This window comes from Arvicanthis niloticus, chromosome 22, assembly GCF_011762505.2.
Source record: "Arvicanthis niloticus isolate mArvNil1 chromosome 22, mArvNil1.pat.X, whole genome shotgun sequence".
NCBI lineage: Eukaryota > Metazoa > Chordata > Mammalia > Rodentia > Muridae > Arvicanthis > Arvicanthis niloticus.
The window spans coordinates 40,600,124-40,672,212 of NC_133429.1; the positions used below are offsets into that span (position 1 = coordinate 40,600,124).

Sequence of the window (72,089 nt, forward strand, 5' to 3'; positions counted from 1 at the left end):
GATATACACAACCATGCATACATCCATACACACAGAGAGATATGCAAAAGAAAGAAAAATCTAAAATGAAAGGAAATATATAAACTAAAAATATTTAGGGACATATTGATATAAAAACATTGACATGAATTATAACCTGCTAAGTTTGTTGATAATCAAATATTAATTCATTAAAATAAATTTCAAAAAGTGAAACAAAAGTAGTAAGCCAACTGATAAGAGTAGAAAAAAATGTTTGAAATTTGCTTTCCCTCAATTGCCAATGTCAACATCATCCAGCAAGATCAATAGAGAAACAAAACAAAACAAAATCCTCTTTCATAGGTAATTCATGTACCAAAAACGCATATACAAAAACAGATTGTGATTTTCCTCCCATACTTAAGTCTTCCTTTAAAGAATTAAACATTGGTTGCCATTAATTCTGATATTTTTGAGACATACTTTATACCAACTGGTAGATTTTCCATCTGATTATGTCATAACTAACACAAATACTTCTGTAGGTCGATGTAATCCCAAAGGAGAGGCAAACAGAGAGGAAGGAAAAGTCAATACAGGAAGAGAGCAACAGCCAGGCCACTGACTAGAAGAGACTGGGTGTAGTTTCTAAGTGACTATCTCTAGCATCTCTGTCTTAGTTTCCTTTCTGTTGCTATGAAGAGATACCACAATGTTCAAGGGAATATTCAAGTTCTCGAAGAAAAAGTTTATTTACATTTTCAGAGAGTTAATGTGGTTGTTTGAATGAGAAGGGCCCCCATAGCCTCATATGTTTGAATGCTTGATCCCCAGTTAGTGGAACACTTTGGGAAGAATTATTGGGCATGGTCTTGTTGGAAGAGGTGTGTCAGTTGGTAGGCTTTGAGATTTCTAAAGCTCACATCATTCCTTCTCTCTCTCTCTCTCTCCCTCTCTCTCTCTCTCCCTCTCTCTCTCTCTCTCTGTCTCTCTCTGTGTGTCTGTCTCTCTCTGTCTCTCTCTCTCCCTCTCTCTGTCTGTCTGTCTCTGTCTGTCTCTCTCTGTCTCTCTCTGACTCACTCTCTCTCTTTCTTCCCTTGTGAGCATTGTCTCAACATGTAAACTCTCAACTATGGCTCCAGTACCATGCCTTCCTGCCTGCTGCCACGCTTCTTGCTACAAGGGTAATGAACTTGCCCTTTGAAATTGTAGGCAGTATCCCATTAAATGCTGATTTTATAAGTTCCTTTGGTCACAGTGTCTCTTTACAGCAACAGACTAAGATAGTCAGAGTACATCATCATGGTGAGAAACATGACAGTTAGTGGGCAGGCAGGCAGACAGGCAGTAAGTAGGTAAGAGCGCACATCTTAAAATACAACCTCGAGACAGAACACCAACTAGAAATAATGGTGGAGTTTTGAAACCTCAAAGCCTGCTTCTAGTGACATACCTCCTCTAAGACCACACCTTCCGTTTCTTCCCAAACAGTTCCACCAACTAGAGACCAAGTATTCAAATATATGTGCCTATAGGGAAACTCTCACTCATATCAACAGTCTCATAAAATATGTCTTGAACTGTCTGTCTCAGGCTGAAACAGAAGTATGCCTGTGTTAGCGCCTCTCCTCTTTTGGGGGTGGCTTTCAAGTACCCCATGTTTTCAGGCTATGGGAGTAAGAGTGCCAAAATCCTGGTACTCAAAGACAGCCCTTGGGCACTGCTAGGAACTCAGTGATTGTCTTTCCACAATTTCCCATTGTGTGCCCAACCTGCTCCATGTGAAGATGTTTGGAGGTGAGGACTTCAAGATCGTTAGCTTTTGACGAGCTCACAAGAGTGAGGACCCTGTGACAGAATGAGCATCTTTCTAAGAAAAGAGGAAGGAGACCCTCTCTTTCCACCATTTCCTCTTTGCAGAGTAATGATACAAAGAGGAGGCAGATTTCTGAAAGCCGAGGGTAGAGCACTCACTACTGACATAGACCTTGATCTTGAGCCTTCAGCCTCCAGGATTGTGTCTTATCTAATCCACCCTAATTAAGACAGGGAGGTGCCAAAAGATACACAGTTCTACTCTGAGAAGAAGCACTGTTCTGCACACTAAGGTGATGTTAAGGAAGCCTGCAAATAAAATGCCCACGACAGGCATGGATACAGTTACAGAGAGCCTGGTCAGGTGATAACCTTATTGAAATAGAGCCTGAAAGATATCCATGGCATGGATGCAAACCAATTCACCTCAGCACAACCTGGCAAAGAACTACACCTGGTGACACTGTTCTGTACTGTGTCCTGACTGGCTATTTATCTTGTAGGTGTGTCTTGTTAGCACAAGTGTTCTGCACAGTGATAACTTCACAGCATTTCATTATGTGAAAATACCATAATTAATTGAGCAAGTTTCCAGTTGTTGGATACTTGGATACTGTAATTGTTCTCAGGCTGCAAACAATGCTCAAGGACACACATCCATACACACACACACACACACACACACACACACACACACACACTGCATCTTTGCACATACATGTATTTGTTTGCAAGGACATTTCCTACAATTTGAGTCAAAGGCATTTACATATATATTATGTATATGCCTCGTATATATAATTTATTTATATCTATAATTTATATGTTCATAATTTATTTATGTATATTTATACATATATATGAGCTTTTAATGATTTTGATAGTGGAAAGGTGTTCTCCGGCCTCTTTTCAATTTCTACTCTGACAGGAATACATGGATACCCATTGTTTTTAGCATGATGCATTTTTACATCGGTCTAATTCTTGCCAATTTAAGTTAAAAAGGGACTTTTGTTCTAACTTGCATAATTTTTAAGCCTTGAGAGCAGTCGGGTATTTTTGTTTGCTTTAAAGGCTTTTCTAGGTCCTCTTCTGTAAATTGCTCATTTGCACGTGTCATCAGGGTTTTTTTTTTCCCCCCTCCATTGTATTTCAGGTCTTTCTTATTAAGGAAATTCACCTCTTCTCATGGTTCTTCTGGAAACAACTCCCTGTGTGATTTTTTTTTTCACTGTGACTGGATTTAGAAGACTCAAGAGGCATAAAATAAAATAGAATAGAATAAAATAAAATAAAATACATCTCAAAGTAGAACAGCCCCAATCTCACACTGGCCAAGTTCTTGAAGGCACTTGAAGATCAACGGCCGTCACCCTGTGAGAATCAGGCCCCTTAACATCCCAGCAGAAGCTGCTACATGCCACCATGCACCGCATCTGTGCATGTGGTCTGCCACAGCCTGTCCATGTCAGGTTCAAGCGCAGATGCCTGGAACCCTCCTATAGCCTGTGTCTCTATCCTTCTACAAGGGCCAGGCGTCTGCCCTAAGCTCTTTCATGCATGAATGTCCTTTCCTCTCCTTGGAGCTGCCTGGACCTACTGTAGCGGTTCATCGTTCTTTCCCTCCAGAGGACTGTGGTCTCAGGAGCTCTCTTTAGGAAGCTTCTCTTTGCCACTTTGTTTTACTCCCTGATCTTTGTGCTAAATCTAAGGTCTTCTGGTGTCCGAACATTTTACTACTGGCTTTTTTTTTTTTTTTTTTTTTTTTTTTTTTTTTGTCTGGGTTTCTTTACATCTCATCATATTATTCAAATAAACCCAAAATACCTTTCCTTTTATAAGCCCATATTTAAAGAGCGGCCAGATGGCTGTACTTCTGTTCCTCTTTACAGCCACCCTAGTTTCTAATAGATCACGGTTTTATCCCATAGGGAAAAATGCTTCCTACAAGATGATCAATAGTTAACCTCTATTTTCATCCATCTGCCTCCGATCCCAGTCCCCGATGCAGGTGGGAAAATTTTAGTTTTAAGTGGAAATCACGTACCTCCTAGAGGTCTCCAGGGAACATGGTTATTGGAGATGCCTGCCTTCTAAGCCACTTGCTCAGTGTTGGGAGTGGGAAATAATTAATTGAACTGCTTCTTGGTCTCCAGCAAAGCTGGTGATGTATGTGTCATGTAGTAAGAACCCAACTTCCTTTTCATTCATAAAATCAGCACTCATGGGTGGGTAAAGATTCTGCATAGTTCCTGAATCAGAAGCTGGGTTTGAATGTCTGTAATATATTGCACACAGAGAGTTGATTAGAGGCTGTGGAATGTTAAGGTGAACACTAACCCTACGAACCAGCCCTGTGAGTCTAAAATGTCTGTTGTTCTTTATGCACCCCTTTCATTCTAGATGTTGCTCAAAATGTGACAAGAACTCACAGTGGGGTGTGCTCACTTATTACCACTTACTGCTGACTCTAGTCAGCCTAAAATGGAACTTGCTAGAAGTGCAGGGTTACAGAATCCAAACATGCCTCTTTTGTTGGTGATGGTGGTGGTGGTTTGGTTTGGTTTGGTTTGGTTTGGTTTGGTTTGGTTTGGTTTGGTTTGGTTTTTTCAAGAGACAGTTTCTCTGCTTAGCCCTGGCTATCCTGGAACTCACTGTGTAGACCAGGCTGGCCTTGAACTCAGAGATCCACCTGCTTCTGCCTCTTAAGTGTGTGGCATCAACCCCAGCCTCCAAACCTACCTTTTAACAAGGCTTCTGAGAGATTTAGTTTGTACATTAAAGTTTGGTAGGTCACATAAAAGCTAACTTTTCAGCCCTGATGGAGAAAAACACATAAGGGAGAAATGCACCACACCTGTGATATTTACTAAATATTCAGGATGGGGCTTCATCTGCTTCCATTGACACAGACGAGTATTTCCTTGGTGTTTCAGCCTTTGCTGTTTGCTTTGGTTCAATGCAAAGGTTCAGTGTTTTGGCAAAGGGGCCACAGAGCTCATTTCAACTGAGATGCTTCAAACTGCCTAAGATTTTTTGGTAATGTTTCCAACAGAAAGACGTAGGTGTGAGTTGATAATCAGTTCCCTTGATCTGCTCACACAGTGTAAATGTTTCAAAACGGCGCTCTGTACCTCACAAACATTTACAATTACAGTGTCCATTGACAGTGTGTTGCTAAAAATTAACAATATGAAGTTCAGAATTGGTCCTTAAGGGGCTTCCAAAGACTTTGCTGAAACTGGATAAAGACTTCCAATCCAGTTTCCAGTGGAGCCTGGTTGCCCAAGACTGGCCCCAAGGAACACACAGCTGCCCCTGGGGCCAGGGACACAGAAGAGCCTGAGGAGAAACTAACACCCAGGAGTGAAGACAAGCCAGCTTCTGTTCAGTTTCTTTCCTTCCCCTCAGACAGTGAGGGAGACTGACCAATCGGAAGGAGCCCACTCAGACATGCCTGGTCATTAATGACAACCTGGAAATGGAAAATAAAAGTTCTCCACCAAATTCTTCCTTATATTTAACAACAACAACAACGACAAGTACCTAAGAACCAAAACTGAACACTGAAGAGATAGAAAACCTAAGTTGACTTGGAGTCAGTAGAAAAAGTTAACCCAAATCATAAAACCCCTAGAAGTACCACGGTGTCAGAAGTTTCCTAAGGAAATCCTTAAAGCTTTTGAGAAATCAATAATTGCAATACTATTTAACCTTTCCCAGAACACAGCAAGAGGGAAAGAGGCTGTGGATAGAAAGGTTGTTTCCTGCCAAGTCAGGAGAATGCTTAGACAAACATCTGACCCAGATAACACCCAGACAGAGAACACAGAAATGGCTCATGAATATGGACAGGGAAATCCTGAGTGTAATCTTCACAGCTATAACTGGGGAGTGCATTAAAGCACGTTACACTTAACCAAGTGACAATTCCAGACCATAAAGGTGGCTCTCTTAAGAAGCATGTTGATATCATTTATAAATCATATTTAGCATATTAATAAATAGGATATGTTAATATTATTGATGTGTTACTAATAAATATAGCATATTAGTAAATATAGTTCATCATGTTTATAGTCACGTGGAGATAACAAACAGTTCAGAGCAGGGAAGGCTTAGATAGTTGAGCTTGGAAAACGGGAAGGGAAGGGGGAAAATGTAATTATATTATAATCTCAAAAATAAAATGGGAACTATGTAATAAGTTCAAGGTCTTACATGTTGAAAAAGTAGTAGATAAAGCTCGATCTATTCTTGATTTTTTTAAAAAAAAAAATACAAAATCTCAAACAGCATCTTACTGAAATACACCTGGGAACAATTATAAAATACCTAGCAGTAAGCTTAATAAAGTTAATTTCACTAAAGGGCATAAGAGCAGCTGAATGAGAAGGGCTGGGTGTCTTGTTCCTAGGGAGAAGTTTCAGTATTGAAATGATTTTAAAATTCTGTAAATTCAGTACATGAGAGTGACCCCAGCTGTAACCAGTGCACGGGTAAACACATGGAAGTTTAAAACATGCCAAATAAAAATCAAGTGAAAGATAAAACACCATGTCTATGTTGAAACAAGTCTCCTCACTAAGGCTAAAACTGTGCCAAGGCTACCCAAGGCGTCAGTGTTTGCCAGACTCTCAGAAAAAACTATCATGAAATAAATAAAAAAAAATGTTTTTTTCACAAATGGAAGAAAACATTATTGGTGATAAGAAGTTAAGATATATTCACTGATTTTTTTTTTCATACAAAACAGTATCCGAATACAAAATAAAAAATAAAAAAATACAAAATAAATAAAATACAAATACAAAATAAAAAATACAAATAAAAAAATACAAAATAAAAAAAGATGATACTTCATTTATGATAACACCTGGGAACAATTATAAAATACCTAGGAGTAAGCTTAATAAAGTTAATTTCACTAAAGGGCATAAGAGCAGCTGAATGAGAAGGGCTGGGTGTCTTGTTCCTAGGGAGAAGTTTCAGTATTGAAATGATTTTAAAATTCTGTAAATTCAGTACATGAGAGTGACCCCAGCTGTAACCAGTGCACGGGTAAACACATGGAAGTTTAAAACATGCCAAATAAAAATCAAGTGAAAGATAAAACTGTAGAAAATATCTGAGGGCATTAGTAACTCTCTAAATGACCAATACTACAATACTAAATCGGATTACCTACTAACACGTGGTTAGTGCTTTTTTCAAAACAACTCTTTTACAGATCAACGAGAATGCTAAGCCGAGGTAAGGTATGGATGTGTTGAGATTGCCAAGATGACTTTGGAAGGACGTAATATATTAGCATACTTATGGCCCTGGAAGTGGGAGAATAAGAGGCAGGTTAGAGAGACAAACATATTCAAGAAGAGAAGCCAGGATGGGATTCAAAAGCAAAGGCCTGAGCCTGCTAAGGCAAGCCGGACTTGGAGAAGGCTGAGTTCCTGGAGGGAAGAAGCAGGTCAGGGAGCGAGGTCTGAAGAGAGCGAGGTCGGAGGTCCTCCAGCAGCTTACAGAAAATAACTATTCATTCAGCACACTCAAATTCCCAGAGGAGCCTGCACGGCTGAACTGCAGATGGACTCTGGTAGACCCACTTCGGTAGACCAGAAAGACACAGAACATGGAGGTCGGAGGTCGGAGGTCGGAGGTCGGAGGTCGGAGGTCGGAGGTCGGAGGTCGGGGGACACCTGATCAACTTGCTACCTGATCTCTCCTCAAACTATTTTAACCAAGCAGAGGTAACTAAAGCTTTGAAGCCATCAATTGATTACCTTAACTCTGGCTCAGAGCCAGTGTTCCCTGCTGTGAAATGAATACTTGCCACTCTGACTGTTACAACTATTACAACTATTACTGTTACAACTGTTACAACTATTACAGGCAGCCTGTAATAGTTGCTTGTGGAGATTAGTACTTTGAATTTACAGAGAATTTTAATTTTGAGCTCTGTTTGACAGTTTTCAGATGTGGCGAGAACTCGACTAGTCAAAATCCAGTATCAATAGGTCCTTTTTTTTTTTTTTTTTTTTTTAATTTCCACCACCAACAACATAAGAACTAAGAAAATAACATTTATTTGTGTATTATTTTTTTATTTTGGATATGTGAAAGTAGTGCATACACGTGCGTGTGCGTGTGCATGTGTCGGGGTAGGGAGTGCTCACCCTGTGAATGTGTGTGGCGATCAGAGGCCAGAGCCTGCCTCTGGCACTGTTACTTTATTTTTTTGAGACAAGGTCTCCCACTGAAAGCAAGAGCTTGCTATTGGTACAAAAGGTCCCAAGAACCAGCTGCTGTCCCCAAGCTCTGGAATTACAACTGTGTCCTTGCCACACATGGCTTCTAGGAGGGTGCTGGTATGAGGGTGCTGGGGATCTGAACTCAGGTCCTCCTGGTTGTGGAGTAAACACATTACTCACAGAACTTCTCCTTCAGCCCAGGAACAAATCTCTAAAGAAGGCAATTTGTTTTTAATTGGAGTTGAGGTATTGTAGTAAGAAATCGTATTTCTAAACAGCAGGGGGTTGATGAAACGGTCTTTTGGTAAAGGACTAGGCAGTAAATACGTTCACCTTTATGGGCACTGGAGGTCTCCCTCACAACTGCCATGTTCCACATGGGAGCAGTTATAGACAATATATATATAAGTGAATTCACACAGGTTATTTGAAAACAGGTGCTAAGCCAGATTGCGCTGGAAGGATGTAACTCTTGGGACAGCCCCGCGCCCTCCCTAACACACACATTACACAACTTAGATTCTCTAGGAAAATTAGGGAAATAGAAAATAGCACCATCTCATCCTTCAGTCCTTCCGGTTAAGAATATCCAAATTAAATGTAATTGTACAGAACTAACCAAAGAGCAAAATGCCAAATGGAAGCATTCAGTAGGGCGTTTGTAGTTGCAACACGATCAAAACATGTGCTGCCGGCATGTGCAGGGACCCTCTGGTTTTCTCAGACATAGAAGGACACAGAAGCTGTCTGATTAAGAGGTGTTTCTGATTCTCCCTTGTTCCTACTTGTGGCTGTAATTGGATTAACATTTTCAGGGTTTACTGCAACATGTGCGTTAGAGTTTCCTGCCAGGGGCAGGAAGAACTCACAAGCTCCCTGTGGGCTCTAACCAGCTGCATCTCTAGCCCTGGTCCATCAGCCTCCCGGAGGGATGGCTGAAACTCTCTGTACAGCACACACTGCACACGTGCGGATGTAGAACTGGGTTCAGATCCCACAGCTGCTCAGTTGTAAAAGGAGTCACGTGGTAGATGTGTTGTCTGGAGCTTTACAAGGCTAGTATGGACCTGGCTCCATCTAACTTGTCCAATTAATAGTGGTAGAAGCGAGATGCCTGAACTACTGAGGCCATCTACCTGCCAGAAGCTCAGTGGACTGACTTTCGAGGACTCAGGCTCCCAACCTGACGTGCTGTCTTCCCTCACTCCCTTACACACCACTTCACATGCTGGTTGGACAATAAGGGGAAGGGATGAGATGCTCTCTGTGTGCCTTTATGGCCATAAGCAGGAAAACATAAGATGGTTCACTGAGCATGAAATCAGGCCCAGTGAGTCCTTCTTAACAACTGTCACTGACGGTAAAAATGCCAAGCATAGCAATGGGACAGATGTATGGCCAGGGGCATCTTTAAGAGATACATACATGTTCCCAGTTCCTCACCACTGAGAATCTTTATGTTTATATGACAGTAGTAAAATGCCCTGAGAAGAAGTCTTGGCTACCCCGCATCTGGAAGAGCAGCATCAAATGCCAGACGCCTTGGATACCCAACCAAAGCAAAGACAACCTCTGGAAGATTCTGTCTTCATCCAGGTAAGCAGGGATTATAACTTCATCAAGTAGAAGACACACTCGACCCCAGAGACTTTGTTAGAGGATGAAAACCGCCAACTACCTTGGGGCATGGAGGCAGGTGAGAAGAATACAGCCGTCACTGTAAGGCTGAGAGACTCCTGTTTCCTTTCCAGCTGGTCCAGGTTAGAGTTTACCATCGAGAAGAACTGGTGTGGATTTGCAAGTCAGGACGCAAGAGGAAGTAGTTGCTATTTCTAGAGGTGGGGGCAGGCAGATGTTAGACAATACAGCGATTCCCTGTAGCTTCCAGAGAACTTTCCAGAACTACTTACTTTGGCCCAGCAGACTGAGACAGTTGGTGAGGTTTCTCTAAGTCTCGTGAAAACTGGGGCAGTAACCAGGCAAGACACTGAGATGAGCGTACTCACTCAAATCATCATTGATCGAAACTGTAACCTCCAGCAGAGGCATCCTTGTCCTCTGCATCCCAAAGTGTTGTTGAAACCCAGAGTTCTCTGTATAACCCTTTGTGCCTGGCACATGAAGACTACCTTTTGTTCTCAGGATGCTACCTGCATCACATGTGTGAGACCACATGTAACATCATTTTAACCTTGGGGTTTTTGTTTGTTTGGATTTTTTTTGTTTGGTTTTTATTGGTTTTTTTTTTTTTTTTTTTTTTTTTTGAAATGAGAAGATATTAAACAGATCATCCATAGATGGAATCAAATATTGTTTTCCATAACATCTGAGGTGCTCTTGACTGCAAAGCCCGAAGTTAGCCGTATTGAAGGAGTCTTCAAATGCTCTCCAGTGAACTCTTATCAAAAGCACCTACATAGAGTTAGATTGTGATGCATTTGCAGTTCAGGGCAGGCAGAAATGAGAAGTGAACACAGTCAGGCAGAGAGCACACAGTGCCAAGGAACTCGAGCTACAAGCTGCTCACACAGCATCTTCATAGGAATGTGTGCCTCTAGTGCAAATTCCATCCCATTCAAATCCTTAACCTGGGAATCCAAAGCGGTAAGCATTAGGTCTTGGTGCCTCAGAGATCTGACCTTCACCGAGGTGAGCTGAGATTGGGAGGTGCACTCTGACCCCAAAGACTGTTGGAAAGATACAATTGTGTGCCTCAGAATTGGTGGGGTGTGTTAGTTAGCATCAAAGGACAGCACACAGTAGGAAGTCTGAGTTTCTGTGAACTCTGTGAACGCTGTTAAGAGTACTACCTTCAGATTCAAGATATTGGCCCAGCCAAGTTATCAAGAGTTGCAGCTTCTTTGCTGACTGTGATGGGACCCAGAAAACTCTCCACATTCACTGACTGAACCTCCTTCAGATGGTTCCAGTTTGCAGGGCTCTCTCTGCCTTGGGCTTTGTCTTTGCTGTTCCGTCTTACCCTTTGACCACACCTCGTGCTGTCTGGGGCACCTGTACTTTCCTTGCTTGGGTGAGTGTTCCCATTGGGAAGGATTCTCTGCAGGATCTAGCTCATGCCTCTCCCTTCTCAGTCCTTCTAGAGCTCCTCAATTAGTGGCTGCTACTTCCTTATTGCCAAGAGTTGCCCTTAGCCCTCCACCTGTGTTATCTCAACTCTTACAACTCTCCCCCCCTGCCCCCCCCCCCGAGAAGGCTCAGAGGGAAAACTGGAGGCAGGAAAGTCCAACATCTTGCTTGTGTCAGAAGCTGGATAGAGTAGGGTCAGGACTCTGGACTCGAGAGGTCAGAACTTACTCTCTGGAGCCCTGTTTTTACATGGGCTTGTTTTGTGATGATCTTATCAAATTGATCGAAGAAAAAGAAGGAGGAGGAGGAGGGGGGAGGGGAGGAGGAAAGGAGGAGGCTGATAACAGTCATGAAAATATACTAAGAGCTTATTATGTGACAAAGATTATTTATTTCATGTCCTGTCCTGTTTCGAGTCCTCATCTCGGTTGAGACTATCACTGTCCCCATTTTACTGATAAGAATGGAAGCTGCTCCTTTGTCCCACCTTCTCAACTTCTTTGATTCTGAATGTCCCCGGTGTTCTGAATGTCCCCTGTGTGGGGAGGCGCTAGGGCAGAAGAGACCAGGAAAGACCAGGAACTGCAGCCTCAGTCCCACTGAGCACCAAGTCACAGGGGACCATGCTAGAGACCAGGGCAGCCTTCTTCTGCAAGGGGCCAGCACACTGAGATGCCGCTGCTTTCTGACCTCAGGACGATGACAGCTGGCTTGGGAAGAGGCCACAGCAACGAAGCAGACATTCAGCAAGGCTCAGCTGCACTGTCGGAAGCCAAAGTCGGAAGTTGGAAGCCGTGACCCCTCCCTGGGGCCTAGAAAGCTGAGACACAGCTGTGCTCCTTCTGCGCTGGCTTTGGGTCACACCTGGGGCTGCACAAGCTGGAGACTCTTGCTAGTGCGCATGCGCTGAAGAGAGGGTGTAGCTACTGGCAGATAGCCAAGTCTCCACTAGGGGTAGGAGAAAGCAGATTAAGTCTATGATTTTCAAAGCAATAGCAGCTCTCCGGAGCCTCTAGGAAGAAAGGAAGAAGGAAACGGTTCTGGGTGTTAGGGCTCCACGTGGGGTGAGCAAAGGAGAAGCTCAGGCTGAATATTAGGAGTGGTTAAAGCACAAGGGTCCTCGAAATTTGTCTCAGCAGAGAGCAAAAGGTTAATGGGCTCAGAAGTAGTGAGAATAAAACAAGCAAAGACTGGTCCCCGTTCGTAAAACAGGCTACTGCTTTCGATACGCTTCTAAAAATACCATATGTATATGCTGTACCAAAAATTGTATAGTCACATTTATAAAGGCCTTGTCATAGAAACCCGAAGGCAGTGGAACCTGAAGAGCGTCGAGTGATGTGAGGTGTGAGCACATACGCGACATTACTTGCTTTTGAGGATGACAGAGGAACTGACAGTGCTTTGGCATCGTAAAATTGAAAATAATGTCAAGAGAAGGAAGCTAGTCACAGAAGGACTGTGCATGTCACCTGCCAATTATATGAAATGGTCACAACAGGAAAATCTGTCAGACAAAAGGTGAAATCGCTGCCTCAGACCTCAGACCATAGGCAGGTTGAGGGGATGGGGAGAGGCAGCTAAAAGATATTCCTTTCCTTTTGGGTGTGATGCTAATGTTCTAGAATTGACTGGGGTGGTGTTTGTGTATGCTTCAAGCATGTAAAACTCGTTCAATCACACACCTTAAATGGATGCACTGTATGGTGTTCCAGTTATGTCTTGAAAAGCTGGTTTTAGAATACTGAGGGATGCTGACCAGAATACAACAGACCGCAGCCTCAAGCCCTCTCCAAGGTTCCTGGGAATGTTGTCAGAGCCATGCATGCAAGGCCACTGGGGTATGCAAGCAAAAGTGTTCACATCAGGAGTGAACATTTCAAAACACATCAAGAACAGCTACATGTGACAGAGGCGTCCCCCGGTTAGAGGTGTCCCCTTGCTATCCAGCACAGATGGCAAACCTCAGGACTTCTTAAACCACTTTCTCCAGAAGCCAAATTTTAAGACTCTTTAAAGAATGCTTCCTTCTTCTCCCTACCCCTCCTTTCTTCTTTCCTTCCTCTCTTCCTTTCATCTCCTCCTTCTCCTTCTCTATAAATGAATTATGTATATTTTCATGTATATGTTGCCTTATAGCTGCCTACATTCTCAGCCACGTCTCTGCTAAGATTCCCTTAAGTCAGGTTGAACGTTTGCAAGAAGGCAGTCTTCATGTCCCACGGTCTCCATTACCATTCCGTAAGTCCTTACTTCTCCTCCCAGGACAGAGCAATCCCATCCTTTGAAAGTTTTAGACCATCCCAAATCCAAGCCATGAACAATTCTGTTCAGCTGTAAATCTAACCATTGCTCATCACTTTGACCGTCCTGTTGAAAGGGTGCTTGTCTTGCACCTTGACTGTTGCAGCAGCCTTCCACCTGCTAACCTTCCTTCTGGTCATCTCCACTTGAGTCTATTTTCTCACACTGTGGTTTTAACAATCCTGTAATACTAAGCCAGCTCATGAGCCAGACAATGGTGCTGCATGCACTGGAGAATCTTGTCGATCTTTCTATCTGGAAGGCTTAACCCCCAGAGGTCCACAGCATTCATGTGTCCTCTTTTTGATCTTTGCTTGGATGTCACCTTATCAGATATTTTACCATTACAAAATATTACATTATTTAGAACTGTAATACTCCTCCCCTTTGTTTCCTGTCTACCCAGTCTCTCATTGAGTGCCCTCTGATACAGCACTATTGTATGTGTTATCCATTTCTCTACACAAGACTGTAGGTCAGTGAAGACATAAACCTTGGAAGTTTTGTTCATTAATACACTCTCTAAGCAGACAATTTACACTTTAAAAGCCTTTGTTCAATGGACAAGTAACCTCTAACTTGATCCCAGATGACATCCACAAATTACATCACTCATTCTCATTTCCCAGATGAGGAAACGGAGGCTTGCGGTGGTTGCGTAATGATTGAAGGCCTACACACCCTTCCTCAAGGGACAGGACCTTATTGCCCATGGGCTACAAGAATGAGTCCGTCATTGTCTGATGGACTCACTCTCCATAGATGATGAAACTTGTCCCCAGATGACAGATAGCTCTCAGAAACAGTCAGCCAGAACTTAAACAGGTCCAGTTGAGATTTCCACAATGTTCCCAAATCCCAGGGTGTTCAGTCTTACTCTGGGGCCTCTGTAGCTAATTGAAAATACGTAAAGGATTCTGTTTTTTGCATGGCAAGCAAAAATCCATACTGTACAACAAACCCACCAATACCCATAGAGGCTCCAAGCACCAGAGAGTTTCAGAGCTCCCTCCTCTAGTCTACCCAGGGTATGACGTCTCCAGTGTGGTTTCTTTTTGTTTTGTTCAGTCAGATTGTTCTCTTCTGAGCCAGGGTGAGGTGGAGCAAGGACACTATCAGCCATCAGAGAAGTGGATATGACACTGAAAAATGTCTCCCCTGTCTTTCTCCTCCCCATACCTCAGCATCTACTTCTCAATCCATTCTATGACATCTCAGTAATGACCCTGTTGGTAGACTTCCCACAAAGCTGCAGGCAGCACCTTTCATGAAAAACTTAGTGATGTTATTTGTCTGTGCCCCAATCCCTCGATAAGGGGCCTTTTCTTTTTTTGTTAAAAAAGAAAAGGGGGGGCTCTGTTTCCTCTTAGCATAGAACCCCTGTTTGTGAGGCTGGAAATTACTTCTGTTATGATTACTTTTCAAAACAGTCACGATTTTTTTTTTCTGTCAATCTGTATTTTCTTTCTTGTTTACCTTGTTTGGCTTTTTGAGTTGTTCTTCACGAGAGTGGTTCTAATTCCATTAAGATTCAATGAAAGTCTCAAAGGAGCATCATATTTAGAGTTCTGCTTGTAACAAAGAGACCTCCTGCTGCTGTCCTCATGGCTGAAAACTGCTGCAATTCAGGTCTGAGGGACTCAGCCACTCTAGACTGGGGAAACGGGTTCTGCTCCTCTGAGAAAGGCTGTGTCTGAGCAGAATACAGAGAAGATAAGGCCAGGATTTGGTCCCCCTGACCACTGTCTGGCAGGCTGTCCCATTGGGTGGGCTCCCAAGAGAGCCATTCGGAAGCCCTGCCCACCCTACTGCTGAGGACTTTTGTATCTGCAGAGCCACTAAGGATAAATGAAGAAGCCGGGACTCTAATCCTGCAAGTGACTAGCGGCAGCTCTCACCAACTTTCCAGTCATTTCTGTAGTCGTGGTGGTAGTCTGCTGCCTAGTCTACCAAGAGTGCTTTCCAATGGGTAGACAGACAGCTGTAATGGGTAGTCAGCTCAGGAGAAGATCACATCTCCTATCTAGACCAGCACAGGGTCCATAAGGAGGGAGAAAGTCCAGGAAACCATCAATATCTCCAGGCATTAAAAAGATATGGAGTTCTCTCTACACAGCGAACTTGAAAATACGCAGTACTGAACCGCAAAAATGAGTATTAAAAATTCTAAGACGGGACTGGAGAGATGGCTCAGCAGTTAAGAGCACTGACTGCTCTTCCAGAGGTCCTGAGTTCAATTCCCAGCAACCACATGGTGGCTCACAACCATCTGTAATGGCAATCCGATGCCCTCTTCTGGTGTGTCTGAAGATAGCTACAGTGCACTCATATACATAAAATAAATAAAATCTTAAAAAAGAAAAAAAAGTTTCTAAGATGTTCTGATCCTTTCCCCTAAAATATCAAATAAATCAAAAGGAAAAAGTAAATGCCTTTGGCTCCCAGGTCCCATACAAACCCTCTTTTGGTCTTTTTCAGAGTGGCACAGTGCTTCAAAATAGAGGAGGCTTTTGTTATCCTGGAACATGCCCAAAGTAGAAAACATGGATGCAGATGTCTGACCTATCAGGAGTGCCAGGGGGTTTGCCAGTGTGACAGAAATTTTTACTTCATTTTCTAATCCTAATAATACAATTTTTTCTATAATATTTTTAAAATTGTATTTATTTTATATGTATGGGTGTTTTGCCTGCATGTATGCGTACCCTCTGTGTGGATTGTCCTCAGAAGACAGAAGATAGCATTGGATCCCCTGGGACTGGAATTACAGACAGCTGTGAGCTGCCATGGGTACTGGAAATCAAACTGGAATCCTCCAGAAAAACAGCCAGTGCTCTTAGCCACCAAGCCATCTCTCTAGGCTCCTGTGGTGACTTGGGGTACAAATAATTGAAAGGCTTTGATAAAAGCCACCAGGACTGTGAACTGTGTTATACAAAGGAGAAAACCAAGTGTCAGTGTTTTGATTGGGGTCTACCAAGAAGCAGATGCTGAGATGATGAATTGTGAGACCGGTTTGCTTACGACAAGAACAAGAGGAAGCAAACTGGACAGAGTCAACGCAGTGGAACCACAGCAATGAGGAGAAGGGAGAGCAATTGCAACTGAAACTTAGCTGGACTTAGTGGGCACCTCATCCTAGTTAGGGTTGTATTGCTGTGAACAGGCACCATGACCAATGCAAGTCTTATAAAGGACAACATTTATTTGGAGCTGGCTTACAGGTCCAGCCCATTATCATCAAGGTGGGAGCATGACAGCATCCAGGCAGGCATGGTGCAGGAGGAGCTGAGAGTTCTACATCTTCATCTGAAGGCTGCATGCAAGTAGAAGACTGACTTTCAGGCAGCTAGGATGAGGGTCTTAAGCCCATGCCCACAGTGACAGACCTACTTCAACAGGGCCACACCTCCTAATAGTGCCACTCCCTGGACCAAGCATAGACAAACAGTCATAGTACCTAAAAGGCACAGTGGCCCATTGGAGAAATCTCAAGTGGATGGGGAATGGGCTTGCCCACACGTCAGTTAAAGTTCAGCCTTCAGGCAGCATGGCTGGGTAGATGCAGAAGAAGGATGCAGAAGGGTAGAGAAGGAAGCAGGTGAAGCCCCTACAGTGGGAGATATGAGGAGTATCTACGGCTGCCACACTTAGGCACTGGATTGAGTGGACTTCCCATGTCCATGGCTTATTTGGCAGTTATTCAAATCCAGACGATCTGAATCCAACTTCTATATGTCTCTCACTATGTTAAGCAGATCTTTTATAGGTGATGGTGTAGGGCTACTTGAAACTTAGCTTTTGGGTTTAAAGGGGAAAAAATAAGGCTTCCTTTTAATTTGCTTTGGTCAGCTTCCTTCCAAGCCAGGGAGTTTTGCCAGCTCCGGGCTATTCCAGTGTAAAAGCTTATCCAGGTTTCTGGGCATGAACTTGTGCCAAAAGAAAACACGATAACTTTGGAAAGTAACCAAGGCTCTCTGTGCTGTGGGCATCTCTGAATTAGGACATGCATTCTTTTGGGAGATACAGTATCAAGCCCCATAAAGCGTCTTTTGGAGGCCCGGGGTTATAAGACAATGAACAGAAACACCAGCTTCCAGCAATGAAAGAGATATGCTTTCTGCCTCGTTCTTGCTTTTCTCTCTCCTGGCCAGGAAAGCAGTTTTGTAGCACAATGACCATCTCAACTGTGCTGTGAGAAAGTGTGTTGAACAGATGGCATCCTCTGAGGAATCCTTCCAGTCCACAAGTATATACGGAGCACACACTTGGTCCTGGGCACTGGAAATGGAGTGTTGTCATGGGGCTGAAGGGATCCGGACACCACAAAGATCACTTCCTAGTGGAAAGATAATAATAATAAATCACCAGAGAATACTTCTGGGTTGAGATGCATGTGAAGGTTACAAAGGAGAGAGTGGAGTCTCTCGGAATGAGAACAGGAGATGCTACCAATACCAATACCCAAGCATGAAAAGGTAAAAATGGAGGCAGCTATGTGATAAAGCAGGTGAAGGCATCCGAGGCAGAGAGGATGCTGAAGAGGGAAGTTAAGGACAGGCATCTTTCACTAGACACAAGGCACGAATGTTTGTATAGACGCAGCCTGCAGAGTCTTCAGTGGGCCAGTATATTAGGAAAGGCCAGTTCAGGTGAGGCCTTGCAAACCAGGGTAAAGACTGAGCTCGATTCAAGGTACAGCTAGAAGCCACTGGAGAGCTTTAAGCAGAACCATGCTAAGCAGGAGGCACTGTCCAGCTGTGTTGACAACGCACTGAGAGTAGAGGGAACAGAAGTAGAGAGGCTGACTGAAGGAGATGACAGTGACTCTGGGGCAGGGGCAGGTGACAGTGGAGAAGGCGGTGAAAAGTGATACGATTTGCAAAGTCCTTCATCTGCTCACACTGAAACCTGTAGAGATGTAACGCTGTCTTCCCAGGATGGAGGTTGATATACTAGTACCTTGGCCTTGACCACAGAATGTCTGCAGATGCAACGTAGGCCAAGGTGGGGCAAGACAAGAGAAGAAAGCAAGTAGTATATCTAAGCCTCTGCAGGATGCAGGAAGACCTGGGTGAGTATGGTGGTCGATGCCAGAACGTAGAGTAGGAGGTAGGAAATCAGAAGGGCAAGTTCATTCTGGCCTCCATAGCATGTCTGAGGCAAGTCTAGGGTTTGTAGACCCATCTCAAAAATAAAATAAATAATAAATATTTAAAGAGGAGACTTGATCTCTTAACCCCTAAAGCAAAAGCATAATATACACTCATACATACACACACACTCACATACACACTCACATACACATGCATACACACTCACACACATACACATGCATACACACATATACTCTCACACATATACATGCATACACACATATATACTCACAAACATACACATGCACACACACACTCACACAACATACACATGCACTCACACACATACACATGCACATACACATGCACATACACACATACAACTCACTTATGTATACACTTGCATACACACACACACTCATGTACACACACACACATATATACACATACATACGCTCATACTCACACACACATACACATGCACACACACACACACTCACACACACATACATATGCATATACACACACATACACTCATACACATATGTACACACACACACACACACAATATGTTCAAGCATCTTCCATTAATAAGACCGTGTCCTTCTGGTAATGGGTCAATGGTAGGCAACACTTCCACGGTTCTCCCTGTGTGGCTAGCACTGAGCTCTTTGCTTCCACTGACTCATTAAACAATAGTATTCCCATAGAGGAGGAAACTGAGGCACAGAGAGGCTACATTACAGAATGTGATTACTTTCCCTTTGAGGGCTATCTCCTTCTAGACACGGAGTTCAGTGACCCAAGAGACAGTGAATCCTTGCCCAGTAAGCATGGGGTCCTATCTAAGAACCACCAGGAGGGGGTTCTTAAGCTGAGGTTCTCATTGTTATTGGTGCTGCAGACAGAGACATGGCTCCACCCCATCTCCTACAGGAAGCCGAAGACTCCCCATTCTGTTTGGGGATTTCCATTCTGGCAAACCTGGGATTCATAGCTTCAACAAAGAAAAGAATTTCATGAACTGGAGTTAGAGATTTGTTTAAAGTTAAAAGATGGTTCTGTGGGTAAAGGTGCTTACCGCCAAACCTGGAGGTCTGAGTTCAATTCCCAAGACCCACACAGTGAAAGAAGAAAATCAAATCCTGCAAGTTGACCTCTGCCCTCTATGTATGCAGTGCAGCATACAGGTATACACATACTCTTGTTTACAGAGACACAAAAATAGATGTCGAATTTCTTAAAATATATCTTAGTGTAACTTAAGCACACAGATTATTAGCAAGAAGAACACTCAGAGACAGAAGGAGACACACCCAAATGTAGACATGGGCTTCTGGAGGAAGCGTCGCCATTAGGATTCTTTATATATGATCTTGGTAGATCCTCCCGAGATAATCTTTAAAGGCTGCTAAGAAAACCCCTTTTTTAACATTGTTCAAAGAATGTAGCTTATAACAAGGTTAAAAGTTAAAGCATTTCCTTCCGAAAACAAAGTTGCAAGGTGGATTTATGAGGGATAGTGTTTAGATGTGGGGATGTGAGGGAAAGAGCCAGAAAATCAATGTTATACATCGCTGTGGCCTTAAAGTGAGTACAACCAATTTATTTACGGTCCTTGGCAAGATGTCTTTTGGAACACAAATAATGTTCTGTGAGCAACTTGCTCTTTGTCAGTGGGATCTGAAGCTCCCTGCTTCTTCACAGAAAACACATACCAGAGCCTGAGAGATAGGCTTTGGTTTTTGTTTGCTTCTGCTCTGCCAAGCTGTCCTTCCATGTCACAATCTTTCTATCTGGGCACACCACCATAGAGTAAGCTTTCCCACTGTGTGCTTGACTGATCTGTGGTTACAAGAAAAACCAGATTAAAGAAGGTGTCCAGGCCTCAACTATCAGATACCACTGGTCCACCCAGCCCACACCCAGCTTTACAGCCCAGGTACTTTTTAGCCCAGTGCCAAGGAAACACCTGGTAGCAAATACAGTCGGCAATTGTTTACTGTGCTTGGACTAGGTGCTGGAGAACATTGGGGGCAAAGCCACTCCCTGACGTTAAAATCACACAAGTTAGTGGGGAATCCCAATAAGCAGACTGACTAAAGTTCCTTAGAGGAGAAGATTACCAGTTGGGAAATTGAACCAGCAAGTTGCTGAGCACATCAGAGAGGAGTGTGAGCTTCGTGGAACTAAGAATCTGGGACGATGCTGGGTAAGGCAGATAGGGAGAAAAGGAGTTAAGAGAGGAGGAAGGTGACTGCACAGGCCTCAGAGAAGGAACACGGGGTGTGTCTATGGAACTCAGAAACACCAAGAAGAAAGCATCCTGCTATGTTTCTGTAAGAAGTACCTAACCTTCCCTCAAGGCTGAGAAGCATAGGCCATCTGCCGATGAAGCTGTCTTAGCCTGGAGGGACACTGAGCTCTGACCTCTGTTCCCCCTGGGAAGAAGTGGGCTAATGGCAGAGGATGCCAGGAGTATGTTTCCCAGAAGCTCCCAGCCTGCTCTGAAAAAAAATGTTTCATTGAGTAGTGGTCAGTTGAGAGCTGCTCCAAACCCTCTCATCAACCTCGGATGTTCAGGGGAGCAGAGTGGAAAAGGGGAGCTGAGGACTTCAGGGCCCTGATCCCTCTGGTCCTGAACCCACCCCACTCTCCTAGCTAGGAGAAAGACCAGTGAATCCTCGAGGTGAGAGTTAGTCAGATGAGAGGCAAGAACCAGTTTGCTTCGTTTTGATTGGCACTGCTGAGTCATAAGGCAGGTTTCCAAACAAGGCTTTCCAAAGATGGTGCCTAAGATCATTGCTGAGAAAGATGGAAGAGCCTCAGGAGTCCCTCATTGTTTTCATTACACCGGATGAGCTGCTACTTTGTTGCAACTTTGGAAACAGCAGAGAAATTTAGGGATGGCTCTCCTTGCCAGCAAGACAGAGCACAAGTCTACCTTTCTGCTGAGTAAGAACTCTTCTTCATACTAACACGGACTTTTCTATTTAAATTAGAAATCCAGTAATGACTCAACATCCTCCGGAGAATGGTCCCCAGACTTCAAGAGACTATCAGGCTCCCTAGATGCTCAATCCTCTATGTAAAATGGCGCAGTGTTTGCAAACAGCACATCCTCGTGTGGACTTGTGGGTTCCGGTCATGGTCATTGCATTATGTTATTATGGGAAAATTACGAGGAAAAAAGCCTGTGTGTGTTCACTACAGATGCATTGTCCCCAAAGCATATCATTCCACACTGGGCTACTGCACAGATGAGGACACATAGGGCCAGCTATGTAGCTGTTCCCAGATAATGCTAATCAATCCAATTCTGGAAGCAGTGGCAACTGCAGCAGCGGCACTCCTCTATACCGCCCCAGTGTTCTGGGTTCCTGAATGAAAGACACACACGCACACGCACACGCACACACACTTTATATTCTGATATGCCTAAAACAGCTCAATGGCTAGGCCACTTCCTAACCTGCACGTGGCTAATCCACCCCTCTCCGATAGCCCGGTGTTATTACTTACTAAAATCTACCAGTCCATCTTTGCTGCCTTGGACCCAGTCATGCAACCCTCTCGAACTGTGTTCCCCTGGCTCCTACATGGTGGCCATATCCGGCACTTCTCAGATGTGGCATTTTGGTTCTCCTTCTCTCAGCACCTCGGATCTCTCCTTTTCCCTCTTCCCTCCTCCCTCCCCCCTCCTCCCTCTTCCCTCCTCCCTTTTCCCTCTTCCCTCCTCCCTCCTCCCTCCTTTCTCCTCCCTCCTCCCTCTTCCTTTCTCCCTCTTCTCTCTTCCCTCCTCCCTCCTCCCTCCTCCCTGCATCCCTTCCCCAGAGAATACTAAAAGTCTCTCCTCTGTCTCTCTGCTCAACCATTGGTTGACGCCATTTTTATTTACCCATCAGAACCAGCCGTGGGCAGAGTCTCTCAGTGTCTTACAAGCCTGCAAACCAGTTTGGTGGGGGGTGGGGGGGGTGGGGGGGTGTAACATAATTAGCATAAGAATACAAGCAGCTACAACCAGGCCTACCCTTTGTTCCTGCCTCTTCCTTGGCTTCCTTTATGAAGACCCTACATTTTCTATATCAGCTGTACTAGATTGAACCTTTATCGTCTCCACCTTTAGTTTTATGCCTTTTGATGTAGCCTTACAGGGGAGGGGAGGCGTGGCTCAGTGGCAGAGAGCTTGCCTTGCTTTGGTGAGCCCCCAAGCTTGCCCCCTGCACTGTCCCCAGAACTTTTCTCTCTCTACCACCCAAAAAAAGATTAACAAATCCATGTTGTGGAAAACAAGAGAAACTGTCATAAGCAATATAATAAAATGAATCATCGCTCCCTATAACTTCTGATTGATTATCACTAACCCATTGTAAGCCATTTGTATATGACTTGAGGTAATCTGTTATATCAATGTCTCCAACTTTCCCAGGACTGTCCATGGTCTTGTCCATCCCTTGAATAATCTGAAAGGTATCTTTATCGTATGCTAACTATTTTATACCCTTGGGTGTGGTCGATTATGTTACCACTCTCTCGCCAAGAATTGCAGAGCCCCTCCCTGTGGAAGCAGTCTGGCAAGGATCAAACATCTGTTAGCCTGGGGTGTGGCCACTTGGCCGGTGGTGGTTAGTGAAACTCCAGCAGGAATGACAAACACTTCCTATAACCAGATGCTTTAGGGACTCAAGTGGCTCGCCCCGCTTCCTTTCCCTCTGGAATGCCATTACAGTTCTGGATGGAGGTGAACTCTGTCAGCCTGGACACCAGGATGAAGGCAATATGGAAGAGAAGTCAGCTGCCCCACAAAGAACACCTGCCTAGTTTGAACAAAAATCCTCCTGGCTTAGGATAAACTATTGAGCTCAAAAGGCATTGTTTTCACCAAGAAGCCCATACAAACCTAATCTATCTTATGTTTCTGTCCCTTCTTTAGGAGACGTAAGGAGCTTACTGTCATTTTTGTGTTTTGGGGTCCTGGAGATTGAACCTAACAAGTGATCTACCACTGAGTTCGACCCCTCACTCTTCTTTCTTTATTTTGAGATGGGGGTTCACTGAGTTGGCCAAACTGGCACAAGCAAGGCTTAAATTTGAAATCCTCCTGCCTCAGCCTCATGAGTTGCTGGGATCGTAGGCCTATCGTACCAGGCTGGCCTTCACGAGCCTTAGTCTTGCTTAATAACCACACCCACCCAAAATCAAAAGTAGTTTCAAGCCCTTGTTTGTCAAGACAAGTCCAGAAACGATCCAAAGCCTTGCTGCAAAGATTTTCTATGTTGAGTATTTCCTTTCTTCGTCCAGCATTTCGGAATGCAGGGTGCAAGCCATGGGGACTGGGAAGGAAGCACAAACCCCGGGGAGAAAGCTGCAGAGCAGCACTGACATTGTGTAACAGCACTCACTTGCAGGATGCTAGTGTTACCTTTTGCCCCACCAGGACAAGAGCCGTAACCGCAGACTGAGCTCACAGAGCTGACTGTGAGACTGTTCTATCTGTGATGTTCACACCTGCCATCCCTCTGTGTGGGCCCGACTTAAAGCTCCACATCACATTTATTTAAATACCTCTGCCTCTGTCTGGAAGTGACTTGTTTATGCCCAGGAGGATGAGCAGAAATCCGTAATCTAGAATATCAGACAGATGTCTTGAAGGTCCAGGAAAAACCTACAAGGCCGTGTCTTCCCAGCTTTGAGACTATCTTCATGACCTCACATGTAGTCATGAATAAGACATGATGGATTTTGTTTTTTGGTTTTTTTTTTTTTTAAATCGCATTTGTACATGACAAGACCTGATTCTGCTCTTCTGCCCAAATTATGACATTGAATGTGGCCAAACTTTGTCTTGCTCTTGAGCCCAAAGTTAAAGAAAAATGTTATCTTTTCCAACAGCATCTCTACTCTCCCCACCTCCCCCAGCCACCTCCACAGCTCATCAGAGATTCACAGACATATAAATCAGAGTTGGCTCCGCGCACAGAAGGATAGAGAACTGGACACCGCCCAAACAGAGATGTCGTTCCCAGAACGATTAGTCACCAGCAGCACACATTCCATGCAGCGGTCAGGAGGAAGAGCCTCCTGAAGTCAGTGCAGTCAAGAACCAGAGCGGTTAGGAAGAGAGAGAACTCTGGTGAAGATTCTAGCCCAGGGCCACAGTGTGGGAACTCTCCACACTGGGTATAGAAAGTCTGCTGGGGAAGCAGGGTGTGGGTATCAAAGACTCAGGTACACAGAAAGGGTGATGGGAAACGGAAAAAAAAAATGGCAATCTGAAGGGAATCTAAAGTGTTCTCTTCATCCTCTACTGGGAAGATGTCTAAGGGCATATGCTATATGTGGTGCTGATATGGTATAGTTATGCAATAGCTCTCACTGAGCAATCCATAACAAGGCTTGGGTCTGCCTGTCTGTGAGAAATATCTCACATTTGTGATGTGGTTTCGCCCTCCTTGTGCCCATGAAAGGCAAGGAGGAAACACATTGTGCTCCTAAGGAAACTGAGGCACAGCTGAGTAATGAAGTTGGAAAGTGATAACCGCTCTTAACTAGTGATGATAACCGCTCTTAACTAGTGATGATAACCGATCTTAACTAGTGATGATAACCACTCTCAACTAGTGAAAATGATTCTTGGACCCTTTCCTTTAGGCCCTGGTGCCTAATTGGTAAGTTCTTTCAAGCAAAAAAGGAAAGAAAGAAAGAAAGAAAGAAAGAAAGAAAGAAAGAAAGAAAGAAAGAGAGAAAGAGAGAAAGAAAGAAAGAAAGGAAGGAAGAGGTAGGGAGGGAGAGAGGGAGAGAAAAGGGAGAAAGGGAGGGAGGGAAGAGGAAAGGAGAAAGAAAGGAAGGAGGGAAGGAGGGAGGGAAGAAAGAAGGAAGGAAGGAAGGAAGGAAGGAAAAGGAAGGGAGGGAGGGAAGGAGGGAGGGAGGGAAGGAGGGAGGGAGGGAGGGAGGGAAGAAGGAAGGAAGGAAGGAAGGAAGGAAGGAAGGAAAAGGAAGGGAGGGAGGGAGGGAGGGAGGGAGGGAGGGAGGGAGGGAGGAGAAAAATGTTGTGAATGGTTAATACTCAATCTAACCAAGAAAGATCTTCCTGACTCCAATCTGAAGCTGGGTTCTTAGCAGCCAGGGAGATATCACTGCACACTAGGCTGGAAGGAGCCAGGCTTGGCACCTTAGCCCACTTAGGCCACTCAGAATGTATCAGCAATTAAAGGACAATATAAAGAATGGAGAAGGTCACTGGGCCCAGGCTCCAAATGGACACCATTCTCAATCAGCTCCTCTGCTACGCTGGTAAGATTCTTTACCGTGCATGTGATATTTTAAAATTGAATTCCCTTTAACCTGTTCTAAGCTGGGATCCAGTTCATCAGGTTTCTTAGCACGGAAGATTGGTTGCTTTTGCCGCTGAGTACCTGGCTAGAAGACACTTAAGTGGAGAAGGCTTCCCTTGGGCTCATGACTTAGGGGATACAATTCACCATGGCAGAGCAGCCATGGAGGCAGGAGCAGGGCAAGCAGCTGACTCGTCTCATATCTTGGACCAACACGAGGAAGAGAGTAGACAAGAAGAGGGGCCAAGCTATTAAACCTCCGAGGCCACCCCTTGAAACCTATTTCTTCTAGCAAGCCTGGACCTCCTAAAAGTTCTCCAATCTCTTAAAACAGTATCACCAGCTGGAAACCATCCGATCAAACACGTGAGCCCGAGGAAGATACAGGTCAGCCAACCCATTGCACAAGACATACATACCTAGCACCACACACACAAAAATGAAACCTTCTCAGCTTTGTTTTGTTTCAGTCTGTAATGCTTGTTGGTACCAATAACCATAAAAGCAGATGCAAGCTAACACAGCTTTCCCAGTCAGACTCCGGGTCTTGAACTCACCTCTGTGTGCAACATCACGTCTTACCTTAGCAAACGCAGTCAGCTCTCCCCTGATCATTTCCTGTGTGGCTTTTTGTTCTATAATCAAAATTTGAAGCACTTTTCATTTTGGACTACATTATCCTCAGATTCACCTTGGGGTGACCTTAGATGACCATGCAAAACTACGAGAGAAAGCCACACTTAGGTGCTTACGGGATGTGAATAGACTGGCCTGAAGCCAGTGAGATTGTGAAACCTCTGGTAAATCAATAAACACTGAACACAGAGACATTACTAACTGCATCTCAAGCCCACCAGCATCAGCTAATTGACTCCTACTGCAGATTAGGTCAGCCCTCACGCCATCTTTCTTTAGACTCCATCTTTCTTTAGACTCCATTTGGCAATCCCCGTAATACCAGCTAGGCAGGTTAGTAACACTCACGAAGAACGCTAATGAGATTTAAGTTGGCACGGGGAGCTATCAAAGAAAAACTATCACTTTAAACCATAATCCTGTCCTTGCTTGAAAGAAAAGAGATTTGCTGGCCTGCCTTCCACTGAGACAAGGCTGAGAACAGTGGCCATAAAGGAGGGTGTAACAAGAAGCTGGCAGTCAGCACTGGCAGAGCCCTGGAGTTTGCCAGCTGCCTTACTAACGGCTCAACAGAACTGTAAGACAAAAAAGATCCATTTCTCATGGACACTGAGGAAGGCAAATGATCTGCACACATGCCTGGAAGACGTCATACAGAGGCCTTCTTTGCTCTAGGTGGGATCGAGCACAGGGAGCCTAGAGCCAAGAGCGAGTATTACGAGTCTCTGATGTCTACTTCAGCACGGCTGCAGGTGTCCTTAATGAGACTTCTATTCAGATGTATTAGATCAGCTTTACCAAAAATTATTGCTCACTTAGTTCAGTGTGGGAAAACTCTGATTCAGATCTGAGCTAATCTACAGGTACAAAAGCGTGAACCACCACGTGGTTACCTAAGCAACCGTTGCATCTAACAAAACAAAGTGCCAATGACTGTTCCTGATGTCAACCTAAGTAGCACTGTGGCTGAAACGAATGGTTTTTTGGTTTTTTTGTTTTTTGTTTTTTCATTTTCTTGGTATGATATCGAGGGGGGAAGATGAGGCAAGGCCGTGGATTTCGATTTAGGCTGTAAGCCTATCTATCTCAGGTAGACAAATCAGCTCATTCAAGGTCAGCCAATCTCAAGAGACTAGCAGGTAAGAACTGATGAAAGGTGGTTTTTTTTTTTCCCCCTTCAGATATAGTTAGACACCAAGAAAAATCCCTACACCGGGATGCCAGAGGCTCAGGTATGAAGCCAAACAGCCTCCTGGCTTAGGTAAGCAAACCTAGAAAATACAGAATTCTGAAAGTCGGTGACTTCTAGATTTCAAGTCAAAATCATGCATGTAGAGCTATTTTCTTTATCATTTATTACCATCCTAAAACTTAGAGTCAAGTTTGTCTCTTGAATCGCCATTCCAAGTGCAAACGCAGAGCGGTGATTCATCTAAAGTCCGAATGTGTCAAAAGTTCAAATAGTCAGTTTTCATAAAAAGGCTCCCAGTTTACAGTAGCAGGTACCATGTAGTACAAGCTCTAGTTCACCTTCCAAAGCTCGAAGAAAAGAAATTAGTTTTCTCTCAGGGTCATGGCCATCTTTGTTCTCTAGCTCCATTCCGAAGAACTTCCAGGGAAATTCAAGAGAGTCAGAGGAGTTCAGAAAAGACTAAGCATCCTCCCTCAAGCTAAACAGCATCCCACACAACTCTGAACCTCAACAGTGAGCTCTCCTGGCTTGTGCGGAATTTTCCCCCTTGTAAGTACATCATTTGTACTCACCTGATTTCCATCACTATTCTTGGCATCCTGAAAAAGACTCACCCTCCCCCATCCCTACCCCCACGTCTACCCCAACCTGGGGGAAAGCAGACTGCTGCCATGCCAGCACACATAGAGACAAGTCACTTTTATTTCCCTTTATCTTGAAACAACTAATCAGATTTGCATGGAAAGTTTTCTTAAATCCAAAGACATAGCCTCGGTTTTATTTAGGAAACCCTGCACAGCCATTTGATATGTATCACTTCCTAGACAGAATACAGACATCTCCCAAGGACACTCAGAGTGCATGCAGTGCATAGAGAGTGAGAGGGGTCAGCAGTATTGTCTAGCCATTTCCTCAGAACATAGAGAGTCCCTTCTGGAGAGGGGTATCCCTAAGCCTTAGGAATGAGTGATCATAAAATGTGGAGAGAATCCCTTCAACACTTTATGGAAGCATCACCTGTCAATAAAGGCTGATTGGCCAATGCTCTGAGGCAGGAAATAGGAGGTGGAAGTTCCCATAGAGAGAGAAAAAAAACTTCTAGGATAGAGTCAGGTGCAGAAAGTGATTTGCCCTGACCTCTGAGAAGACAGACTCACGAAACTAAGAGGAAGTAGCCAGCCTTGTGGCACTCATCGAATAGAATAAACTGCTTAATTAAATTACAAGCTCATTGGGGAATGAGCCAAAACCTGTGGCTGAGGCATTTATTCATATATTGTAAGTCTCAGAGTCATTATTTCCAGAATGAGGGCAGAGGTGGAAAATCCTGCAATTACACTGTAAGACCCAGGAAGTTCCTAAAGTTTACAAGACTCCCAAGAACCCCTACTCCAAGGTTCTATGTGCAGTAACAATTGCTTGGCCAAGAGCAATCTGAGCACTGGATCTACCTGTCAGTCATGAAGAGGCTTCAGGGATATGGCTTTTATTAGCTGTTACCTATGCTTGTATCCACTGTTTGCTGCTGCACCCAACGTTTAGTCATCTATGTTCCCACAGCTAACTCCTCACCCCTGCTCCTGTGAGTAACCCCAATAAACTCACTGGTTCATCAAGACAAACTTGGATGCAATCTTTGGCTTGTCATAAGTGCCCTATAGTGACTGGGTGGATATATGCTTGTTCATGTCTTCTAAGGAAAGTAATGCCTCTCTGGGGAGCTAAGAAAGTTCACAATTGACAGGTATCTGCCTCAGTTTACCAGAGAGAAGAGAATTGGAACGCTAGTGGGAAAGAAGTAAGTGTCCACAGGAGACAGCTCCTGAGCCTGTTTGCATAAATTTTAAATGAGGTTTAATGTTACTTTTTTTTAAAGATTTATTTATTTTTATTTTATACACATTGGTATGTTTTTGCCTGAACGTATATGTCTGCGTGAGGTTGTCAGATCTTGGAGTTACAGACACTTGTGAACTGCCATGTGGGTGCTGGGAATTGAACCAGGGTCCTCTGGAAGAGCAGTCAGTGCTCCTAACCGCTGAGTCATCTCTCCAGCCACTTTTTTTTTTTTTTTTTTTTTTTAAATTTGCTCCTTTTTCTGGAGCTAGCCATGATGGGTTCAAACCCGACTTAGCCAGTAGTTAGCTGAATGATTTGGGGTATGTTATTTGATCCTTTTGTGCCTGACTTTCCCCAGTGTCAAATGGACATAGTAGAAATATGTTTCTTAGGGTGCTTTAGCCAGTCCCTGGCACATAACAAGGGCAAGTTCTTATTCATTCCATATGTTTTAGATTTTAATGTGCTAGCCATTTAAAGGCAGAATTCATGCAACTTCAGTGTTCTTGCAGTTATTTCAGAAGTCGAGAACAGGTCTCTCAAGGCTCAGCCCAGTTTCCTTGTGACCCATCACCAACCTACATTAGCCATCTTCACTTCCATCTTCCAAGCATGCTCCTCCCCAGCCATGGCTCTGCCCTGTCCCCCACCTTTGCTTCACTGTGTCAGTTAGCTTCTTAACATCAGCCTGCCTATCCACTATAGACCCCCCTCCCCCCCCCACCCCCGTTGAGGTTTTGTCTTTTACTGTGTATTGTAATGCTAAGACAAGAGAGTCTGCGCATAGACCCAATTGAGCTATGTGACCTTGCCTCCAAGTTATTTTTATTGGTGAATAAAGATGCTGACAGCTGATAGCTGGGTAGAAGAGACACAAGCAGGGGTTAGGGTTCCTGGGCTTGGGGGATCAGAGGGGAAATACAAGCAGAGTAGAAGGTGAAAGAGAAGGAGGAAGATACTGTGGATTATGAGTCAAGAAAAGGGCTGGCCAATTGGAGTTAAGGGCAGTCCAGATGAAACATAGTAAGTAATAACTGGGGTTATCCACAGGAAAGTAGATTCTAATAGCAGAGAGGGTAGATGTCTGCCCAGTTCTTGTGCTGTTTAGGACTTATTGTAAATATAAAGGTTCTTGTGTGTCTTTATTAAGGAACTGAATGATCAAAGGCAGGGTAGACACCCCAGGTCATAATTAAATAATTTCTACAACATCCCTCTGGAGTGGTCCCAAGACATCTCGCCAGTTAGGATGTTTTGTATCCTAAAGACACTTAGTACTTTATTACTTCCTTGCATCTCCCAGTCTTACCAGATTGCAAATTCCTTGCAGACAAAGCCACATTTCAGTCCTTTTGGGGATTCTGGAGTTTCTTGCATCCAACAATTTTCATATAGTCAGCCCTAAATGTATTTTGCAAATCAATGTCTAAATTTAAAGCATACAAAAGTCAACATTAAAACAGAGTCGGTTTTTGAGTCAGACGGACTTTAGTTCCGGGCCTGTCAATATTTGCTGTGGGGCTTTGGGTAGGGATTCTATCAGCTCCTCGAATGCTCCTCAGGATGGTAGAAATTGCCTATAATGCCTCCCTTAGAATGCTGTTGTAGTATTGAATGAGGTAATGCATACAGGTCCTGAAAGAGACCCAGTACTTCGTAAGACTCTACCACTGCTGGCCATAGGTGTGGCCATGGTCTTCTTGCCTTCTTCATTCTTTTAACTCCTCTGGAGTTCCTTGGTTACAGTGAAATATCCTCTCAGCTGCCAGTCTTACCTAAGGAGAAACAAAAAGAAAAAAAAAAAAAAAGTCTTGCTTTGTGGAAGAGAAGATATCAGTCTTCAGTCCTGTAGGCACTGAGAAATTGTCTACACTTTGTAACTCGTTCTCCACTCATGATTATGTGAACTGTCCAAACTAAACTCGTTGAGAAGCAACAACAAAAGAAGATATGGAGAGAGAAGACGACCTGACAGAAAGACGGGTTGCCACAGAGGAGTGTGACGAGAGGATAACAGAGGTATAAACAGTTAAAATACATTATTTATATTTACGAAACTGTCAGAGAATGAAAAAAAAAAAAAAAAGAACTACAAAATTACCTGTCGTGCAGGAGGCTTTCTTTATAAGTGGCATTTATCTCTGAGAAAAGAATGATATGGATCCATAATTTAAAATATGAATGAACGATCGAAAGCCTCCTGCACTCTACGCCAGCAGTAGATGGCTCTGCTGATAACCTGGTTTTTGAATTGCTAAAAGAGATGTATTAGCCAAGACCTGGAATCCCTCGTTCAACCTCCCAACCTGCCCAAATTATTTTCTTTGCTCCAAAGTGATATTCAGGTTCATTGAAAAACAAGTCTGAGTTAATTGGAGGAAAAAAAAAAGCATTTTTATTCACTTAGTTCAGTTCGAAATTGATGCCTACTGCTCCTGTGTGCCCACACAGTATATAACTTGGGATGTTCTGATGAAGAAAGGCCTCTGATTCAAGGGGAGGGTGGTTCTTAATACAGGTAAAGGGATTTTAAATCTGGTGGCTTTTCACCAAAAGTCCCCTGTCCTTTTTTGCATGACCAGATGCTCTGTATTCTCAGCATCCATTCATGCAGCCCCGAGGTAACTTTCTATCCTGTGGACACCTGGGTCCTAGTGTCCCACAAACCTGCCTTCAGCTTTCTCCCCTTCCTGGAAGTAGAAGGACACACAGGGATGACAGCGGCATTGGGAGCTGCCTTTTGAGGATGTACAGTACACACCACCCTGGGTTTCTAGGCAATTTCACAGAGCAAAAGCAACTGCACACCAGCTGCCTCAACGATAACTGGGATTTCTCCAGACTTTCACTAAGCGTCTACTGTATTTAAGCCCGCGGGCTTTGGGTCTATATTCTAATAGGAGTTTGTTATGGTTGGAAGCCGTATGAATGATCTGGAGTGGTCGGGTCAGAAGAGTCAGAACTTAACTGTGGTCTTAATCAATTTCATGTGCCCCAAACTCACATGTATCATCTCGCCTAAGAGACACAACAGCCCTTCCTGTGGTCATTAGATCCTACTTCATTAATGAGAAAGATTGAAGCCCAGGTCAGTTGTGTAATGCCCCTACACTACACAGCTAATAGGCACCAGAGCCATGGCTTGGCTATAGGGCTACAGACATAAATTTCTGCTTCTCCACCTTGATTAGAGAACATGGCAGGCAGGTCAGGGAGCGTGGGACATAGGCTTTCGTGAAGTACCTATTCTAAGCATTTTACATCTGCATTTGATTCTAACAACCTTCTCAGATGGCTTCTGCTGTGTCTAGGAGATCCAGGGGTAGATGCAGAGTACACAGAAGTTAAAGGAATTCCCCACAAAACAAAAGGTAAACTCAGAGCAGATTACGAAGACAGTCTCTAGGGTCTGAGATTTGACTGCTGGGCTGTGCCACCTCAGAACATGAATTTTAATATGATCACTGTGACAGGCTTAAATACAATTTTTCCCCATTAGAAAACATACACACTAAAACTGCAGTAAAAACAGATCCTAGCAAAGTCTGTTTAAACTAAAAGTTTAGCTTGTTTGTAGTTAATAGCAAGTTTTTATTTGTTAGTTTAGTTTTGTTTTTTTCCAAGACAGAGTTTCTCATTATGTAGCCCTAGTTGACCTGGAATTTACTCTGTAGAGCAGACTGGTCTTGAACTCACAGTGTTCCACCTGCGTCTAATTCCCCAGTACTGGGATTAAGGGCATGCCCCACCAACTCCTGACTAATTGCAACTATTCTGGCAAAAGAAAAAAAGTTGCCATTTCAAATAAAGCCACCCGAGACATCATCCCTTGAGTAGATAAACTACATAACAATCTTTGTTAGTCATCTGCGTTAGAAGTCCAACCGCAGCTCAGAACAGACCACTCCAGACCACATGGTTGGGGGGGGGGGTGTTTATTCAGGAGATAGGGCAAAGGTGGGGGGAAGAAGATGAAAGAAGAAAAGAGGGAGGTCAGGTCGGGGGTCCTGCCTGTTTTATATGGGCAGTGACTTAGTATCTCTCAGGTAAAGGTGAGGTAGCCAGGTGGATTCTGGGAGTGTATGGCGGTTGCCTTGGCAATGATGTGGGGGTTGCCTAGATGTGATGTCACTGGGTTCGGAGCCTGATACCAACAATCTTTAACAAGAAATAGGATACACACAAAATAAATAATGCTTAATCACGTTAAGCCACTCTTTCTGGAAGAGCTAGCTATGTGAATCCAGTCACACTGAGTTATAGTCATGCCTTTAGAAACGGAAGAAAACAGGAACTGGAAACATTGTCTATTTAGCATGTTTCATTTTAGATTAAACAGATTTTACTCCCTGTTCCCTGGTAATTATATATAATTAAAAGGCACAGAGGGAACATGTGTAAAGACACGATGAAGTAATAACCGTGTGAACAAAGTCTCATTTTAACTCGTCGCTGAGGGGAAGTTGCTTTTATTCAGATTAATTTGTGAAAAGGCCGATGAGACCATGACATGGGGAGACAGAAGGAGTGTGTTCTCTCAAATTGTTCTGGTCAGATAAAACGTGGTGAACAAAAGACATCAAATTGCATCAACGCTTTGGAAGGCGCTATTAGTCAGCACAACTTAAAGGATTCACTTCTTCGAAACAGTTTTTTTCCTCAGGAAAAATTTCCTATTCTTCAGAACTGTTAGTGAAGGCAGACAAACTGAGTCACTGTTCTAAATCAAGAGAGGCCTCACTGAGGACCCAGGAGGGCCCAGAGCTGAGCTACCAGGCCCTGATGGCACACTCCTATAATCAGTACTTAGGAGCAGAGAGACAGGAAGGTCTTGCGTTCAAGGCCAGCCTATGCTATCAGGTGTCAAAACCACAAAATTAAATTAAAAACTAAATGAATGCTTGCGAAGACATCACCTTTAGGTTCACCCGTGTGGACTTTCCAAACAAAAACTAGTATAGGCATGTTGGCAATGCCATCTTGGGTGTTGCCTTGGGGTTTCTGTTGCTGTGATAAAAACCCCCAAAGCAACTTGTGGGGGGAGAGGGAGTGTTTCTTTGGTTTACCTCTCCCAGCTCAAAGTCCACTGAGGGAAGCCGAGGCAGGAACTGAACTGGAAGCCATGGAGGAGAGCTGCTTCCTGGTTTCTGCCTTATGGTTTTCCATATACAATTCAGAAGCACCTGCCCAGGAATGGCCCCACCCTCTTCCCATGGTGTGGGCTCACCAGCATCCATCATTAACCAAGAAGATGTACTACAGACTTGCCTACAGGGGATGTGATGGAGGCATTTTCTTAACTGAGGCTCCTTTTCCCAGATGATTCTAGCTTGTGTCCAGTTTACAAAAAGCCCATGAGGACTGGTGTCTACTGCACAGAAAACCTTGAGCTCTGTGACAAATGGAGCACAGTGATAGTCAGACTTCCCTGAGAGGGATGTTGTCTACCTACGTAAGCACATGTCTGGCATCCTTCAGTCTTTGTAACAACTCCCTGAGGTTAGTTCATGGTTATATCCATGTCTTTAGATCAAGGAGAATATTCGGCTTGTATTAGGTGTTCAGGAAGAAAGTGAATTCCCAGAGGAAGGCAAAAAGAGGGAGAGCTATACTGTGATTATGGATGGGGTAGCTAAGGAATGTCATTTTTTTAGTGACACTTAAAAACTTTTTTTTTTTTTTTTTTTGCTTTCTTTCTTTCCTTTGAGCTGAGTATGGACCAGCACTCAGAAGTTTGAGGCAAGAGGTTTGTGGAGTTCAAGGCCAGTCTGAGCTACATAGTAAGTTTTAGGCCAGCCTAGACTACAAAGGGCTGGCATGATGGAGTAGGAGCCGCCAGGCAGAACATGGCAAGTGAGATCTCGGGGATCACCACAGGGAAGTAGACAAAACAGCATAGAAGGCTGATGTCTGTGCAGCGCTAGTGCTTTTGAACTTATTAAACATCTAAAGGTTTCTGTGCCTTTTATCTGGGAAAAATATGGTCTGAAGTGGGGTAGAAACCCCCTAATACATATTTAAAGACAACAAGGGGGTGTAGTAAACCCCCGAAATAATAATTACCATTACATGGTACATTAAAACATGCATTTATTGCGTAACAGTCAAGTTGGGTTGAGCAAATCTGTGCCCTCAAAGACTTGTCAGTTCCTCATACAAGGGAAACTTTGAGCACACACTTGGAGGAAATGAAGGAGACAGTCACAGAAGCACCGGGGTCGGCAAAGCACTCTAAGTTCAGAGATGGGTAAATGGAAAGGCTTTAAAATCATGCGAGATGGTAAGCACTGGGAGGGGAAGGCGGGGGCTCCTGGGGCCAAAGGGGAGGCCAGAATCTCTGAGAGTGAGAACAGAAGTCTACAGGGCATTTTGAGTGAGGAGGGTCACGGTGTGGCCACTGTGTTCTCACTCTGGCTGCTGAGCCTAGAACACAGTGAAGGGCAGCAGCGGAAGAAATGTGGAGCTGACCAAGAAGCGGATCCCATTCATCAGCCGAAGGTGATGCATGCTAGGGCCAGGAGAGCGGAGGTGGAAGAAAGGCAAGCTTCTTACATTGTATCAAAAGCAGAAACAATAGGGGTTGCGACCTTCCGAGGCAGTGTGTAAGAGAAAGTGTGGAGTCTAAGATGGCCTCTGACCTTTGGCGGGGACACTAAAAGTATTCTTAAAAGAAGAACAGAGCAACAACTCAATCTGGAAGCCCAGGCTGGCACACTTCCTGGTGAAATAACCATTGGATATCCAAACACCATCCAAGATACTAACGGTTCTGGGATAAAGAGAGTATAAAACTGGTTCCTCCTGTGCACATTATCAGTATAGAAATGGGGTTTATAACAAAAGAAATGAAATCCCCCACCATGGAACTGAGTGTAGCAGAGGATGTTCAAAAGCTGTGTCCAAGGTTAGCCCTGTATTTCAAGGTTGGAAGACGCAGAGGAAACAACAAACGGGGTACTAAGAGTAGCCATAGAGAAAGCAAACCCGGTGAGTCTGGAGTAGCCAGGGAGGCTGGAGAAAGCCGCAGGACCCCAGCTCTGTCTTCTTCTGTGGTGTTTGTCATCAAACAAGGTCTCAAATGTGAAATCACTGGTTAAGGTGATGCCTCTGAGATTTCTGAGAACCTCACCCCACCCCGTGTATGCAGATTAAGTGTTTTGATTAAAAAAAAAAACATTTTAATACATTGATTTTAAAATGTATGAACTGAAACAAAATACATAAATGATAGTTCTATGAAAAACGATGCAAAGTTACAAAGCCCATCACGGCTCCTTGTCATCTCAAGGTTCCTGACAACTGACCAAACTACGGGTACCTGTGGCAGGTTTTTAAAAACTGCTGTCCATGATGTCAGTGTCATATCCGGATCGCACCTCCATTCTAGCTCTGTCCTCTGAAAAGTCAAAGACCAAAGCCTGTGACTATAGTCCAAAGATTCTCAACCCATGGGCCGCAACCCTTCTGGGGCGGCACATCAGATATCTCCACATATAAGATATTTGGGTTATGATTCATAACAATTAGAAAATTACAGTTATGAAGTAGCAATGAAAATAATTTCAGGGTTGGGGGGTCACCACAACGTGAGGAACTGTATTAAAGGGTCAGAGCATCAGGAAGGTTGAAAACTCCTGCTAGGTCCATCCGCTGATACCTTCAGAACAAGTATGGTCTTCAACCTGGTCACTCTTCAGCTTGTGTGATCTCTTTTAGGTATTTGGATTTCATTTTTAGTCCTGTTATTTGTGTTCATTGGTCTTGGAGCTTATAATGATCCCGAATCTTAAGGCAAAGGTAGTGTCAGAAGTGTATTCACTTATCCAATAAAAAGTTGGTGGGTACAGCCTCAGACAGCTGTCTGAAGCTCAGAGGCAGGATCAGACTGCCTGGGTTCAAATCCCCACACAGCTACTCCCTCAACAGTTCCCCTGCCATTAGTGAACTTTTCATCGCTGTCGAAGTACCTGAGTAAGTGCAAAAGCAGGAAAGGTTTGTTTTGGATCTTGTCCTCAAAAACTTTGTCCATGACCGTGCTGTTGGCGTGTGGTGAAACCAGACTATTAGGTGACAAGGGACACGTGATAGAGAAGAATGTTCACCTCACTAGAAAGACAGGAAGTGAGGAAGAAGGATCCAGGACGAGATATACTTTCAAAGGTATACAGCTAGAAGCCTTTCATTTAGTCAGGCTCCATCCCCTTTGACTCCATTCAGTATGAATTTATCAAAGAATAGGCCATTAATGAAGCGCTAATATTTTGTGAAGCACTTAGGGTGGTATCCGGCATGCAGTGAATGTTCTGGGAAGGCTCATGACATAAGGGGAAATAGTAATTACCTGTGGCAGCCCTGTTCAACATTGTCTAAGCACTGGGGACCAGACTGTGCTGGGGGACGGGGAGTGGGGGACAGCACAGAACAAAACAACAAAGAAGTAAGACTGTTCTCAGGGGTGCCCGGCACTGAGCAGACACGTGCAGCGAAGACAGGTGTGGAGGAAGAAGAAAGGCCTTCCTGAGAAGAGTGAGTGAACTGGGCTCCAGAACACAATGAACAACTCGAACAGCAAGGGTTTCTTCAGCCAGAATCACACAAGCAAAGAGAGAGCCATGAAGACAAAGCAGCCATCCTGATCTAAAAAAAAAAAAAAAAAAAAAACCGAAACCGTCTGATTCAAAATGGGAAAGGCCCAAGAGGCCGGACTCACTGTCAAAGCATCTATTTGGGAATCAGAAAAGATGCACCCCTGGGGGATGCTCTAGAAGGGGTCTTGAGAAGTGTTCAGCTGGCCTGATGACACACCGTGAGTGTACAGGAGCCCAGAGCAGAGCTCACATCCAGTCCAATAGGAGCAGCGGGATTACAAAGTAGCTCCGCCCCTTTAGCACCCACCCCTTCACTTACGGTTAATAAAATGTCAAGGAACCAGTCGCTTTTGCCCTGTGGTAAATGTTCCTCTTGTGTGTCTTGCTCTGGGCACCTAAACCTGCTTCTTCAAACCCTGCTTCCAACCACTGAAGAGATGGCACGAAATTAGACGACAGCATGCCTAGGTCCCACCTCATGCCTTCCAAGAGTCAAAAGCCAAGTTACCAGGCACCTAGGAGACTCAGTGGGTCTTCTGCCTCTGCGGCTCCTTCCCTTTCTGCTCACTTTGTGTGCCAGATGATCCTGAGCCTTTAGGCCACCCCAGCCCGGTGCTTTGTTTCCCTTAGGACAGCTAGAGACCTCTGCAGATTAGCCAAACAGGTTTGGAAACCGGTTTGGGCTCAGCAGCCCTGCACGGTGGGAAGTCACCTGCACACCGGAGGATCTGGAGCAGAACCTGCCTGAACACCAGGAAGTCAGCCCAGGTTTGCAGAGAGCCTAAGGGCATGCAGTCCAAACGGATCCGTCAGTCTGCTCACGGAGAGACTAAAACTGGCTCTCTTGATGTAATTACAAGCTGGCTGAGTTGGAATTCTGAACTTGGGGACATGGCAGGGGTACTGTGAGCTGTGCCAGGTTGTGTATTGGGCCAAAAGATGAAATACCAAACTAATCTGACTGGTTTCAAGAATCAGTTTGCAGTCGCCCTATGCCAATGCGTGTGCAGGGACTGTGTCACGTGGCTTTGTCTCGTTGGCAAAGCTCTTCCACGAAGGAAATTACAAATCTTCATAGATTCAGAACCATTTAATAGCTGGCAAGCAACTGCCAGCCACCAAAGCTACTGCCAGACCGAATGAAATCTCTTAAAGGGCCCTTTCCTCATCAGGTTGTTCCCCATAAGCAGCTTTGCCTAGTGTCACTAACAGGTGCTAGCTCTTTTAAAGAGAAAGCAGTCATTATGTCCAGCCCTTGACCTGCTAGGCACAAACAGACTAAATCCCAGAGAAGGAAAGAATGTTTTTTCTTTTTTTCAAAGATATCTTAGCAGGCCATGAGATCACCACCCAAGAATGCTGGCTTGGGAGTGGCAAAGGCCAGATAAGGATGCTGCTGAACCCCATAGTTCTCCCTGCTCTAGAGGGCTCCGTGATGTCTCCAAACCTCTGTCATCCCATCTGTGAAGTGGGAATCGTGTGTCTAACTGGTTCTGGATTACCAGCTAGACACAGAGCAGTCATCTGATCAGACAAGATAAATTGTGCAGTTTTGTGTTTCTATGTGTGTCTTTGCGTGTGAGCATATGAATGTGATGTATGCTCAGACATATGTGTTCAGATGTATGTGCTCCTGACTATGTTAGTGGAAGCAGGGGTCAGCATGTGTCCTACTCTACCTCTCTCTGCCTTATTCCTTTGAGTCAGGGTCTCTTACTGAACCTGGAACTAGGCTGGTGGCCAGTAAATCCTCCTGACTCCATCCCTGTACCAGCAAGTGTACAACTACACCTGGCTTTTTACTCAAGTGCTAATGAAGACCCCCATACTCGGGAGACCCTTCCTCAAGTCTCAGGAAATCACGACCACCCAAAGATCACAAGAAACCATACCTGGACACAATCAGCAGAGGCTTTATTAGGGAAGTTAGCCGGTGGTCAAACCACAAGCTCTCTAGCTCCAAGAGCAAGGTTTGGCCTCGAATGGCGGGCTAAGGGGTCTTTTATAGCATGGGGTGGGGAAAGGAAGGCATTTTCACGCGGTTATACATGATTGGTTGCATTTTCGAGCAGTTACACATGATTGGTTGTTTTACAAATTTTGAACATAGCACTGGGAAGACCAAGGGAGGGAGGGGTAACCAAGAACAGTGGAACATTTCAGAGGAATCTAGCCCAAATGATCTAGAGTCATGTGAAAATCACTCTGCACACTCATTCTTCTCAAAAATGTGGTCTTACCAAGTCACTGTCCCCTATACCGTCATTACAAAATATTTCTCACTTCCTCTAGTCACAGCCCCACCTAGATGGCTTGTATTTTTTATGGTCAGGAATGTGTCTTCCTGCCTTGGGCCTCTTCCACCCATAGGTGGGCCTACTGCCTGAGGCTTGATTCAGGGAATAATGTCCTCCCATCCGGAATGTGCTCCAGGGAAGTGAAGGCCTGAAATCTTATTTTCAGTTCCTCGTTCTGGAATCTGAACTTTTCTGCCCAGGTCTAAGGGCAAAGAATCTACACATATTTCATAAAATGGCCTTTATAATTTTTCACTCTACACTAAGATCCAAGCTTAGGACTCCACAGCAAGTGGTCTTGTGCACGTAGCCATCTCTCCAGTCACATGCCATATTATTATTTTTTTTAAGATTTATTTATTTTATGTATATCAGTACACTGTTGCTGTCTTCAGACACACCAGAATGGCATCAGATCCCATTACAGATGGTTGTGAGCCACCATGTGGTTGCTGGGAATTGAACTCAGGATCTCTGGAAGAGCAGTCAGTGCTCTTACCACCGAGCCATCTTTCCAGCCCGCCATTTTATTTTTAACAGACAACAATAAAGCTATGTTTCTCAAAATGCTGGTGGTCTAGGTGATGACTCCCCTGTGCTTGGAAAACTTTAATGAATTGCTTTTTCATGTATGTTTACCTTTCCATCACAGTGGAAGACTTAACACAGTCATGTTCTGATCTAGCTGACAGGCCAGCCCATTTGGATTTGATTTTAGGACTCAATTTGGAATCTCTGCTCGTGATTACATGGGCACCAGGTGGTATTATTTGAATGGCTGTGAGCTGGAAAGAGCAGAAGAAACATCGGTGTTGATATAAAGCAAGCATTTGCTGCCAAGTCGGGGCATGAGTGCCGGCAGGCTATTCGTCTAGAAGCTTCCGAGAGTACAGGACAGGGAAAGGTAGCAGGAAAAATTGAGTGACTCCCTGTCCCCCACAGCATGGCTCTCTTCCACCAGGAAGGCTCAGCCCAGAGAGCAACAATTAAATGCACAAAACACTGCATGTCACATTTAATTAATGCTGGTTGAATTCTATTGATCCTGTAGATTTATTTTAACAGGTAAAATTGTTCTGATTTCATGGCTGTTTGCAAGCAACAAAAGGCCTGATTTCATGCTTTACATACAAGGAAGGGTATCGTGTACTCGTATTATATATGGGAATATGATTATATGCACACGAAGTACATATTTTGGATGTTACAGATTTAACTCTGACAGTCGTAAGTTCTTATCAGTAGCAGATGTTTACAATAAACTTTCCTGTAAAATGAGTGCACAGGTCATTCAGTTTTTGAAAACCCTGAAATGACTTTTCTCTGTTCTTATAATTATTATAAGAAAGAGAAGCCATGTGAAGAATAGATAGCCTCGTGATGAGTAGGGAAAGGGGGCTGGTATGATATTTGCATGTACATTATGATAACATTATGCTCAAAAATTATCTCCAGAAAAAAAAGTAAGAAAAAAATATATAAAATAGCTTATATGTATAGGTGATAAAATTATGTGTGGGGTTTTTATTTTCTTAGCTTAAAATATTTCATCTTTAACAGACACGAATTTTACAGTTTTAAAATGTGGGTCCTGTGACTTGAGATGGATACGGCTGGTTCCAGACAGGCACCTGAGGGGCTGGCAAGACCAGCTCCTCCCAGCTCTTCCACCCACACAGCTCCAACCCTGCTTTCAGGGGGTTACTGTGTGCTTCTTAGGTCCCTGCCCAGCCCCCTGCCTGCAGCAGATGTGGTAACAGGGTAAGGTTCTCTCTTAAAGTGCCTCTCTGAGGATGCTAATTCTTTTCAGTACTGCTGACTTCCAGGAACCACCTGTGTCAGGGATCATGGTCACCCTCTGTGGTCCTCATCTCCATGGCCACCCCCAGCAAATATGAAACAGGCATCTGTTCTGCACCTTTTCTGGCTGCCTCTGCCTTCTTCCTGGCTTTCTTCTCCAAGCCTTGGTCATGGCATGATGCCAAGCCAGAACTTCCTTAACTGGGTTGTCATGGTTGTCAGACCTTCCTCCTCAATGCTCACCTTGGGAGACATAACAAGGAATACCTTCTAGTACCAGAAGCACTCTGTAAGTGATTAACAATATCTGATACACAATCATTTCACACACACACACACGCAGTACACACATGCATACACACACAATGCACACATATGCCACACACATGCGCCCTCACACAACATACACATTCATACATACACACACATATACATACACTCTCACAAAACATACACACACACATGTATGGGTCACACGTACACATACCCTCACACACCCACTCATACAACATATGACATCAATATAATTTAATACCTAGGCTACCCCAAACACAAAAATCAATATCTTTGGGTGGGGTAAACTCTGGCACTGACTATTTTAAATGCCACCCTGTATCCCAGGTGATTCTATTGCACAATGGAGCATTCTCAGATCCAGGGCAAGATGCTAACGGCCCAATGACCTATCTTCTGAGGTCAAGTAGCTAGTAGTATATAACAGGTTCCATTACAAACCTGCTAGCTGCATCACTTGTATGACTCAAGGTATCCCTGAGTCCCTCCATCCCAACTCTGCAAAGCAAGGAGGATGAAGTAAGGGCAGCCACTCACCAGATCAATTCGAGGCATAGAGACAGCAATACCTGAGAAATATTTAAGGCAGCCTGGCATACAGTACATGCCTTGTGCAATCTGGGTCCTTCTCATTGTAATGAGATGAGGGGTAATGCTTGTTGGCAACGTATTTGCAGAGAGAGAGAGAGAGAGAGAGAGAGAGAGAGAGAGAGAGAGAGAACAACAACAAAACCAAGCAGTGTTATTATGGCCACAATCAATTCTGTAATTCACAATCTGTCACCTGGTTCAGGCAACTACCAGGACACAGCTTCCCACTAAAGACACAAGAAGTCTTTTAGGGTGGCAGGAGCCACTGTGTAGGACACAAGGCTGTTAACAGGCTTTGAAGAAAAAAAAAATGAAAAAAAATGTACATTTTCCATTGAAAGCTCTCTGAAAAATCTCTGGACTTTGGTCCCGACCTCTGGTCCCCACCGGGAGTTACAGCTGAGGGTCACCTAGGAGTCCCAGCCTCTCAAAAACACTCATTTAGACCTCTGTGAAGAAGCCCCAGGATCTTTATAAGTGACCTGGACAGAAACTCTGAGTGTCTTTGCAAAAGCCTAAGTATTTCTTCTGCCCTCTCCCAGGTGGGCCTGGTGTGGGAGGGACCCTGGCAGTCTTCCCAAGCCTTTGGCAGCCTCTCCTGTGCCCCTGTGTGTGGGAGCCCAAAGGGCTGGCCAAGTCAGGATAGGTTTCTCTCCCCCTCAGTTTGCTAAACCCAGCTCTAGGATATACACCCTTCCTAGCTCAATGTGCTCCACACCTGTCAGTGTTTGTTTTTAACTGACAGTGTTGACTTAGCATTAGGGCCAGCAGGGGATGCGGTTATGGGCCATGATAAGGATTCCGAGGAGCTGTGTGTACAAGAGAAAATGCCAACTTAGGTAATGAAAACTGAACAGCCCCGTGCTCCCGCTTATAAATATCTATCAAAATCACAAAAGTACCACAAAACCAAACCAAGGCATATCCCTTTCTAAAGCGTGTTCCTTCCCTTTACCCAGCTAGAACAGCAGAATGACAGACTGGAATCTCTATAAAGCTCAGAGATTGGGACATCTGTTCTATTAATATTTCCAAGTTGCCCATGCCTCTGTTTCCTCTTCTGTACCAGTAATAATAGTTCCAGTTCTCCTTACATCCCAGCAGGAAGGATTGGAATGTACTGATGGCTATGCACCTGTCTGGTGCATCCCCACCCTAAGGAATAGTCGCTTTGATTGCTGAGTGAAAACTATGCACCCCACAGGGGGAACTCTGAGAGAGGGGATACCAGAGCAAGCAGGCTCTGCCTCGGGAGCATGGAAAGAGACAAGCAGAAGCAGGAGGTTTGTAAACACAAGTCAGGATCCAGAGTCTTCATAAAGAAGGTGACTCTTAAATTTAGAGTTGAGTAATGAACTGGAGTTTGCTAAGGGGAGGCAGGGATAAGCAGAGTTCTGCCGGCAGAAGGAAGCAAGAGTCAACACAGGCTAGGTTAAAATGGAAAAGAGTGTCTGTGTCCAGGGAGGCTCCAGGGAGAGCTCTCCAGGAAAAGCACTCGAGGGAGTTGGGAACCTAGACTGCAAGGAAAAGCAGGTGCCCTCTCTCTCTCTCTCTCTCTCTTTTGGTCTAGTCACTGTCTCTGACTCTCTGTGTTTCTGTCTCTCTCTTGTCTGTCTCTCTGTCTGTATGTGTAAAAGAGATTAAGTCACTAGACTGGCATTGCATACTAATGATATGATGTGAGTAGAACATGCAAGGGGGTTTTGAGATCACCCTGCAAACACACAAAGAGTGAATTCTATTGAGTACTTGATGCTATCAGGTACTTGGTACTATGGGTAGTTGGTGCTATGGGAACATGATGCTCTCAGGTACTTGGTTGTATGGGTACTTGGTGCTACAAGTACTTGGTGCTGTGTGTACTTGGTGCTATCAGGTGCTTGGTGCTACAGGTACTTGGTGCTACATGTACTTGGTGCTGTGTGTACTTGGTACTATCAGGTACTTGGTGCTACAGGTACTTGGTGCTATCAGGTACTTGGTGCTGTGGGTACTTGGTGCTATGGGCACTTAGTGCTATAGTTACTTGGTGCTATCAGGTATTTGGTGTTGTGTGTATTTGGTGCTATCAGGTACTTGGTGCTGTAGGTACTTGGTGCTATCTAGAAAGTCTCATCCAGAATAGTGATATATGAAAATGATTGGGAGGCTTCTCTTGTTTTTACATTATTAGAAAACCTGTGTGCGTATATGGTCCTGGTTCATGGCTTGCTGCTTAGAGACAGTACTTGGGGCTTCAAGTCCTGCATTTCCAGGCTTCTGGATTTGACTTGCTGATTTACTGTTAGGACTCCCTCCATCTGGGCACTGTACATGGGTGAGCTGCCACCTGGAAGCTCTCCAGGCTTGTTCCCACTGTCCTCTTAGCCACCCTAAAGCTTTTCTTTTCAATGATGAGGACTTTGTCCTTTGCCTTTCCTCGCCACCTTTGATTCTCATCTGGCAAGCAAAGATTATATCATGAATATTTTATAACCCTGCAGTTCCAAGCCATTAATAGACAAGTAACTTTAAAGATTGCACCCCTCCCCCATACTTCGCCCATGGCTGGCACAGAGCAGGCGGGCAATCAGTATGTACTTTAGACATCAAAGGAGATTGGCCATTGGTCACTTAGTCTTTAATGGTCAGGAGTAGGTCTATCTTGTGTTTCTAGAACTTTCTTCATTTTCCATGATGAGGAATTGAAGATAGAAAGAGAGTTCAGGAGAGCGAGGGAATGGTCCCACTTAGCTGTCTTTCCCTTTTGTCATTGAAAGACTTTCACTATGGAATAGTAGGAGGGATCATCTGATTTGTATTTCACAGAGAAGGTGAGGCTTCTAATAATTTCAAGGTTCAGACACACAGAGACACACAGACAGGCACAGACTGCACACACACACACATACACACACGTACATCAATACACATACATACACACACATACATGTACAAGTACACACACATACATATTCACACATACATGCATATACATACACATATAAATATATATACACACATATAAGCATACACACATACATATGGGTACACACACATACAAATACACACACATATGGGTACATACACATACAGGTATACACACACACACACACACACACACACACATACAGGTACACACATACCTTCTGGTTATCCCCAGTCTGGCATTTTCCCAGAGGCCCAGCTGCTTGACACCTCCAGGGTACTTGCTGAGAGACCTGGATGGACATTGGCATCCAGCCTGACCCTGTAGCTGCTGTAATAACTCTATGGGTGCAGAAGGAGCACTTTTCCTAAGAAGAATGATGCTGTGGGGCCTAGCATGATGTGGGGTGCCCAGAAAGGACTAGGTCGGGTGCACACGGCAATGCCCACTCCGGAAAGGCGGATCAGGCCTTTCGATGTAGGGCTTATCTGTAATTATTTTCACAAGTTCCTGAAAAAAAAAATACTCATTTTACCAAAATAACTCTGCCTTGCTGGAGAAGGCCAAAAATATGCCACCATTTTTAGTTCCGAGTCCCCAAGCACCTGCTAACTTGCAAAATTGCTGATTCTCAATCTTTCCTCAAAAAAAGGTAAAAAAAAAAAAAAAAAAAAAGGCCTGCCTAGCCTAGTCTAGTGATTCATCTCATTCAGAGTGAAGATTCCTTTGAGAACTGGAAAGAGTCCACACCTCAGGGAAATGAACACACACACACACACACACACACACACACACACACACAAACTGTGGGCCAGACAGTTCTCCCATCACAGACACCAGAGCCAGCACTGGCTAATTTAAGCACAAGGAGCAATTAATGGAAGGAAATAGAGCAGGAGAAGGAACAGAACTGTTTGGGATCTAGACGGCAGGAACAAATTCCTAGCATGCATAATTGCTGTGTGCCCACAGTAAATCATGGCCACCGGACCATACTTCCCCCTGCTGTTCGTCCGTCCTTCTCATGCAGGCTCAGAACTCCCCAGCTCCTCCTTGGCTAGGGAAGGAAGGCTTGGTGACCGACATTCCATCAAGAGGAAATACCATAGAGACTGGAGCCATGGAGTCCTGACACTCTCAGGAGAGGAGAAAAATGATATGAGCAATCTAAAAAAACAAAACAAAATAAAAGCACATGGAAGAATAAAAATAAATATAAAAATAATACATACGCTCACTGAGAAGTCTGCCCATCTTAGTGGAGTGGAGTGAGAAGATCATGAATCTTTATCATGGACCCAGCTCGAAGGCCTAGGACCTAAAAAACCCAGATAGACTACATCCTAGGATCTTCTATAATATGTCCTGTCCCCTGAGAGTCTGTGGGTTTGTTTGTGGTCAGGGAACCGGGGTGAAAATGTTTTCCTGATAACATCAAACAGGAGGATGAAGATACTTAGATCTAACAATGCCAATGAAGAAGCTAGGCAGACTGACAGAACGGAGGCTGTCCAAGACCTGACCCTGGGATCCTGCATTGCTCTGTCAGGATGTACAAACGTTTATGCAAGCAGGAGGCTCTGGTATGATTCTACTTGAGCTGGCCCAGGACCAACAAGCCTTCCAGTGACACAAGTCCTAGCAAGATGACCACCGAAAGAAACCTATTGTACAAAGAAAAATGCTCTTGAGTATGTGGGGCTATACCACGTGACTCCCAAAGACTCTAATGAGACTTCAGTCCCCAACAGATCTCCAAACATCCTGTTAGGGATATGATATAGCACTAGACCTGAAGTTTACTCTGAATAAGCTTACTCAGAGTAAGCAGCAGGCTTACTCTGCCTTTCTCCGAAGCTACTGCTTGGAGCAGTATGGTTATGGCTGTTTCTAGGATGGATTTCCCATTTCCAAGCTGTGCAGCTCAGTCCCTGGGCAGACGAGTAGAGTCTATGCAGGAACCACTATGATGGTCCTCTGCCTGCTCCTACAGAAGCATCTCCAATCCCTCTCCCCCTCACAGGCTCACTTCAGCCCACAGCCATCTCCTCCCACTTCTTCACCCTCCCTAGGAGCTTGAGGCTATCTCATGTATCATCATTTTGACAGCAGGCTCTTTCCCAATGCTGTGAACACCAACTTATTTCCAGTCCCAGCTCTTATATTTTATGCTTTACAGAAATCTTCATGCGGCCAAATTATATCAGACGCCCACTCGATGGCCTGTGCTTATTTTCCGCAGCCCATTTATCATAAAGGTAGAGAGTCATCAGACCTATGTACTCTCTTCTGTCCCTCCAACATGATGAATTCCGTAAGGGAGGGGAGCATGTATGTCTCCCTTGACTTTTTAACCCTAGTGTCAAGTACAAGTCAGGTGACTATCAAATTTATGTTGGATTCATGTTGCTCTGTATTATGACAGAAGATGAGAAATTAGTAAATCTCAAGAACAATGTATTCACTAATAGTGTGGTGATAGAAACAGATAGGAAACATCAGTTTCTGGCCGAACCAGAGAATATTCCTCATTGTTTTAACCTCAGGAGTAAGGAGAGCCAAGAAAGTGTGTGGACTGTGGCCAAAGATGGGTTATGGTTTCAATTAAATTGAAGAGCTCATGTATCACTTTTGGTTGCTATAGTAACAGAAACCCATCTCACAAGAATGACTGTATAATATGATAAAGCCAATACAAATAAATTAATAACTTATATGGATGAGGCAAGAAATGGTCTGGTTAGCTTCACTTTGGAGAACAACCCAAGTTGGAGTCATGGAAGGTTCTCTCTGTTGCAAAAGATGCTCCCCTGAAATTGGGTTATGTAGAAGAGGGTTAAGTCAGGTCACGCTATGTGATGAACCAGTTTTACAAATATATATAGGGAAGTGTATAAGACTATGATCAACTGAGATGCTTTGAATAGCAAATAGGAGATGAGATGAGACTGGGCCTGTACTGTGGAACAAACAACCACCTAAGCCAGTAGCACTCATTCTAGCTATGAGCCCATGAGTTGACAATGCATTCCTTATGGTCTGAATCCAGCCCGGCTATTTTTGACACAGCTTGCTCACATAGACAGCTGGGAGGTTGACTGAGCAACGGCTACTCTAGTATGGTCTCCACTTGGACTGGCTCCACCTAGCTCTGAAGCTGAGTTCCACAGAAGGGCGTGGAAATGTGTAAGCCTTGAATTCTACGTCTGGAATTGATGCTGAGTCACATTGGTCACACTCTAATGGCCAAATCAAATAGAAAATCAAATCCTGACTCGAAGGGTGGAGAAGCAAACTCAAGTTTTCAATGGCCTGAGCTGCAAAGTCACGTCGTTAAGTGCACTGATACCAGGAAGCAGTTGATTTATGTCACCAATGCAATACCTCTCACAGCAGTAGTCAACTTATTATAAGACTGTAGTCGCTAATTCAGTATGATATTGGTTGGAAAATTATTAGGAGAATGATATGATACTGTTATATAAGAGACTCATATCAAATCAGGGCTGGTATTTCAGATTCTGGGTGGGGCATGGTATCCTGTTCCACAAATGGAACTATGATGCCAAGCTATGCATTGGAAGAGGCATCAGGAAATGAGTCCTTACTTCATATCACTCACAGAATTAATTCAACATTTATTAAGGATTTAAATACAAAAGGCAAAGCAACATTTGGAAGAAAAAGTGAAGAATGGCTTAGATATTGAAAATGAGCTATTAAATAAAACATAAAAGATATTAATCAGAATGAACATATATGTGTGTATAAATACAAGCAATTGTATATATAATTATATACATGCAAATTTATACCTTGTACATATTTACAAACAATATATGGTTTTTAACTTCTACACTTAGAAACCTCCAGAAAATGAAAAGAAAACCTGTATGCTCAGGAAAGAACCCATCAGTATCTGGGAAACAGTCACATTGAGAAGTAACCAAGAACTTCCAAAAAAAAATCAATATGAAAAAAGTAAATAACTCAATGGGGGAAAAAATGAGAGGGAGCGGGGGGGGGGGGAATGTGTGAAAGACGAGGAGGAAATTCTGGGTGGTGAGAGCTAAGTGTGCAGCAGGCAGATGTTGAAGGTTCACTCTTACTGGACATTGAGCAATTGCAAGTGAGACTCACAAAGAACGATTCCTTCACATTCATCACAATGTCAGGATTATGCAACCGCTAATGTTGGCAAGGACACTCTTATACACCGCGGGGAGACGCTGAAACCAGCATAACCACAGTGAAGAACAACTTCCCAAGGTCTACTGAGAAAAGCTAAATACACTCGTGCACTATGCCCAGAAACTATGTGTGCATCCTCCAGAAAGCTAGTTTTCTCAGTTCACACAGAAATCTATACATTGTTGTACTATTTTCAATAGAAAGATAGAAACCAACCTGGATATTATGTATGTGTATGAATGGGTATGAATGGGTATTGACTGCTAGCTGGGCTTTTACAGGGAAGTGTGAATGAGCGAAAGCTAACATGGTAATCTGAAAAGACTGTATTAACTAAGACGCCAAAGAAAAAGAAAGTTACAAAATGGAACACACAATATGGTAAGAGTTATTTATTTAAAAGCACGTTAAATCGTACTGTACTGTTGAGGACCATGTAAATATACAGTGAGATCACAAAGATATGTATAGATAAGAGAGAAATGAGAGAATGAGATTCAGAAGGCAGATGGGGCTATGAAAAGAAAAATACACAGGAGGATTCTGTTGCACCTGGGTCCTGTTTCTTGAGCTATTAATGCTGATATGAAGGTTTTGATATTAGTCTTCACATGATGTCTGTATGTTTCCTGGTTAAAATACAAGTGAATACTTAAGAAGAAAAGGAAAATATTTGATGGGCTAGAAGCAAGAATGAGGACCAGAGTTTAGATCCCCCCCACACACACACACACTAAAAAAACCAAGCAGTAGATTGCCCCTGTAATCCTAGCACTCAAGAGGCATGCGGGGTTGGGGGGATCCCCAGGGTGAGCTGCCTAGCTCAAATCAGTGAGTTTCATGTTCAGTGAGAGACTCTGCCTCAATAGACAAGGGGACATCAGCTATTGTTCTGTTGCTATGATAAAATACCATTTCCAAGGTGACTTAGAGAAGGAAGATTTTATCTGGGCAGGGAGGGGAGGAGCAGCGGCAGCAAACGAGTGGCTGAGAAAGCTGAGACACCACACCTTCAACCCTAAACACATAGTAAAGAGAGCAAACTGAAAGTGGGGAGAAGGTATAAACCCTTAAAGTTCACTCCAGTGTGAGTCTCCCTCCAGAAGCCTCTATTTACCTAAACCTCCCCCAAACAGCACCTCCAGAGACCAATTATTCAATCACATGAATCCAGGAGACATTTCTCATTCAGATCAAGAATTTGGGTCATTTCTTAATTGAGCAATTGGACGTGAGAGCCACAATGAACTATCACTTCACATTCATCATAGTGTCAGGATTATGTAAGCTGACTATGTCAACAGCTGGTGTGGGGCCATGACACTCTGGAATACACTGTGGGGAGACACAGCGTAACTTCAATCAAGAAAGATACCCAAGGTCAACTTAAAGAACACACACACACACACACAGAGACAGAGACAGAGACAGAGACAGAGAGAGCTTTTCCTTGCAACACTTGTGATAATAAATACTCTGATACTAAGAAAGAAAAATACACTGATACTAAAAGAGAAAAATGAGATGGAGTAAGATGTCTTAGGGTTTCTAGTGCTGTAACAAAACACCATGACCAACAGAAGGAATGGGTTATTTTGTCTTACAACGTATATGAAAGTCAGGACAGGAACTCCAACAGGGTAGGACCTGAAAGCTGGAACTGATAGAGAGGACATGGAGGAATGCTGCTTACTGGTTTTCTCCCCGACAGTTGCTCAGCCTGATTTCTGATAGAACCCAGGACCAACAGCCTAGGGGTGGGACCATCCAGAACGGTCTGGGCTTCTCTACATCATTCATTTATTGATACAGTGCCCAATCTGATAGGGGAGTTCTCTCAGTTGAGGTTCCTTCTTCACAAGTGACTCTAGCTGTGTCACGTGGGCAAATCAGCCGCCCGCACAGAGCAATTAAAGAACCACCATTTACTTGTATGGAGTGACTGGAAGCATTTTCGCATGCACTGTCATAGTGCTTGGGTTTTCCATGAAATACATTTTGGAATATGTGCTCCAAAATGTCAGAAAGATGGTTATAGAACACGTATCCCTAGCTTCTTCTCCTAGGTATTATTTCACCCACAAATTCCACTTCCTTACCACTTTCTTACTGCTTTGATTCTGTCTTGGCAGCAGTCACACAAGTCCCTGTCTCCCTTTCCCAGGGGAGACACAGCAAGGCACTCAGCAGTCTGAAATCTACCAGGAGTACTTGCCCTGGGTCTGCTTAGCTATAGGACCCTGGACAGGGTCTTTGACCTCTCTGTGTGTTCTTATGTATTTTCAGAAGGCAGGACAGAACCAATCCCTGAGAAAGATGTATTAAGTTCATACCTGATGGTATTATGAACTTACTAAGTGAGAACTATTATTCAATTGAGCGGGTAAAGACAAAAATCTTTGTGCTTTAGGAGAAAATTTTGGGAGACTATATTAATTTACTATGACTACAACCAAGAGGCTTAATGGCCAAAAATAAAGCATGTTTTCATAATTCTGGACACTGGATGTCTAAGAGGAGGGGTAAGTCAGCTCCTGATGGGGCCTGTGGGGACCCATTCCACATCTCCCCTGAGTTGTGGATATTTATGATAGTTTTTGGCATTCTTTGGTTTTTTATAATAATCCCATGATCTCTGCCCTTATCTTCTCCTTGAGTGTGTGTGTGTGTGTGTGTGTGTGAGAGAGAGAGAGAGAGAGAGAGAGAGAGAGAGAGAGAGAGAGAATGTGTGTGAGAGAGTATTGTGAGAGAGTATGTGTGTATATGCATGTGAAAGACTGTGTGAGTATGTGAGAGAGAGTGTTTGAGAAAGAGTGTGTGTATGAGAGAGAGAGTGTGTGTGTATGTGTGTGTGTGTGTGTGTGTGAGAGAGAGAGAGAGTTCTTCTATAGATATCCCCTTTTTATGAAGACTCTGGTCATACTGAATTGGAACCCAGTTTCCAACTAAAGTTATATTCTGTGGTATTGGACTCTAACATAAAAAAATTTTCAATAACACAATTCACCTTGTAACAGAGTCCAGTAGAGAAAAACAATCAATAAAAATTAGTTTTGGAAATCTACAAAGGCTTACAAAACACAGTATTCTATTTTTTATCACAAATTGCCTTCTCTTGAAACACTTAGTATCAGATCTTATTGAAGCACACCATCAAAATGTGCCCTGAGTCAGTGTTGGGGACATAATTGAACAGTCTGTCATTTACTTTTAAAGTAGATGTTCCCAGGGCTAGAGAGGCGGCTCCTCTGTTCACTGCACACACTGCTCTTGCTTTGGGTTCCTAGCACCATGCTAGGAACTCTAGTTCTCAACTACCTGTAAATCCAGCACCAAGATATCCATTGTACTCACACGTGTAAAAACACACATAGAAACACAGGCACATACAGATGAGCACACACAGAGACACACTCGTATGCACAAAAGCGTGAAAAAAATAAAATCTTTAAAGTAAATACTGTCTATTTGAGTCTAAATGTATTCCTGATGACTAAGTGTCTTACGTTGGCAAATAGAGAAAAGACCCTCTGTTCAGTTACTAGGTGTCTGGGTTTTACATATTGAAGAAGCTGTGTAACTTTAATTTTTTCAAACGCCTATTTTTAATGATGGTTCTTAAACACTTTAGCCTCCTTTGAAGCCCCCCACCCACCAGAGGTAGTGAAAAAGAAAGGATACAGGGGAAGTGGACCTGTTTAGAAATGGTTCTTTGGAGCAACTCACTTCCGTGTTGTCTGGAAATAGGCAGTTTAGTTCACAGGTTAACAGTGGCAGCTCGATCCACTTACAAACACTTCACAGATACATCAGCAGTTCAGTTCAGTAGAGTCGAGATAGCAAACACGAATGAGCAGTGGTGGCATGACCTAGCAGAGACAGCCGGGACTCAGCCTTGGCATGAGTCAGCAGGAGGGACCTGAAGGAACACCAGGAGAAGCTTTCAGCTCTGCCTGTCTCAGCAAAGTGAAGATCAGTGAAGACGTGAGACCCATAAGCATTGTGCAGCTGGCTCTATAAGCAAGCCTAGCTTAGCCTCTGTCATTGTCCATTGGGTCCTATTTATAGCCTCCAAACATCACATGACATCGCCAGGTCTTGCATCAGCACATGTCTTCATCAGCATGTGTATCTGTGTCAACTGACAGCACTCTGTCAATCAGCCCAAGTCTAGGAAGCAGCAAGAAACTGCAGTACACCACCAGAAGTTTTCCAGTGTGTTTCTCTTTATAGAGTCCTGACAAATAAACTACACAATGCAAGGCGGACCAATACATGTGTGTTGTTAGCAAAGAATCCTTCATCACGTGTCCTTTCACGTGCTTGCTTTAGCAGACATCCTCTCTCCTGTGTCTGCTTCAGCTACACATTCCTTCATGTGTTTGCCCCAGCAACCCACAGTAATTATTACCATCCTTAGTGAAGCAATGGTGTCCCTGAGAAATTACTTTTGAGATAAGCTTTTCCTTTAAGTTCTGAAAAACAGAGATAATACATAGCCAACAAAACCACCCAAACTTCTATATGATTTCCTTCTGCCGGAGGATACCCACAACATGGATGGGGTTTTGTAGTATACTATTTAATTTTAGCAACTTCTGTATTCCAACACGATCATTCTTAACAGATCTATCAAATTCAATTGAGTTAATCTACCAGCTTTCACAGGTTCCTCTGGCATGATAGCTGTTTTTCTTATTTCCATATGACTAAGAAAAACAACTTTGTACAAAGCAGTGGAGGGTTTTTTTTTTTGGTTTTTTTTTTACCCATAAGCCTCTACCTAAGGGTCTTTGGTTTGGTGCATGACTCCATCATAATGCTCTGAGTTAAATGATTATTTTTGTGATCTACCATCTACCTCTCTGTTCCCCAAGTCTTACACACAAAGCCAAGCCTCCATCACTACAGGCTCCAGACTCCCCTGACTGTTCCTTGCCACACTGTCAACCAGGAGCTGCTTCTTCCTGTCTACACCTAGATACACATAGCAACCTTTGGACACATCTAATGGGATCACAAGTATGGGGCATTTGTGCTTCCTCATGCTTGCCTTCCTAAACTGGGTGGGTACCTTCTTAGAGTCTGAGACTGGAGCATGTCTACCTAGACTATTATTTCTCCTGCTATGCTTGCTTCACGTGTTTATCCTTCAACATTATGGCTAAGCACGAAACTCCCCACCCCAACTCCTACCCCTACCCCTACCCCCACCCTCCCACCAACCTCAGTGAAACTCTCCTCAAGACATAGCTCACTGCACCAGTCTCTCTGATCCTGTATCCTGTTATGCTCACATCTAGCGATGTTGACACATCAGCAAACGCTCAACGTTGTTTCGTGAGTAGACAAAGAGTGGACAGATCTGTGTGCGAAAGTTGGAAGCTGCTTAATTGCCTGTTTGGTCCACTGTTTTAATTAGGAAACCTTGACAAATGTGAGGTAATGTCTGTGAGTCTCAGGTTCCTTATGGGGCATTGTCTATCACCAACATACTCAGACATCAAGTCATACCAGAATCAGATGGGATCACAGACGTAGAGCACCCCTGCGGACGTGTTTAAATGGAAGCTAATGATATCAGCAGAGGGAGACACTGAAAAGCCAACTTTGCCCAAAGTACTGTCTATGACTAGGCTTTTCAACACCTCCCACATTATATCTCTTACAACCTGAGGCCGGAGTCCTTACAAAATGCCAGGAAGCCATGTTTCAATGGCTCTCACATCAGAACCAGAAACTCACTGTGTTTGGTCTCTGCAGAGATAGAGCTTCATTGCTTCAGAGTCACACCTCTTGCCTGGTCTTTGAGTGAGGTGTTTTCAGGCAGTTGGGCTGGCCATGTAAACTCTTTGTGTGATCCGGAAGGATTTAGTGTATCAAGTCATGAACAACTGTAACTCATTTGTGATATCTGATAACAACAATTGATAGAATAAACAAAATGTAGACCTCAAAGGACAGGCCACTCCAGAGACTTGTTATATACAGTCTTGTTAGAGACAGGAAGTAGGACACAGAAAATGGACATCCAGACGGGGTACCCAAAACATAGCCCTGGGCAGCCAGAGGGTGATGTGTGTCTTCAGCAGGAAGGGAAAGGTGAAGGGTATGTTGTGTGGGAGAAGGAGGGTTAGCAGCCAGTGTGAGGCTCTGCCAGGATGAGCCTCCCAGGGCAGAGCATCTGGTACTCTTTAACAGGGCCAGTAGTCAGCCTGTGGTGGCACACACCTTTAATCCCATGCAGAGGCAGGCAGATCTCTGAGTTCATGGCCAGCATCCTCTACAAAGCCAGTACTAGGACAGCCAGGACTACAGAGAGAAACCCTGTCTCAAAAAACCAAAGAGAAAGAGGTTTAGAAAACAGCAGTGTGGGACAGGCCACTAGAAATCATAGGGATGGAGGTGACGCCTGACTTTGCCATGGCACTTTAGAGCCAAGAAGGGTAGAGATGTGCAGACCTGTATGAGGCATGCTCTTCCCCGCTTAAGGGGATAATAACCTGGAGAGTAAAGAAAAGCACGTACACAGCCTGATAAAAACGAGTTGGATGGCTGTAAGAGCTATAAGAAAAGTAATAGATTATGACTGCCAAGCAGTACATCCCATAAAGGAAGTATATTTCACAATGCACTTTGAACCTTTGATACGAGGAGGTGTGAGAGAGTCACTTCAAGCCGAGAAACATCACGTCCAAGGGCCAGAAGTGGCAGGCTACAGCACATGTTCAAAGCACGTGGACCTTTCTCCCTTTTCCTACTCAAAGTTCACTCTCAATTCTCTTGGTGATAAGAACAATATTCCTTCAGGAAAATCCATCTAGTTGTTGTATCTGAAGCCTGGAGTTGACCTTGCTTCTAAAATCAAATAGGACCTGTCGATTGGCCATGCCCTGGCCCCTATCACTGGATGAAGTCACTGGTTTAGGGTTGAGCACTGGGCCTAAGTCAACGGAGCACTAACACACATTACAGTTGATTCGCTACGATCTGAGGTTCTCAACCGCAGTCTGTCTCTTTCCAAGCAAGTGGCAAAGCCTGGGCTTTCATGCGATTTCCCAAAGAGAGTGCCTGTCAGAAAGAAAAGCCAGAGCATCACACAGTGAGTCTCCTCATGGCGCAGAGACAACACATTTGCGCTTGGCTTACCTGGTCCAAATTACTTTCTGATGCCTGTGAACCACAAGAATCATACCACAGCTGAGAGCAGCCTGAAGAGAACTTTGAAGCACTGTCAACACATTTATGTCTGTAACCAAGGAAGAAGGTCACAGGAGACTTTAGGAAAGTGGTGGGTTTTTGACAGGGTCTAACAGACACACTGCTGTAGGCAGGGAGACCACTGAGAGGAGGGTCACAAATCAACCCCGGCAGTAAAAATCTGTCATCATTTCATTATGAGATTCGGAGACTGCACTGCTGTCGTTTCTGAAGCTTACTGTGTAATAAGCATTGCCCTGAGCTTCTCACACCCATTCACTCACTTGCTACTCACGCAACCCTCTGAGGAAGACCCTCTTATTCATATTAACCTTCACTTCAATCTATGAAGAAAGCCCATTTTGAAGAAGCTGTAATTAGGTGTTAGCAAGTTAATAATTTCCCAATACTCCACAACCAGACAAATAGAAGAACTAGGGTTCCTTCCGGTCTGGGCCAGAGCACTGAGCAGATCTTGGGTGGCAGCTCTGCCCCCAACATCCAAGAACCCAGAGGAAGCAGGGATCCCAGGCGCTCTAACTCAGGCAGTATCTTAGGTAAGCAGACAGCAGGGCCCGCCCTAAACAGGGAGTAACTGGGACCCACAAGGACCCGGGAAGTCACTCCCATCCCGGAACACTGGTTCCTTCCTGTCTGAGCCAGAACACTGATCTTGGGTGGCAGCTCTGTCCTCAACCTCCAAGAACCCTGAGGAAGCAGGGATCCCAAGCGCTCTAACTTGGACAGTGTCTTAGAAACTAGTTCTCAGATCTGAGGCCTGGATCAGACCTCTGCCAGGTCTGCTGTTGTATGGACCCCGGATTCTACCTGAGACATACTGGAAGGTCCACTCAACCCAGAGCCATAGAGGAACAACTGAACTCAGAGCGTCAGACAACATATCCGGAGATATTCTAGAGGAGACACTGCACCCAGAATAGCAGACACCTAGCTGAACTACTACCTTGGAGGCACCATATCCTGAGGCATCCAAGAGGTACCACTGTAATCAGTGCAGCTGGAAAAGATCACAGAGACATCTGGACCCCTAGGAGATCAGACACAAGCTAGATAACTGGAAAGACAGGCTTCAGTCAGAGACAGCAAGTACAGGCAGCACTAGAGTTAACCAGATGGCAAAAGGCAAGAGCAAGAACGTAAGCAACAGAAACCAAAGTTACAGGCATCATCAGAACCGAGCTCCCCCATCAGAGCAAGCCCTGAACACCCCAATCACACCAGAAAAGCAGGAATCAGAATTAAAATCACTTCTCATGATGATGATTGAGGGCTTTAAGAAAGACATAAATAACACTCTCAAAGAACTTAAGGAGAGCACTGGTAGACAGATAGAAACCCTTAAAGAGGAAACACAAAAATCCCTTAAGGAATTCCAAGAAAATGCAACCAAACGGGAAAAGGAATTAAACAGAACCATGCAGGATCTAAAAATGGAAGTAGAAACAATAAAGAAATCACAAAGGGACAATACCCTGGAGATAGAAAACCTAAAAAAACAGATCAGGAGTCATAGACACAAGTATCACCAACAGAATACAAGAGATGGAAGGAGAATCTCATGTGCAGAAGATACCATGGAAAACATTGACACAACTGTCAAAGAAAATGCAAAATACAAAAAGCTACTAACCCAAAGCATACAAGAAATCCAAGACACAATGAGAAGGCCAAACCTAAGGATAATAGGTATAGATGAGGGGGAAGACACCCAACTAAAAGGACCAGTAAATATCCTCACAAAATTATAGAGGAAAACTTCCCTAACCTAAAGGAAGAGATGTCCATAAATATACAAGAAGCCTACAGAACTCCAAATAGTTTAGACCAGAAAAGAAATACTTCCCGCCATATAATAGTCAAAACATCAAATGTACAAAACAAAGAAAAAATACTAAAAGCAGTAAGGGAAAAAGGCAAAGTAACATATAAAGGCAGACCTATAAGAATTACACCAGACTTCTCACCAGAGACCATAAAAGCCAGAAGATCCTGGACCGATATCATATAGACCCTAAGAGAACCCAAATGCCAGCCCAGGATACTATACCCAGCAAAACTCTCAATCATTATTGATGGAGAAACCAAAATATTCCATGACAAATCCAAGTTTACACAGTATCTCAACACAAATCCAGCACTTCAAAGAATAATTGGTGGAAAACTCCAACACAAGGAGGGAAACTACAACCTAGAAAAAGCAAGAAAGTAATCTTCCAAAAACCCCAAAAGAAGATAGTTACACAAACATATCTCCACAGATGTTAGCCCAAAAGCTTGGATTAGCGAAGACTCAACCCACAGACCACATGAAGCTCATGAAGAAGGAAGACCAAGAGGGGATGCCTCAGTTCTACTTAGAACGAGAAACAAAAATGCTCAAGGGAGCAAATAGGGAAACAAAACATGGAACAGAAACTGAAGGAGGGGCCATCAGGAGACCATTCCACCTGGGTATTCACCCCATGTACAGCCACCTAATCTAAACACTGTTGTGGATGGCTGGAAGTGCATAATGTGAGGAACATGATATAGCTGTCTCCTTAGAGGTCAGCCAAAGACTAACACACTCAGAGGACGATGCTCACAGTTAACCACTGATATGATCAGGGGTTTCCCAATGGAGAACTTAGTGAGAGGACTGAAGGAGCAGAAAGGGTTATTGACCCCAGGTGGAAAGCAACAATACCAAACAACCAGAGCCCCCCAGGGTCTAAACCACCAGCCTGGGAACACATAGGGAGGGACCCAAGACTCCAGAGGTATATGTAGGGGAGGATGGCCTTGTTGGACATAGGTGGGAGAGGAGTTTCTTGGTCCCATAAAAAAAAAAAAAAAAATGAACACACAGTGGGGGGGGGAATGTGAGGGTGGGGAGGGGATAGTGAGGGGGGGTAGGTGTGGTCACTGCCTCATAGAAGCATGAGGAGGGGGATGGGATAGGAGGTTTCTGGGTGGTGGGAAGAAGTAGGGTAAGGGGATAAAATCTGAAACGTAAATACTACAACCAATTTTAACAATCAAAAAAAAAAAAAAAAGTCGTCAGAACCAGCATCTTAAAAAAAAAATGTCAGCCCCCTGGGGGTGGGAAATTTTTTTTCTTGATACTAAAACTTGTTCTGAGAATTGTATATTGCAGAATACACAGCCTTGGTGTATCTACTCATCAAGCATACTGAGCAGACCTGCCCAAACCTCCAATGGCCTGGAATTCCATGTGGATTCAGTGAAGACACAGCATCAGAGGCTTATCAACTTACTCTTCCCCCCACCCCTCTTCTAAAATCTCAGCGCCCTTAATCAGCTTGAAGAAGTTAAAGAAGAGTCAGCGCCCCTATTCCCTGAGCTTGGGGACTAATGTGGTTAATAATGGTCTGTCTTTCTAGGGACAAGTAGTGGTTTTGTTGGAATAGGGGGGATTAGCTAGGACTTATTGCATAGCCATAACCTATTGGTAGAAATCTGTATAATTATTATCAAGATGAAGTTATAATTTCTTAAATGGTACAAAATTTACTTTGATTTCAAATTTAAGGTTTTCATTGGTATGAGCCTCTTATTAATATAAAAATGAGATGAATATTGATATGCTCATGGGCATTGTGCCTATATAACACATTTAGGAATACAAGGCCTACACCCAGCCCTTTTTTAACTTTTTTAACTGATTTGGGATGGTTAACCTATGAGTTAAGGGACTATAGCAAATTCATGGTTTTGAGTTTATTGTTAGGGTGTTTTCCATATTTTATTTAGAAATAGCTGAGAGGAGTGAACAGACAACAATCCAGGTTACCTTACATGGATAGTTGGTTTTCAAAACATCAGAAGTCCATAGAACTGACGCTACAAATATTTATATATTAATGTTCATTTTGATTAGAGACCTGTCTGCTCCTGACAGCTTCCTGTCATGGATTCTAAGAGGAAATTGAGCATCCTTGGAGATACTCCATTTGTGTGGTGACAGCCACTAGGCAAGAATTGCCTCTCTCCATCTACAGACAAATTACTGTCCAGAAAAGGACACACATGCAGAATAGTCGACTGATTATATCTGCCTAGACAGAGTAATCAGCCCTTAATAATCCTGCATCACTAAGGTCTGTCAGATGATTCTGGGCCAGAAGGCTGAAGATTTGATGCTCCAACGTTTGGTATTATAGGGGCTTTTCAGGTGTTCAGCGGTCTCTATAAATTGGCTAAGTTTTAGAAGCTATGCTTAGTGCTTCCCATAACTTCAGTTAACTCAGTCATTCTGGATTTCTGATGGGGTTGAAGACCTATAGTCTCATAACCAATCCTGGCTATTTACTTTGAGAGAAAAGATATGAGTAGATGGTTTTCAGCTGACATTCATTCTAAAGCCAAAAAGCCAGGATCAAAAGTAAGTGTTTTAGTTAGAAGAGATGACAGAGGTTCTGGTTAGTCAACAGAATGATGGACTGGGTATTAGGACAATCTTGTACCTCACTGGTACAATTAAAAACAAGTATGCTCTAATAGTATTTTGAGAAAAAAGTTCTACTTTAACAGGAAGAGTGATATGTAGGAAGAGCTAAGTGGGAAGGAGTACTGAGAGGAAGAGATGGAACAAGGAGAGAAGATGAAGAAGAGGAGAAGCTAGGTGATGAGAGAGAGAAAGAGAGAAGGGGCATGGAGGCAGATGTTCACATGTCTCCACCAGTCAAAGATAGTTTTTATATCTAGGTTGGGTATTGGTTTACGCTTCTGATTGAGCATTACCAAACTTATAAATCCTTTGATTAACATTTTTTTAAAAATCGTATAAAAGCAAAAAGGAAAGGGGGGCATGGGACAGGGTGTTCTAGGGAGGGGAAATGTGGAAAGGGGATGGCATCTTAAATGTAAATAAAATATAAAAGAAAAAAAGAAAAAAAGAATATTGTGAACTTTATAAGCCATAAACTATATTTTACATTGTTTTACTTTAAAAAAAAAAAAAAAAGAATAAACAAGGCCTAGATCTCTTGCTCCTTCAACAGGAAGGACTCTGCATCACTTTAAAGGAAGAGTGCTGATTCTTTGCAGATACATCGGGGCAGTAAAAGATAGCATGCACAGAGTTTGAGAGGGCTTAGAGAAAAGATAGAAAAAAAAAAAAAAAAAACGAGAGCTGGTATAAGAACTGGTTCTCTACCTCGCCTTGGCTTTCTACCTCGCTCCCTCCTGTCCTTGGACCTCTCATTGGCCTTCTCTTGCTCATCTTTTTTTGGCCCCTGGGCTTTCTCTTGCCTTATTATTCTCATAAAGATCCAGGTAGACAACCTGGTGGCCAAGCCACTCCAGGTCCATTACCTAAATTTGGACTCTGATGATGAACCCACTTCAGCAGTTGTCAAGCACCAGTCCCGATGAGGTGCTTCAAAGTTCAAGCCGCCCCCCCCCCCAAATTCCCTAGAGTGGCTGCCTTTGTCCTACTATTGATCCTGCCATTGATCCTCCTCTATAAAGGGGGATGCTAGAGGGTGCAAGACAAAGTACTGCAGAGATACCTCTTTCTTTGCGGTCAAAGACTGGATCCTGAGAAGCATGCCTGATTGCATATGGGTTGGCATAGGTCACTCTTCCCATCCCCTTGATAAAGCACCCAGGAGGCCTCCCCAACTGAGGAGTGCTTAGCCCTTTAGCACAACACCGGAAACTCAAAGGAGATCAAGCCTCTACTTCCCCCTCCATGCTTCCAATGCTCTATTATACAGGAAAGGGGGAGATGTGGGAAGCCATGGCAAGGCCTTACTCTTGGCAAATGCTCAACCTTGGCTTTCCTATCTACTATTCTTTCTGCTTACCTTCCATGATTCACTTGTCAGTTCTCAGAACTTCAAACAAGGCCTCATAGCAACCCACCTTAGTAACCCTTCCTCCTGATCTCTAGATTTAGCCAACATCATGCTAGATAGATGCTTTTAGAACCCTGGGTAATGGAAAGGCTTTGTGAGAATAACTTAGTTAGACCCCACAGCTGCAGCTGGCTTCTGCCACCTGCAAAGCCCTCTTTTCTTTCCTACCCCTCATCATATTCTGTTTTCAGAGTATATAACCTGTGTGAACAATAAAAATTTTGCTATCTTGATCAGAAAAAAAAATAGCAGAACTAAGTTCAAATTAACAGCAAGTCATTTCCAAGAGTCTGATATATATGTATATATATACATATGTATATATGTGTGTGTGTACATATATATCAATCATAGTATATATACATATATGTATGCATACTATGCATATATATAAAATGCATATTTACTTTATTTTTGTATATGAATGTTTTACCTGCATGTATATATGTATACATACTATATGTATGGCTGGTACCCAAGGAAAGCAGAAGAGGGTATCAGGTCCTCTGAAGCTGGTGTAACAGAAGCTTATGAGTTACCATTTAGGTGCTGAAACTCTAACCTGGGTCCTCTGCAAGAGCAACAAGAGACAGACACTTAACAAGACAGCTGCTAGCACCACAAAGACTTGCAGGTCCCCCATGCTTTCCCATGTGCGCCCTTCCCACCTCCCCCTCCGGAATGTCCATGTGTAGAATTAGCTCTTCCGTTTAGAAGACATAGCTGGGAATATTGTTTCTAGAGCACCCCTATTGTAGAGCCACTTGCATAACAGAAGAGGACCCTGATGCTCTTCCCCGCTGGACCACAAGCAGAACCTTAAAGGCAGGTAGATTTGGGATAAATAAACCCTGGAGAAAACGATCCAGGAAAATGTCACATCTCCATGGTGTTGGCAGAGGGTCACATAGTGTGGGTGAGGGAGGAAAGGAGCAGAGAAAAACTCTTTAGTGAAAGCCCCACATCTCCTTCAGAATGCAGATCTCTATCCAAATGTCCAAAAGTGCACCCGTGCACACTTCCATAAATGGCCACTGCCTATCCTGTTTCAGCCAGTCCTTGGATACAGGGAGATGAAGTCAGGCCTCCCAAGAACTGTCACTTCTCTCTGCCAGACCTTCCCACAGCCCCAGATGGTCTAGCTTCTTCCCTGTCGCTTCCTGAGGGTGTGGGAGAAAGAAAAGAATTAGAAGAGAAGCAACTAGCAAAAGAATTTTCCAGTACTAGCCCAGCAGGGCGGGTGCCAAACAGACCCGGGGTGGGGGGTGCGTGGTAGAAATGGCTCTGTACCCGTACTTCCTTGATGCCCACCTTCTCTGGGTAGTGTCTACAAATCCCTGTTCACCACAGTCTCCGAATCTCCTGGAGAGTCTGCCTACAAAACACTGCACTAGAACAAATGACCCATCAGGCCTCCTGGGTGACGCAGGTGATCATGCTAATGGTAGCATTTCTGGGAAGAACTTTACACGGGGGCAAATTATGCTTCCCCAGTCATTCATTAATTCGTTTATTAGATATCAATTGGGAAACTGTAACACAGCAGTTCTCAAACTTCCTAATGTAGAAGTGTGAGCCCGTGATACAGTTTCTCATGTTGTGGTGAGCCCCAGCCATAAAATTAGGTTCTTGTTGCTACTTCACACCTGTAATTTTGCCCCTGTTATGGATTGTAATGTAAATATCTGATATGCAGGCTAGCTGATATGCAATCCCCAAAGGGGTCACAACCCACAGGATGTAATGTGCTTGAGACTTTTCATGAGAGTATGGGTTGAGTCTTAGACTGCTAGCTTCTGGTGAGAAAGATGAACGAGAAACAAATCAATAACCATAGAATTAGTGAGTGAGTGGGGGGGGGGAGAGGAAGGGTGGGAGGAAGAGTAGGAGGAAGAGAAAAGGTCAATCTCATTAAAGGTAGAAAGAGAGGAGGCACCACAGGAAGAAGTGAACAGCAAGCCAAGGCTCAAGGAAAAGGAAGGATGAGGGACCATCTTCAGTATGCTGAGGTTAAGACCACCCACGTGGCTAGTGGAGTCAAGACGGCTGTATTCTATTTCCTTTCTTTAGGATGCTGGGAAGCCAAGGAAGGGTTTTGCATGACATTGTGAGCTGGCATGTGGGTTGTATCTTAGGAAATGCTTGAGGCAAAAGCAAAGGAAGAAAACAAGAGAAGCAGGACCGGTTAGTACAGGCAGCAGAGGGTGGCCGGCCCTGGGCGACAGTCACAGGAGTGCTGAAGAGGCAGAGAGAGGACTCAAGAGATATTTGGAAATCAGAGCCTTCCCTCTCACTTTGCAACTGTACAGTGGGCACTCTGGTGGCTGTGTTCTTTGTCACGTCTGGGTTCCATCTCTCAGCTCCCAGGAACTGTAGCCCTAGCCTGTGTTTCTCCTATCTGGAATGTCTTCTTGTCCACAGATAAGCATGGTCTGGAGTGCCAGCTGGACCCCTCTGTTCCAGGAGGAACGGCCAACAATGGGCCACTGGTGTTGGAAGGACATGTATCCCGGTGCCCTGTCATGAGATAAGGGTTCTAAAACTATTCTAGATACTTCACGGGGGTCCTGTCTCTGGCATTGTTTACTATTTGTTTTTCTCTCTGGACACTTAAATCCACCACCTGACTTCTGCTACCATGAAAAGTCTCAGATGCATCACTGTGTTTCCCTCTCCCCACACACTCCCTGACTTCGCCTGACCGCTTGTTTCCGTCTCTGTGGTGAGGAAACTGTCTTTCTCCCACGGCTGGTAAAAGAAATGCCAAAATCTTCCTATGACAGACTCTCCTTTTCTTTCAGGAATTGGTAGGTTTATAACAAGAAGCGAGCTTTTCCCTCAACTCTTCTCAAACAGCCATTACCCAACTGCACTTGTGTAAGATTAGCGCCGATAGCCTGGCTTATGGAAAGTCAACTGAAGAATAATTGTATAGTAAAGGGAAGACATTTAGAGATCTCTTCCGGGAAAGCAAACAAGGTTTAATCTCAAACTACATAGATGGTTTCGTAATGGGCCAGAACAGACGCCGACGGTTTCATAGACGGTAAACAGACAAGGATATGTTTGGATGATAATCTGACAGAGGGATCAATGCTGAAGTGAGATTTGGCGAGAATCCATTAAAGTGCTGAGACTGCTGGATCCTGAATGTCCTCTGTGAGAAGTGACTAGAGATTAAAGAGATATGAGACAAGCGGAAAGTATAAAGCAGAAGAATTCTCCAAGTCAAAATAGACATTTTACTAACTGGGCTATAAATACATCGCCCCTCCCCAAAGACATCTAACATTTAACAGCTATGAATAAATATGACACAAACTAATCAAAATGCTTACTAATACAGGAACTGAAAGAATACAGGGGAAACTGAGGCATCCTACCTTCAGCTCCTCTGACAGTTCAGCCCCGCCTCTGCCCCCTTCTCCCTGGCACCCTGCACCCCAGCATCTCACAGCCCCAACAGGCTTGTCACTGAAACCCTAAGGGCTATCCAGGCCAGGTTTGACTCTGGATTATGAGGTTGCATCTCTGTGCACCAGGACAAACCTCAGTGTGGATGGTTACGAAATGGGAGTGACTCACCCTAACTGGTTTATTCCAGGGTTCAGTGAGCTAAGGAGAGCAAAAGCAGAGCCACCACTCAGAGAAAACACCACTTGTCTACCATCCCTACCTTGCCAAAGAAGCATCAGACAGCTAGAGGCCAAGAAAGAAAAAGAAGGGTGGAGAAGGGGGCATGACACCAGGGGAAGGGTGCCCTGGAGAAACTAAACCTTTGCTGTCTGAATAGAGCTGCTGATCAAGCAGTGTACCCAGATGGGCTGCTAGCTGGCCTCTAATTGGAAGGGCAGGAGCGAATAACTCTACCTGCTAATACACTGTGGGTACCACCCCTGCGTAAGCACAGGCAATTCAACCGCTGCAAGTCATAAGGCATACATCTCTCCTGATCTTTAACAAGTCAGTGTAACAATTCACATCAAAAGGCCAAGAAACTGTTAATATTCTGTCTCAGTCTGGGAAATTTATTCAAACACACACACACACAAGAATCTGCTGTAGATACACTGATGCCCCCAGAAGCGATACCGCTGAAAGTAAGATGCCAGCAATTAGAAGCCAGCAGCACAGGGATTGGAAGATCAGCAACCCCCATCTTCTTAGTGAAGGTGAGAAACTAATTGATTATAAATATGAATCCTGGTAACCTCTAAAAACAAGTGCTTGTGATTAAAAAGAACCTTCGGTGGAAAGGCCTAGAAAATCCTGAGTACATTCTAATGTGATATGTAAATTACAGATGGTTTGGGACAACAGAATATGCCAGAACATGCTGGGACTATTAAATTAATTTTTTTTTTAAAGTGTTTGGTATGTTTATTATATAATATTCTAACAATTAAAAGAGGTTTGAAATTGAGAAGAAAAGTGGCTCTCTCAAAGCCTCATGTTCAGAGACACCAGGTAGCCCAGAAAGCTTCCCCAAGACGTATCTCTTTCTTACAAGTACTATCAGCCCGCCTCGAGTTTATGTGCAGATTATACACTATCTCCCCCATAGAAACATGTGCTTCCAATAATGTCAACATTTCCTTTGTCCTGAAATCTGTTCAAACCTCACATCCAGCACCGGAGGCCAGATATCTTGGCAGACTTGCCAGGGGACCGCTGCTATGGACCAAGATATTAATTATTTTAAACATCATGCTGGCAAGAGTCAAAAACCATGGCCATTGAGTAAAATGGGATCCGTGTAAAAGCCAATTTGGCAAAATACAAACTAGCTCTCTCTCCTTCTGACATCAGCAAGCAGTAGACTTTCCAAGCATATTCTTCATGCCCAAAACTATATTTAGATTAAACCAAGGAAGATATCGCACCCAAGATAACACACACACACACACACACACACACACACACACACACACAAACTTGAGATATGAGTCTCAGATATAGAAGAAAGAAGCTTTCCAAACCATGTGGCCTGTTCCCTCACCGAGACAGTGGCACTGGATCCTTAGCAGAGGCGTGAGATACTTCTCCATAGATGTTGCAGCGTGGTGCACAGGCACCAGAGCCAGAATCCTGGGCCACCACAGCTACACCTATTGGTAGCTGTCTTATGCCCACTTGTGTGGAAGACCCCAGGATAGATCCTAGGCACCCCATAAGAGCAATATGTCTTTCCAAGAAGTCTGGTAACGTGAGAAAACATCCGAGCACAGGAGATACCTTCAGTACAGACTTGTCTTCTCATTATTTGGCTTCATGTGGTCAGGGACTGACTGTTTGGATCTGTCCCCTGGAAATATTTGAGCAGCTGGACCATTCCGTGTACTGAAGAGAAACAAGGAAAGTAGTTTCTGTTCTAGGTGAGAGGCAAGAAAGACCTTCCTCTGTACATGGGTTTTACATCTGGTCAACTGTGGGAACCACCTTCCTTGGAGCAGTGGTTCTCAACCTGTGGGTGGAGACCCCTTTGGAAGTCAGGTGACTTTCATGGGGGACACATTTCAGATATCTTGCATATTATATATTTAGATTATTATTCATAACAGTAGCAAAATTACAGTTATAAAATAGCAACACAATACTTTTGTGGTTGGGGGTCAGCATGACATGAGGGTCACAGCAGAAGGAGGGTTGAGAACCACTGCTCTAGAGGGTGGGTAAAACCAGGTTAGAGACTGGGGCAAACAGCTCCCCAATGGTTGAAAGTCAGTGCAGAGTGTCATATATCTCCAACGGCAGTTACATAATTCCTGCTGGAGTGTCAGAGACAGCGGCCTCCACTGAACCAGGTGTGGTTTATGGTTTTTTTCTCAGAGGACTTGAAAGTTCACACCTGACACAAAGCCTCACGAGGCTCCGGACAGTGTGGTGTCATCCTGGGGAGTGTCTGTCTTTGCTGGCTACCAGCAATTCAGGATCATCTACAAGGACCTTTACCCTGCTCACTCACCTCTAGTTTGCTGTGCACAAACCTGATGAAACCAACCCCCCTGACCAGCCAAACCTGACCAGGTCCTCAACCACAGGGTTATGTCACTAGATGATGTGACAGATCCTTGCAAGCCTAGATCGAGGGTCCTAAACCTGGGTGGGGGGAGGGGGTGGAGGAAGAAGGACTTTGCCCTTGGCGCACACCCACTTAAGATTTTTGGAGTGGCTCCACCCACCTCTGACTTCGGATTTGATAAACAGAAGACAGCTGTCAAGAAGTCACTAATACAAATGTCACTGCCTAAGTCACTCTGCCACAAACCTAACAGCATGCCTGTTCACGTGCTAGAGGCTAAGGAGATTTCAGTGAGGAAAGTGGGTCTTCCCCTTCCAGGGATGAGGTGGCAGGGGCCGCAGCTGACTTCTGCCCTGGCATCTCCCTACTCCCCCTTCGCCCCCTTCCCCCCGCCCCATGTTTCCTTTTCTGAAGGTGCTCAGAACCCAGGCTAGGATGAATGCACTCCCTGCTCATTCCGAGACTTCCTCCCTGCTCTGAAAGGGGAAGCCATAAATAAAGCTCAGGCCGGGGACACCGGGGGCACGTGTCAGCACAATGATAGGCCTGTGTTCCAAGGTGCGCTTGTGGCTAGCGGTTAAACATTAAATTTCTCATCGGTGACTGAACAACGGTTTCACTCTCTATTGCTTCCAACTGTGGTAGATGTACGCAAGCCTTTTTCGAGATGTAAATGTCTCCGTGAGTGGCAGTTTGGAGACAGCATGCCAACGACAGCTAAAGCACACTGTGGTGTTCTGTTCCTCTTGCCTTGGCACAGGATTCTTCCTCTGCCAAGGAGAACCACCCACCCATCCTCATGGCCAAGTCTACTGCTCCTTCTAAGATTCAGATCTTACCCCTTCTCTGCCAAATATGGATTAATCATTTCCTTTGTGAGCCCGAGAGACGCACTCTGTACCACCGGGGAGCTCAGTCTATCAGAAACGCGAGAGGTCAAAGACTTCTGAGAATGGCCTGGGGGTGTCTCTGCTATGAGCTAACTCCACTTGTGGAGGGACTAGGGGACCATGAAGAAGGCCAGTTCTATCTCACCCCTCCTTGGCTTTCCCTGGGAGGTCTTACTGTCTGCCCTGTTGCATTTTCTCAAAGGCACATATCCCATCAGCTGATGAAGACATTTCTACATGTCTGCCCTCCGGCCCCACCATTCCCGCTATTTTCTTAGGACTTTGACTTCCTGGATTGTCTTATGAATCAACTAGCTAGTAAAGGGCCAATGCTTGAAGTAAATAAGCCTCTACAGAAGCAACAAGTCTACCTGACATCAAGCGTTCGGTAGTTGTTTTTAAATCCCTGAGCAGTCTTATGATGAAGGCTTGTTTGTTGCTTGGAATGGGAGCTTGCAGACGAGCATGAGAGAGTCACTGAGCAAAGCTGCACTAGATAATGTGATGGTTTGGATATGCTTGGTCGGAGAGACGTGTCACTGTTAGGAAGCATGCCGTTGTTGGAGTGGGTGTGGCTTTGTTGGAGGAAGTGCGTCACTGTGGGAATGGGCTTTGAGGGCCTACGCTTAAGCTCCGCCCAGTTCAGAGAAAGTCTCCTTCTGGCTGCCTTTGGATCAAGACATGGAACTCTCAACTCCTCCAGCACTAAGTCTGCCTGGATGCTGCCACGCTTCCTGACATGATGATAAAGGACTGAACCTGTGACACTGTAAGCCAGCCCCAACTAAATGTTTGCTTTTATAAGAGTACCTTGGTCATGGTGTCTCTTCACAGCAATAAAGTTCTAATGAAGACAATAACTAGCACAGTATTGGTTGCACCTGGGGCCTGAGGTGTTTGTGTTTGGGAGGATAAAGTCTGGTTATTCTATGATTTTTTTTCCCTCAAAATTTTAAGATTAGATTTAGCATTGGTGTCTTCAAAAATTAACGTGGTCAAGTATTTCGCGATGTTCTGCATGCCATGGAGCAGCTTATGCAGTGTGGATTTAGCTTGTTCTTGTTGATAATACATACAGTGTATTTCACCAGGGAACTAATTTGGAGTCTCCATCTCTCAGAAATTCCCACCCGTAAATTCAGTATGAACGTTACCTTAAATCACCACTATACTAAGAAGATACTCTTACACAAGTATACCATCGTCCTAACTAGTATTTGTTTGTTTGATTGATTGTTTATTATTTGGGATATGTGCTTGCATACACATCCAAATGTATGCAAGTGTGTGTGCAAGTCCGCAGGCATGTGGAGGTCAGAGGCCAGTCACTCTCCACTTTAGTTTTTGAGATAGAGTCTGCTTCAAGTGGGTGAAAAGCACTTGCCAATTTCCACAAATTACTCTGAATAGAATTACCAAATTGTAATAGAGGGCCCGACATTCTGATCCCATGCCACTCGATAGAGTCCCCTAGAAGCAGAGACAACTTCCACAGTTCTACATGAACTGGACCATTGCCATTTCCATTCAGAGTGAGAAGACAGTCCTCAAGAATGGGAAGACTCTCACGCATAAAGGTTCTGATCAGTGACTTCTCCTTGGGAGATATTATCAGGCACCCGACAATTCTCACCTGTAATTTGGCAGCTGGAACCTTTCCCAGCCCCAATTAACCTTGTATAATGTTTGAGTAGAGTAACTGAAGTGAGCTAGCTGGGTGTCAGTCTTTTCTAAAGGAAAAAAAAAAAAAAGGTTGGACCTCTCTGCTCCTTCAGAAAATGAAGACTTAGAAGTGAGCTTCTCTCTCTACTGCAGCACCTATGACCAACGTCAATCAATACCAATGAGCTCTCGGGACTCTCTTGTCTCCACCTCCCCAGCACCAGGAGTGCAGGCATGGAGCACTGAACTTGA

General features: G+C 44.1%; 1 long non-coding RNA gene across 2 annotated transcripts; it reads right to left on the reverse strand.

The window, feature by feature from the left end:
• Positions 1-16,602: 16,602 nt before the first annotated feature.
• Positions 16,603-38,918, reverse strand: LOC143436233 (uncharacterized). 2 transcript variants are annotated; one of them, XR_013106390.1, is made up of 3 exons: positions 38,420-38,863; positions 30,822-31,287; positions 16,603-17,754 (listed from the first exon to the last, which is right to left on the reverse strand). It is a non-coding gene; the product is annotated as an uncharacterized LOC143436233 (long non-coding RNA). The 2 variants fall into 2 exon arrangements; XR_013106389.1 differs by lacking the exon at positions 16,603-17,754 and having other exon boundaries at positions 30,321-31,287; positions 38,420-38,918.
• Positions 38,919-72,089: the final 33,171 nt, after the last annotated feature.